Raw genomic sequence first — 65,317 nt, 5'->3', positions numbered from 1 at the left:
CCACAAGGGCCGCCTCCTCTCTCTACTGCCTCACCTCTTTCTCCTTCCTTTTCTCACCTCTTCTAGTATCCTGTTCCAGTCCCTCTTCTGTGGGAGTCCGAAGCAATTACTCCTTTGCGAGACATTTTGTGTCTCTAGTGAATATTCGTGAGGACTTAAGAGGTCCCGCATCTGCTCAGAAAACGCCTCAAGAATTTCTCCTCCCTCCCTCCTTTCCCTTCTGGTTTGTTTCTCTTCTCTCTACTCTCTCCTCTTCCTCTAGATCTGGGGGCACTCAGGATACAGATGCTGGACGTCTTTATCTTCTGATGGCAGATACTGATTCCCTACTGCTCCCTGCTCGCATGCACGCGTACATACACACACATGCCACCAGCAACCCCACCTCCACATCTCTAAGTGCCTCAAGCAAAACCAGGTGCCTGGCTTCCTGGATGAAGCTGCAGAAAGCAGGCAAGGCTGGTCCCCTCCCTGCCAGCATCCTCCCTGAGTATCACCCTTTCTCCTCTCGCTGAGCGGCAAAGGATAAACCTCAGGTGCCGAGGCGCTGCCCTGAGACTTAGGTTAAGGGCTGGGTCTTCGGGGTGTGGGGCTTTGTTTTGGGGGGAGAAGAGAAGCTGGAGCCCAGCTCTTCCACATCTGTGCCCGGTGGCAGCCGGCCAGGCTGGGGAGTGAAGCGCTGCCTCCGGCTCTCCCAGGGAAATGCGATTTCCCCTTGAGTGAAGCGGACTGTGCAGTGTGGAAATTGGCTCTTTTCTGAGCGAGTGGAGGCTGTTCTGAGTGGGGGGCGGGCTGGGGCCCGCGGGAGGCTGCGCTGGCCCCCGGAGTGAGCCGGGGGCAGCCATGTGCTGAGAACTCATTAGGGATAAATCACACTAGTACCAGCGTGAAGCCAACACCCTCCCCCACCGTGCCTCCTGGTCCCTCCTCGTCTCAGACTCCCCCTCTTCCCCTCCCCCTCCTCCCTAGCCGAGGCATCCTCCCCCATGTAAGGGGAGCCCAGGCCCACACAGCCCCGCCTGCTGCCTCAACTCCAAGGGCCCATCCTTGAATGAGAGCCGCGTTCATTTACAAATAACTCTTTTTGTTTGTTTTAGATGTGTTTGCTTTTTTGCCAGGAGGGGGGCATTCGTCACTTCACTAACAGCCCAGGCCTGGGAACTCACATTCTCCTCCACCGCATTCCTCCATTGAGCCCCAATTCTTATGTCCTGCTCCTGCTTCCCAGGGAGGCCTGAGTAGAGGCCCCCAGCTGTGGGCAACATTGGTTCCCACCCACCCCATACAACGCTCTGGGGAGAGGTGGTGATTGTGATTTAGTTGCTAAGTCATGTCTGATTCTTGCGACCCCATGGACTGTAGCCCACCAGGCTCCTCTGTTCATGGGATTTTCCAGGCAAGTCTACTGGAGTAGGTTGCATTTCCTTCTCCAGGGGGTCTTCCTGACCCAGGGATCAAACCCACGGTTCCTGTATCTCCTGCATTGCAGGTGGATACTTTTTACCACTGAGCCACCTGGGGAGCCCCTGGGAAGAGGAGTGCACCCCATTGGTCCTTAGCCCGGAGAAGGTCTCCAGTACAGTCACACACCCACCAGGGGACATTGCTTCGGGAAAGATGCTAGCCATAAATGGATGCCCTTGGTCTGAATGGAAACTTATTTCTCCATCAAAGCAAAGAAGGAAAAGAACGTGGGTAAAAAAGGAGGGCTTCCCAAGTGGCTCAGCAGTAAAGCATCTGTTTGCCAATGCAGGAGGTGCATGTTTGATTCCTGATCCAGGAAGATCCCCTGGAGAAGGAAATGGCAACCCACTCCAGTATTCTTGCCTGGGAAATCCTGTGCACAGAGGAGCCTGGCGGGCTACAGTCCATGGGGTAGCAAAGAGTCAGATGTGGCTGAGCACACATGATAAAAAGAAGGAAGGGAGTAAGGCCTCTTGACCTTGACGAGAACTGGGGCTTTACCTCTTGAAATTACAACCTTGTCCTCCCCAGAACCACCCTCTTTGCTGATGACGAGAAAAAAGGCCTAGTCACCAGCTATTTTAGGGGCTGAGGTTGTGGTGTCACTGGAGCTGTTAGTTATGGTTTACCCCCTGGGAGACAGCGTTGCTGCAAAGTCCAGGCCTGGGTGTGGGGCTCTGTCCCCACCCCATCACCTCCTGGGTGGCAACCCCAGGGATATCCTCAGCTTCCTGGGCCATAAAATGCACGGCTCTGGCCAGAATGATGTCCAGCCCTAAGGTCATGAATCAGTAGTCACCCAGTCATCAAAGGCATTATGGGACTCATTTGACTGGCTCAGGTATGAAGCTCTCTTCCAGATTCCCCAGGTAATTTTCCATCAGGCAAACACCATACTTGCGTATGTGGAATCAGTTTCTGTTTGGGGTAGGGGCAGAGTGGCTTCTGGCGCCCCACTCACCCAGGGTACTAGAGTTCTGCCTCAGCTAGCTAGATGAAAGCCAGGCTTCCAGGGGATTCCAGGCTGGAGCAGAGATGGGAAAAAGAGCAAAGCAAATACAGCCACAGTTAGTACAGGCTGAGGCATGAGAAGGTGTAGGCCTCACATTCATCAATTCATTCATTCATTCGGAAGTAGATCATAAACCATCTACTTTGTGCCTGTCCCTGTAAGAGGCACCTAGAAGGATGAACCAGATGAGATTACCCTCGTCCAACCCCACCATTACCCAAAATAAAAACAAAAAACCTCAGAGCTTAGAGCCTTTATAAAAGTCACTCTAAGGACTTCCTTGGTTGAAGGTGGGAAGGTTGTCCCCATCTTTCAATACAGGGGACAGGGATTTGAGCCCTGGTCAGAGAACTAGGGCTTCCCAGGTGGTGCTAGTGGTAAAGAACCCACCTACCAAGGCAGGAGGTGTATGAGACATGGGTTCGATCTCTGGGTCAGGAAGATTCCTTAGAGGAGGGCATGGCAACCCACTCCCCTATTCTTGCCTGGAGAATCCCATGGACAGAGGAGCCTGGTGGGCCACAGTCCATAAGGTCACAAAGAGTCGGACACAACTGAATTCATTTAGCATGCAGCACGCATGCAGGGAACTAAGGTCCCATGTGTGGAGGGGCAACTGAGCTCCACAGCCAGAGAGAAACCCATGCACTGCAACAAAGACCCCATCATTTAGTTCCACTTCCACTTGCACTTCATTGTTCACTGCAATGAACAACACCTGAACTGCATCTAACACCGGACATAGCCAAAAAGAAACAAGTAAACATGAAAAAAAAATGTCACTGTAGAGCAAGGTGGGAAAGGGATAAAAGCTAGAAGAGAAGAGATATAAAGTGTTGTCAGGTTTCAGGGTAAGATTTGCAAAATTCCTCCTGCCTGCCACCCGCCACCCCAAGGCCCTTCTCAACCATCCATAGCTTCTCCCAGGAGCCTCTAGGAACACCAACTGCAAATCCTAACCTCCAGCCTGACCCCTCTTCCTTAAAAGGATTATTGTCTTGACTTCTGTGTCCCAAGGAGGGCTCGTGAGGGTTCTAGGCAAGAAGACTCAATGTCAGCACCCTGTCCTAGAGGCCGTCCCACCCCACTGCAGGAACTGAGGGCCAACCTCCCCTCCACCCCCGACCACCCCCGCCACCATGATTAACTAGAATCAGATAGCCTGGGTCTTTCTTTGAGTCAGGAATCTTCATTCCTCTAGTCGGGTAGGGAGTGTGGGAGATGCTCAGAGCCTCAAAAGAGACCAAAGACCTCCCCTCCTTGTGGTCCTGCTTGGTCCCCTCCTCTCCATCTCAGTAACCCCCTGACCCAGGCTGGGGCCAGCCTAGCTCCCTGACCACAGGTCCAAGAACTGGAGGGAAGAGAGGAGGATGAGGATGCTGGGTAGAGAGGGTCGAGGAGGCCCCGGGAGAGGAAGCAGGTGGAGGGTATGGGGGGGAAGGGTGGATGGGGACACCAACTAGCTGTGAGTCCCACGTCTTTATCTCCTGGGTTCCTCCACCCCCTAAACTCTGGCTCAGGGTGGTGACAGTGGCCTGGGCTTTGGGGACAGGCCTCACCTTCATGACCTGTTCCCCATGCACATTTCCACCCAGCTCTACTTGGAGGGTGGAGGGAGGGGCGTTTGGGGGCTGAAACACAGTGACTGGGGGAGGAGAGGGAGTCACCATGGGGGGAGCAGGTGCCTTCTCCCAGCAGCCAGCCCGGGGTGGGGGAGGGGCGGGGTGGGCCAAGATCCAGGCTGAGGCTTGGGGGCCCATCTGAGCATGTCGCCTGCTAAGGAAGAGCGGAGGCGGGGGAGGGGAGGGCGGGGAGGTGAATAAATAATAGGAAATAAAACTTCATGAAGCAGAAAATAAAAGGCAGATTATACAGATGTGGCAATTTGAAGGATCATTGCCTCTGTCCTCTTTTTAACTGCTGCATCTGGAGTTTTGAAGCAGCTTATCCCCTCCCCTCCCTCTGTCGGGTCCCTGCCTGGCTGGAGGCCCCCAAGGGGCCAAGACACGTGAGGGGACAGCACCTCAAACACTCAGCCGGAGGTGATGTTTCCCAGCACCACGCGCTGCTGCCCAGCTGGGGATAGGCCTGCGGGGCTGGGACACTGGGTGAAAGGGTGGCCTGGGTGTTTGGGGGGTGAAGCCACCCTGAGTGAGGTGAGGTTGCGGTTCCCTGTGTGAGGAAGGGGAGAATGTGGGTGAGGACAGGGCTTCCCAGGTGGGGCTAGTGGTAAAGAATCCCCCTGCCAATGCAGGAAACATAAAAGATGTGGGTTTGATCCCCAGGTCAGGAAGATCCCCTGGAGGTATTTATGGAAGATCCCCAGGCAGTATTCATGCCTGGAAAATCCCATGGACAGAGGAGCCTGGAGGGCTACAGTTCATAGGGTCGCAAGGAGTTGGACATGACTGAAGTGACTTAGCATGCACGCACACACAGGGTTGGTGATGGGGGTATGTGGACAGGTAGGGGTGACAAGAAGGAGCCTGGATGATCAGAAACAGGGTGAGCCTGAAGGGTGGAGCCTGAAGAAGGGTACTCCTTGCAAAAAGGGGATTTGGGTGAGGTTTGGCTGGAGGGTGAGGTCTAAAACCTTTGCATCTTCTTGCAGGCAGCTTCTTTCTCATCTTCATCAAAATTCATTTGTTAAGCCTCAATTTGACACTGTGCCAGGTGCTATATAAACAGACATGGTCCCTGCCCTTAAGGAATTTCCAACCTAAGACACACACACACATGCCGACATTTTGTTTATTTTAAATATTAATGCATTCCCCACCTTGTTCCAGAGAGGATCTGAGACAGCTCACAGGAACTGCATGCAATGAATTAGTCAAATATAAATAAGAAATAAAGCATCAGGACCACAGAAAATATAGACTGGGTAGAAGGATGGGTCCTGAACTGCAAACATGCCTAGAGCCTCTTGGTGGCCAAGCAAAAGTGCTGTCACAGTCACTTACTGGGTCTCATTCGTTCACTGAGGGAGTCAGCTCCTCTGTGTGCATACACTTCCCTCCCCCACTGTCCATGTCACATCAGATGACTGACACAAAGAAATCAGAAAACCAGAAGTTTCTACCTGACCCCAAGGTGAGGCAAAGGCCCATCTGGCTCAAATCTCCCCATAATCCTGGTGTGTTGTCTTTCAAAGCAATGAAGCGACCTGTCACAGCATCATTCATAGACACGGGGGACAGTTTAGGGGAGATGACACCATGTTCAGTCTCACGGGTCATAAGTAACATTTACACAATAATTTGGCTTCCCTGGCAGCACAGTGGTAAAGAATCTGCCTGCCATTTCAGGAGATGCAGGTTTGATCCCTGGGTCAGGAAGATCCCCAGGAGGAGGACATGGAAACCCACTCCATTATTCTTGCCTGGAGAATCCCATGGACAGGGGAGCCTGGCAGGGTACAGTCCTGGGGGTTGCAAAGAATCATACGTTATTGAGCATGTAGGGTGGGTACAGAAATTTACCATTTCCAGGAGGATTTATTGAGGGTCCACATTCCTACAGACAGAACTCCAGGTCTGCAATTCCGAAAAAATATTAGTGCTGAAAGCTTAGATTTGGAAGTTTTTCCCAGAAGTTACTCTGGTGCCCCTGAAGTCAGTGAGGCAAGCCCTCTGAGGTTTCACTTTGGGAAAAGGCTGAGCTCAAGGCTGGGAGTGGGGGTGATGCAAGCAGAGGAAAGACGGAAAAGAACATGTAAGGAAGTAGAAGAAGAGCCAGGAGAACATGGAGTACCAGAAGCCCAGGGAGGATAAAGTTTTGACATTTATAATGTTCGACACCAAGAGTCAGGCCTTGGACAAGGCCCTGCGATATGATGGGAAACAACCTGCCTTGTTCCCGCCTTTGGGAGGTTTATGTTCCACTGGGAGCAGACAGACAGGAAAGACTGGAGAGGAGGGCAGGGGAGGAATGTAGAAACTTCGGCTTTGATGTGGCAGGGAATAACTGGGCAAGGAGAAGGCAAGGAAGGCTTCATGGAGGAAGTGGTATGTGGATGGCCGTGGGTTTTTCCTCTTCCCAGTCCTAGTTCTCAGTATTTCTCAGCAGCTGGTCACAGCCCCCATCCTCTGGGTGGCATTGCCTCCACACCCCACCCCCAACTTGGAAGGTGGCCGCCGACTACCTTAAGTCCCTAGTGATTGGCTCAGAGGTGGGCACCTGGCCCAAGGTATGTAGCTCAAAGTGACCATACTCTGGACCTGAGTTCGACATTTCTGAGAAGTAGATATTCTCTGAGTGAGAGAGAATGCTAGGTTTGTACCAAGAAGAGGGAGTCTTGGGAGTTCCTAGGGACCATCTTGGTCTGTAAGTGTTGGTATCAAGAGGGTTGCTCCTGTCTCCCTAGACCTGGGAGGTGGAGCCTTGGACAAGAGAGAAATGGGCTCCTGGCTCAGTGTGGAACCTGACCCGGATTGTCAAGCTACTGGAGCCAAATGATGTCCGTTTCTGCTAAAGCCCATCTGAGTTGACATCTGTCCCTCGCAACGTCCAGACAGAGGGAGAGCCGAGTGCGGAGGCCCAGCCTTGGAGAAGGACCCCGTGTTTGAGGGCAGAGGCGGAAGGGTGCCTGGGGAAGGCTGGCAAAGCCAGTGCTAATAGCTAACCGGGCTTCCTCCTGTGCCAGGCATTGTTCCGAGTTGTTTACGTGCATAATTTCACTTAAGGGCCCTGTGAGGTAAGTGGTGTTATTATCCCCATTTTATAGAGAAGCAAACCGAAGCACAAGAGGCCAAGCAAGTGGCCAGGTCACACTGGGCCTCGTGTAGGGTCCACGGATCAAGGGGCGGATGGGGCCAAAGGTCGCTGAGAGATGAAGGGCTGAGGAGGCTGAGGAGACTTTGGTGATGGAGGGTCATCAGTGGAGAGCGGCGGCTGGAGGCCAACGTGCCAGGTGTGAATGGAACCAGGTGAGGGAGCAAAACAGCTGGCAAAGACTACACATCTGTAGGTCTCGGCCACAGGAAGCAGAGGGTCAAACACAGGTCTTTTTTTTTTTCCTTCTGATGGTGATTCTTCAAGTTGTTTACAAGGCAAGATAATGAAAGGGTAGAGCATAGACCCAAGACCCAGATGGGACCCCCAAGGGGGAGCTCTAAGGCAGGCAGAAAATTGGGGAGAGAGAGGGAATAGCCCCAGAAAGGCAGGGAGCACCCCTTCCATGGGAGGCAGGGAACAGGTAGAGGTGGAGCCACCAGTTAGATGAAGAATAGTTGGGGACAAAAGTGTTATTGTAAGGATGTGAGGGTTCAACTGTAAAGAAGGCTGAGTGTCAAAGAACTGATAACTTTCAAACTGTGGTGCTGGAGAAGACTCTTAAGAGTTCGTTGGACAGCAAGGAGATGAGAACAGTCAATCCTAAAGGAAATCAGTCCTGAATATTCATTGGAAGGACTGATGCTGAAGCTCCAGTACTTTGGCCACCTGATACAAAGAGCCGACTCATTGGAAAAGACCCCTGATGCTGGAAAAGACTGAGGGCAGGAGGAGAAGGGGGCAACAGAGGATGAGATGGTTGGATGGCATCATCGACTCAATGGACATGAGTTTGAGCAAGCTCTGGGAGTTGGTGATGAACAGGGAAGCCTGGTGTGCTGCCGTCCATGGGGTCACAAAGAGTCGGACATGACTTGGCTACTGAACAATAACAAAGGTGTTGGCAGAGCAGGTGATGAGGAGGGGCCATCACACAGTGTGACATTCAGTAAACCCCATAAGTGAGCAGGGCAGCATGCAGGTCGGGGGAGGGGAACAGGAAGGGAGGAGAGGCCAGGTGTGAGACTGCCAGGTTGGCTCAAGGTTCCAGGTCATTCTCTCTGCCCCCTCTTTTCCTACAGAAAAGTTGCACACATAGTATAAACATCTCCAGGCCATTATCTACCCTATTCGAGGCTCACCAACTCAAGTTATTGCATCTTAAAGCCAAACTTCCAGGCTGTTTCCCAAGCCATGAGCTGGTCACTCTTCTGCTCAAAACTCACCCTTCTGAGCTGCCCACCAATTCCTTTATGACCTCCCATCCAAGCACTAACCAGGCCAAACCCTGCTTAACTTCCAAGATCAGATGAGATCAGGCATGTTCAGGATAGTATGGCCATAGACACTAATTCCTTTATGATTTGGCCTCAGCCCACCCTGACCACTCTGTTTTACCCCACCCCCCCTCCAACCCTCCAGTCCGGCTCCTCCAACCCAGACAAAGCCCTCTTGTTCCCATCTGACTCTGAGCCCCACAAGGAAATTACCCAGCCCTCGGGCCTTAGTGACCTTTAACTCCTCCCTGGTGCCCAGCAAACAACAAATAAATGAATGTCATTAGCAGAAAGCCAGATGGAGCAGAGATGCTGAGAGACGGGGAAAAGGTTACATTGGGGTGTCATCTGGCTCATGGCAGAGCTGAGCTCCCTAGGTGGGAAAGGAGGCATTGAGGACAGACTTCAACCAGCCTTCTGTAGTCTGAGCTGTCCCCCAAGAGCTTGTGTCCAGTCACTTCCCCTGCAAAGGAATGGACCAGCCCACTCCTGGGTGGGAAGGAAAAGGAGGGTGGAGACAAGGTCAGTCTAGGCCCGTGGGGTTTGATCTGTTTCATACGCAGGCCTGGGACTGGGTCAAAACTAAATGAGTTTAGTTTTCACTGCTGTAGGTTCCCTGAGACAATATTCTGTAGGGAATCCTAGGCTGTCCCCATGTGACTCCAGAAACTTTTTCCTCTCCATCAGCAGCAAGAGGGTCTTACCAGATGGCTCAATGGATAAAGAATCTACCTGTGATGCAGGAGACACAAGAGATGCAGGTTCGACCCCTGGGTTGGGAAGATCCTCTGGAGAAGGAAATGGCAATCCACTCCAGTATTCTTGCCTGGAAAATCCCATGGACAGAGGAGCCTGGGGGTCACAGTCCATGGGGTCACAAAGAGTCGGACATGACTGAGCAACTAAGCAGAAGCATTTCACTGAAGGAAGATGTCAAAGTACCAACCCTTTGCCTGCCCAGATGGTGGGAGGCCTTGCCTGGTGAGAGGCCTGACCTGGGCCACTATGGCCCTCGGGAAATGGAAGAGCCTGGTTCTGGTGATGGCCAGGAGCACCCAATTCACTTCTGTTCTTGCAGAGGCATAGCTGCAGCCGGACACCTAGTGCTTGAGGCTTGGGAGATGCAAGCCCGCCCCCCAGTGGTCACATGTCACAACCGCAGCCTAACAGCCCATCAAGCCTCCAGGTCAAACCCGGCTCGGGCAGAGCTGGACAGGGGGCACCCCAGCAGCCTGGAGCACCTGGCTCTGGAGACCTCTGTGCCCAGGTGAAAGGGATGTACAAGTTCTACAAGAGCAAAGAAGCATGAAAGCGTCACAGACATGCAAGCACGCCAACAAACCTCTGCCTTTTATTCTGGTTTTGGAAATAAGGATACAGGTCAGTGAGGTCAAATAACCCACTCACGGTGGTTCAGCCTGTAAGCATCACTTGTGGGCCAAGTCACGTCCACATGGAGCTAGTCTACCACCCTAATCAAATGAGGCAATTGGCCTCTGCCCATCAGAGTGGCCCAAGGAGCCTTAAAAATACTGTTGGTGCCTCTCTGACCCAGACCTACTGGATCCAGATTCCTGGGCATAGGATGGGAATGTCTCCAGGGCCACTCTATACTGCCAGTTGGGCACCAGAGAACAGGGTGGTCCTCTCCTGGAGGCCAGGGACATGCTTGATTCATGCCTGAATCTCATAGTACTGGCCCATAAAGGTACTTAATATTATTGGAGAAATGAAAGAATGAACCCATGAGCAGATAAATCAATGATTCTGAGGTCCCCTCCTGCTGTGACAGCCTATGTGACTCCTGCATACGATTAGCGTGCTACACACACATTCACAGACATGCACACACAGACACGCACATGCACACACAGACCCACACACACAGACACGCACATGCACACACACAGCAAAGGAAACCCAGCCTGCCACCCTGCAGGTGGCCTCAGCTGCCCAGAGCTGCCTGCCCCTCCCACGCCCCTCACTGGTACACACCTCCTTCTTCACTGGTCTGTTATTGTGCACCCATTGGGTGTGTGGCCCAGCCACGGGCAGACACTTGTTGGTGACCCTCAAGTGCCAGCCCCACCCGGTGGAGTTGCAGGCCCCAGGGCTGGTTACAAGCACGAAGGGGAGGGCAGGGCGGCAGGAAGGCTGGAGAGGCCGTACGTGCGTCAGCCAGCAGGCGGGTAGCAAGAGGCCCCTTTTGGCGGGTAGCCGGCTCTCACACTTGGCTGAACAGAGACAATGGTGGCTGCCTGGCGGCCCGGCCTCCTTCCCACAGGCAAAACCTCGGGTCCTCGAGTGTCCGGTGAACAGCCCAGCTGGGACGCAGCCAAAGGGAGCACAAGGGGGCTTCCCAGGGAGGTGGCAAGGGCCCCTGGGAGCAAGCTGGGGCAGGGAAGGGGTCCCTGAGTGAGTCCTGGAGCTTCCAGGGGAGGGGTGTGTGGGGAGGGAGCCAGGCCTTCACCGCCCCTCACAACTCTCCAGAGCCCCCAGGGAACACAGCATGCGTCACCACCTCTTACCCTTAGCCTCCCCGAACCTGGAGCACCTCTTTCCCTGCTCTGGGGAGGCAAAGGCCCTTGCTGCAGGGCTCTCCACTGAGCTCTGGGCGCCCCACCCCTTCTGGCCCTTGCTGACCACCATCGGTTCCACTCTGATGATCAGCCATTGGCCATGGGAGGCAGGGCCTCTCTCATCTGCCCCCTGTGTGTGCAGGATGCAGGGAAGACCAGACAAAGGCAGGGGGCCCCAGAGCCAGCCTCACTGAGCCCTTGAACTTGCCGAGTCTCTGCTCCTGCCCAGAATGCTGTTCCCCGCAGTGGGCAGGGCCCAGCTGGGGTCTCCCAGGACCTCTTCTAGCAAGTCACCTGACTTCCAGAGCAAGACCGCTCCCAGCGCTGCAGCTCCCCTAGCCTGTCTGTGCCGAGGTCTCTGCTGCCCTGGTCTTTGTCCTCGAGGATGAGGGAGCTCGCGGGGCCTCTGACTCTCAGAGAGCTGAGAAATCCCCCAGGTCCAGGAAAGGTGTCCTCTGTGGCTTCTGAAGGGATGGAGGGTGGAATGGGATGAACTGTGGCAGCTGAGTCAAGTCCTTGACCTCTGTCCTCTCTTGGGAGCAGCAGGGGTGGGGGCAACAGTGTCAGAACTCCAGTGTGGTGTGCGAGGGAGAGAAGAGGGGGGGACCACACTAGGGTATCCTTCCACGGGGAAGAGGCAGGGCCCCATCCTCAGCATGGACCCGCTGACATAAGACTCTTCCTAGGGTTTCATCCCAAATCCACCGCAGGCCCAGGTTTCGGGGGGGGGGGGGAGTTGGTGAGGTGGCCCCGGCTTCACAGTTGATTGCGGTTCCGTTTGGGGATGATCTTCCGGTAGGTTCTGCGCTCCGAGATGTTGCGCTTGACCTTGGCCGTGGTGGGGGCCTCATCCTGATGCAGTGACGGGCTGGAGTGGGACTTCTTCAGGCTGGGCTTGGGCTCCTGCAGGCCTCCAGCCTCCCGCCCCAGCTGTTTTTCCCACAGGTCCAGGTCTTCCGACGGGCAGTGCAGACGGGCCACGAGCAGCTGCAGGTAGGTCTCATAGCGAGTTTTCTGGAACACACATGGGTCCCACTGCCTCAGCACCACCCCAGTTCCAGGTCGGGAGGGGGCTGGGATGGTGAGGGACAGACAGATCACACTGAATGATGTTACATGGACAAAGACTTCTGCAGAAAGAGGGCTGGGCCAACAGCTAGCCTTCCCTTGGACAACGATCTCAGCAGATCCTGTCCTTCCCCGGGTATCTTAGAGTTACACCCACCGGCCTGGCCCTGTTCGATACAGCCAACACTGCCTGGTGCTGTAACTAACATCTCTGGAGCACGTTATGTTGCTGAGACACTAAAAGATCCATAACCCACTAGGCTAGAGATCTGTGCAGCACCACACACAAACAACACACATCTGTACGCAGCCCTCATTGAGTCTGAATAGCATTTTAACAACTGGCATCTGGAGAGCATGACGCTAACTACCCTCATCTGCTTAACACTCCTCGGGCCCCCGTAACTAGCATCCTTCAGATACAGTTCCCAGTTTACTCAGAGCTTTCCCACCCTCCAGCCCACTGGGTCCTCATCCCGGCCCTGGGAGGCTGGTAGGAGTCATCACTGTGCTTTATAAAGAGGGAGGGTCAGTGTTAGTTGCTCAGTCGTGTCCGACTCTTTATGACTCTTCATGGCCCCATGGATTGTAGCCCGCCAGGCTCCTCTGTCCGTGGGAGTCTCCAGGCAAGAATGCTAGAGTGGGTTGTCATTTCTTTCTCCAGGGTATCTTCCTGCCCCAGGGACCGAACCCGGGTTCTCCTGCATTGCTGGCAGGTTCTTTACCATCTGAGCCACCAGGGAAGCCCACCAGAGAGGGTGAAGGCCTTGCTAAAGGTCCCAGCAAAAGGCTGGTCAGTGGGGGGGAATGGCTGGAGTGCTGCAGGCAGGGCTGGATCCTATCAGCCAGCCCTGGGACCACGGGCAAGTGGCATGCTCACGGCCATGGATGCAGCCAATGCCCCAAGAGGATGAGCTAGAAAGAGCGGGAGAGGATAGTGCAAGGCTGGTGGGCACAGACAGGAGGTGACACTGATGCTTGCTCCCCTCTCCGCCCCTGGGTGGCCTCTGCCCTCCTCTGTTATCACACCGCCCCTCACCCACCCTCCTGCTGAATTTGGGTGCAGGATTGGGGGTGGGGTGAGGAAAATATTTCAGCATCAATCAGAGAGCTGACAAAGATCATTCCTTAGTTACGGCCATGAATGAGGCATGGATGTGATCAGGTCTCATGCAAGTATATCAGGTGTGAGCAAGTTTAATCTCTCTGTGCCTCCATTTCCTCATCTGTAAAATGAGGATTAGTGTCCTTACCCCAGAGTAGCTGGATGACTAAATAAGACAATCCATGCAACAAGCTTCAGAAATACTGCCTATTATAATAGTATTAGGTAGGTATGAGGGGAAATAATTCTGTTAAAATATAGGTTTTCCATGACTTCCCTGGCGGTCCAATGGTTAAGACTCAGCACTCCCAATGCAGGGTGCATGGGTTGGATCCCTGGCCAGGAACTAAGATCCCATGTGCCAAAAGGTGTGGCCAAGAAAATTTTATATATATATATATATATATACACACACACATATATAAAATAATATAATAGTTGGGCTTCCCAGTTGGCTCAGATGGTAAAGAATCTTCCTGCAAAGCAAGGGACCTAGGCTTGATCCCTGGGTTGGCAAGATCCCCTGGAGAGGGGAATGGCAACCCACTCCAGTATTCTTGCCTGAGAATCCCAAGGACAAGGGAGCCTGGCTGGGGGGCAAGACTGAGCAACACACACACACATACACACGAGTGTTACCAGACAAGCAGCTGCTGTATTCCCAGAACAAGAGGTGAAGTGGCCTGAGTGCACACGGACACACACACTTGTGCAGGCTTGTGCACACATTCGCGTGTGTAGACCATTCACACAGGGCTGGCGATCTCACCCAAGCCCCTCCCCCTGCCCTGAGCGGCGGGGAGCCAAGGCTGCAGGGACGGCCACGGCCATGAGAGGGCGGCAGAGGGTCCAGGCGGAGGGTGAGACACCCGGACCTCACCTCGTACTCCAGGTACTCCTTCCGCAAGCGGTAGTCTTCCAGCTCCCGGCTGCGGCCTCGCCGCTCGGGTAAGTTCCTCTGCAGATCCAGTAGGTCGTCAGAGGCAGCGTCCAGGCAGTTCTCGTGGGATCGATGCTGCTCCTCCTGGGAGCGGGAGGCGGTGCGGGGAGATGTTTCAAGCCCTCCCTCTCTGTCCCCACCATCCCAAGACGTCCCCTCTCTGTTCCTGAGCCCAGGAGGACAGCTCCATCCTGACCCAGGGGCCCAGATGTTCAGACCAGCCCCCGTCCCCCACTTCTCCTAGGCCTGGTGCACAGCCTCTCATCTCCCTTCTAGTCCTCCAGGGTGTATTGCACCACCACATCCCGCCCCTCCCTCAGGCTCAGGTCTTACCAGGGAGCCCTGGGTTGGGCCCACGGGCAGGATGGGCCGGACGAATTTGCGCTGGGAGCCCACCGCGGCAGGGAAAGGCGGAGCCGAGTGCGTGGCGGCGGCTAGGTTGATGCGCGCAATCCAGGAAGTCATCTCCTGGGCAGTGCTGTGGGCAGAGAGAGCGGTCTGTTCCTTGGACCACAGAGTGCTAGCCTATCCCAGCCCTCCAGCCTCCGGTGGTCAGCACAGCCACCCAGCTACAAAAGCCAGAAGTCCTGCCACTAGCTGAGGTGGCTGACCTCTGCTGGTGGTTTTTCTCACCCAACAGAGGCAAATCTGGGAAGGCAATAGAGTTTATGTTTAGTTACTCAGTCGTGTCCAATTCTGGGACCCCAAGGACTGTAGCCCGCCAGGCTCCTCTGTCCATGAGATTCTCCAGACAAGAATACTGGAGTGGGTTGCCATTCCCTTATCCAGGAGATCGTCCCGATCCAGGGATCGAACCCAAGTCTCCTGCATTGGCAGGGGGGTCCTTTACCACTGAGCCACCAGGGAAGCCCAATACAGTTTATATCAAATGCCAAAAAATGATCAAGTGTTCATGGCTTCCTGGAATCCTCTGTTTGGAACTGGAGGCTTAGTCCAACTTTCAAGGAAGAGGTGGTCCCAGGGGTGAAACGGGCTTAGGGCAGGGGATGGTAGCCGGAAGTTCCCCGCTCCCCACACTTCATGTGTATCTGGGGCCCACCAGTGAAACATCTCAGGTCAAGCCTGCACCTCCCTCCAGGGTAGGGCCAGCACCCATCAGACGATGAGAGGTTCACAGGATGAAGGCTGGGGCCTTGCTATCTCTCATCCCCGCCCCCGACTTACGGTGCCTGGAAGAGGTAGAGGCGCCAGTCGGCCGTGCGCAGCTGGAAGACATGTGGCTTCTTGGTGTAGTGGGTGGCGGGGGTGGCTAGTGAGTGGTGCACCCCCACCGGCTCATCCACCATCTGCCCCACCAAACTCTCCCCATCAAGGCCGTGGTCCTCTCCCTGCCACAGGGCAACAGGGGCTCAGAAAAGAGGTTTCCATCAGCTGCCCACCCTCCCACACGGCCCATCAGGGGTGCAGACACCCTCCCTACCTTCAGGAAGTAGAGGACCATCCCTCGAAGTAAGGTGTGGAGCATCTTCCAGCCGCGCTTACCCCATGGCGCTACCCGGGAAGCAGAACACGAAGGCGGGTGATGATCCCCCCCACACATCGACACCCTCAGATGCACACCATCTCACCACCGCCAGTCCCTCCCCAGGGTGCACAGAAACACACAGAAGCACACCAACACAACAAAACACAACAGATCACAAGCAGGCAGTACTGTGTCTCACACACATGGGCAATCATGCTTAGATACCAAAACAGAGCTACTTACGAATAACAACACCAGTAGATGCTCACCCAGTCCATCCTCCCTCAAACACGCCCACCCACAAGCACAGCTCTTCTGGGACCTCTTTCTAGTCCTATCCAGAGAGACACAGGGGCTCAGAAGCTAGGGCTGAAGGCCTACTTCCCCATGGTCACCTCTTGGCCTTGCTCATGTGGCTTCTCACAACCAAATGCCAGTCCCCTAGCTGGTCACCACAGCCCCATCCATCTGGGATCCCACTCCTGCTCCGGTCATGTGGCTCCCTGCTCCAGAGCCCTCAACGGTCTGCAGAATGAAGCCCAGTGCACCTGGCGCCATCTTTTCTCACACAACCCACCCTGTGCTCTTTTCCTGGTGGGGATCTCTCTGCAAATAACCAGACCCTCTTTTCCTCCAAGGTTCAGCTCTGAGACCATCATGTCCCAGAAACCTTAACTGTCCTGTCTCCCATATTCTACCCCCAAAACAAAAACAGAAGCCTCACACCCGATCAAGACCTCCCTGCACCACACAGCTAGCTCCTCTGTTTATCCCAGACATTGCCTTGTTTGTCTAATTCCCACCTTGGCACAGAGGCCCAAGGGGCGGGGGATCCCTAGGTTTGTCTTGTCTCTGCATCACCTCCCTCACCCCCAGCCCCGAGCTTACAGTCACTATTAAGGAAGGACCATGGGCTGCCCGTCCTCCACCCATGCCGTCTCTCTGCACACCTGCACACACATCGGCTCAGGACATCGTGTTCCTGGGCAGGGCGTTCTGCACACACTGGTAGACAGATGCCCGACAGCAGGCAGACACTCACTCTTCTTGCCATCCGCATCCTGGTGCATCTTCCGGGCCAGGAAGCCCTGCTTGTAGGTGGGCACCGTGGGGTCCTGGGCCAGCTGGAGGAAAGGGTTGCTCATCTTGCCAGCCGGGGGAGATGGCCGGGCCTTCTCGGGCCTGGCTGCGTCTTCTTCATCCCTGGGCATCAGAGAATCGGGCTGGGGCTGCTTGAATGAGCAGAGGCCACCAGGAGGCACCTCTGCCTCAGGACCCACCCTCTCTCTTGCTGGGCAGCCACACCTCAGGACCCCCTAAAAGAAGCCCTCCTGCAAGGTCAGCCCATCAGTTCCTTCATCCCTATGCCCTCATGGCCTCTGGCTCCTCCAAGTGTTACATGCCCCCCTGCACCCTCTCTGAGACCGGCCTGATGCCCTGCCTCTGGCTCCACCCATGCAGAGGGGAGCACTGTCCGGGACCCTGAACTCTCCCACTCAGCTAGGTGGGAGGAGGGCGGGCAGGAGAGAGGGTGGGGAGGGAAGATGGGTCTCACTTACACGGCCCACTCGAGCTTCTCACTTCGGATAGACCAGTAGAGGGCCTGGAACAGAAACACACAGCTGGGCCGGAGAGCCTCAGGCCAGGGGGCCCATACTCTGGCAGAGGTAGGATGGGCATGCTGCCACCTCCATCCCAGTGCTGCTGCCCTTCTGCCCTGGGCAGCAGGCAACCCATGGATCCATGCATGCAGGCAACAATTTATCAGGCATTCGCCATGTGCTGGGCACTGTCCTGGGGGCTGGAGACACAAGGGTGAACAAACCAATCCCTGTCCTTCCTTGGACTTTTGTTTGTGCTCAGTGTGACCACATGGACTCCAGCCCGCTGTGTGTGTGTTCTTAGTCATTCAGTCGGGTCTGACTCTTTGCGACCTGATGGACTGTGGCCCGCCAGGCTCCTCTGTCCATGGGGATTCTCCAAGCAATACTGGAGTGGGTTACTATGCCCTTCTCCAGGAGATCTTCCCAACCCAGGGATCAAACCCAGGTCTCCCGCATTGCAGGCAGATTCTTTACCGCCTGAGTCATCAGAGAAGCCCATGGCCTGCCAAGCTCCTCTGTCCGTAAGATTTGCCAGGCAACAATACTAGAGCAGGTAGCCATTTCCTCTGCAGGAGAGCTTCCCGACCCAACGATTAAACCCAGGTCTCCTGCATTGCAGGTGGATGCTTTACCATCTGAGCCACGAGGGAAGCCCTTTCCTTGAATTTAGTGAGGCCTGAACTAGTTCCCTTGAAGGGGAAATGAATCACCCACATAGTGCCCAGAGGGATCTGAGGCAGCAGGAATGGCTCACTACAGAGTAGTCAGCATTTGCTGAGTCAATGAATAAACAAGATGCTATGACTTTGAAATGATATGACCAAGAGTACGCATGTCCACGCGGCTGGCTGGCTTCTGAAGCTCTGGCCACACCTAGTGGGGGTGCCATGCAGATAGTAAGTGTTCAGTCAATGTTCGCTGAATAGACAGGAGAATAAAATGCTGTGATTGCTTATGAAAGCAGCCTGTGTGCCAGGCCCTGGACTAAGCACTTGACCACCTTAATTTCATCGTGGTAACAACCCTGCAAAATGGTCACGCACCCTGGGAGAACTTGCCTCGGCCAAAGTGTAAGCTGCCCAAGGCTAGAATTCAAACCCTGCAACCTCTGGCTCCTGAATCCTAGCTCCAGACTTTCACCACGTGAAGCTTTACACCAAGGACCAAAAACCAGCGCTTCTCAGACTTCATAGGCCTAAGAGTCACCCAGAGGCATAATGGAACAATGTAGGGGCCCAGCCTGAGATTTGATTCAGTGGATCCAGGCCAGGGGGATGTGAATTCACACAAGCTAATACATTTCAAGGGGACACTGATGCTGCAGGCTGGGCAGTATCACTTTTAATTCCCTTCAGTAAAGAAGGCCTGTTCTGGGATTTCCCTGGCAGTCCAGTGGTTAAGACTCTGTGCTCCCATTGCAGGGGGAGACAGGTTCGATCCCTGGTCAGGGAACTAGATCCCGCATGCCACAACTAGAAGATGTTGCATATTGGTGACAGAGACCCAGGACAGTCAAATAAATAAATAAGGAATTATGTTTTTAAAAAGGCGTGTTGTCTCAAGGATGTCTTGGCAGAGCCAGGCCCGAGCTCATGTTCCCCTCGAGACAGCAAGCTGAGATTCTAGGCCCTACGTGGACCCCATGCCGTACCTTGAGCAGTTCTTTGGGGAAGTTCCCGCCGTCCCGCAGGCCGTTCAGGTTGGTTATGAATTCCTGGCAGCTCATGCTCTTCCCAATGTTCTGTGGCCAGAACATGTGGAGAGGGGGGCAGCTGGCACACATGTCCCACTCCAGCAGCAAGACCCCTGGCTGACCACCCTGAACCTCCCCTGGGTCCCCAGGGCCCTCCCTGACCCCATCCCAGGCCTTGGTCTTGGTTCCCCTCTCCCAGGACCCCCATAGGCTCTCACCTGTCCGTGCAGGTCCGTGTTAAGGAGCATGATGGCGCAGGTCAAGGTGTGCACACAGTCTGCCCCCACAGAGAGAAAAGGCCGTTGTAACTGGGACTCCTGCACTGCCTCTGCCCACCCTGCTGGGGGGACGTCCCCAATGCTTCTGGGCTCCCATGGCCCCCCAGCACACTCCCACCAGTCACCACCCAGTGAACCGGCCCCTCCCTACCTACTGAGGAGAAAAGCCCGGGGTTGCAGTGATGGAAGCGCTTGGAGAACTGGTACAGGATCCGCTCTCGTTCCTGGGTCTCCCCGCTGAGCACCAGGGCCTGGAGGAAGCCCCTGGAAGGAGGGCCCAAGTCCAGGCAGAGCCAGGCATCCTGAGCTCGGGGCAGCCGGAATCCAGCCTCTGCTGGTGGTGCTTCCCCCCTGCTTCCCCACCAGCCATCCCTCCTCCCCAGAGAAGGCTCCCAGGTGTTACCGGAGCGCGCGGTCCAGGCTCTGGCCTCCGAACTGGAAGAAGGACAGGTACTCCTCAGCCACGGCCCTGCTGAAGTCATTGCTGCAGAAGGAAAGTGGGGATGAAGCCTGGATGGGGACCAGCGGGCCTCCTGGGGCCTGACGGGGGCTGGGGGTGCGATCAAAGGAAAGACACAGCCAGGGTGGACCCTGGGGCCCAAGAGGGCACCGGCAGCCCCTGGGATCCCATCAGCGCTGAGCAGGAGGGACATGGGGTTGGGGTAAGGGAGGCAGGTGGGCAGGTCTGGCAGCTCTAGGCAGGGACTGAGGGTGGTCCAATGTGACTAAGAGACAGAGGCACAACAAGGGTCTGGGGGTGAAGGGGAGGGGGTGTGGTGGACAGGGCAGGAGTGAAGGCATGAGAGGTCAGTGGTGGGGGGACACGGGCAGCAAGGATGGCCCATCAGTGGTCCTCCCCATCCTGACTAGACATCCAGCCTTGCTTGAGTTCAAAAGCCCTTACTTCTTCCTCAGGTAGGCGGCCACTTCAGACTTCCGGAAGCCCTCCAGGTGATAGAGGCGAGAGGCCAAGTTCCAGGCCACCTTGTCAGTCCTGACGCCATTCGCCAGCTTGTCTCCAGCCGGGGGCCTCTGGCCTTCCTCTGGGGGCACAGGGCTCCCAGGAAGCCTGTGGAAGTCCATCATTGTCCTCAGGCTCCCATTTGGGATGGAGACAAAGGGCTTCTGGGTCAGGTGTCCTTGAGGTCAGTTGGGGCAGTGGGGGGCAGTAGTGCTGAGTCCATGCCCAGAGCTCAGAGTGGGAGCTGGGGCTACCCTCTACCCCCAGGGAAGAGTGTGGGTCACAGCCCGCCTGACCTGACCTGGGCACCAGGAAGGCCCAATGAGGGCAGTATCCACACCAAGCCAGCAGGGGCTGGAGCCGAGCTTGGTACCAGCACGTTCTCAGGTAAACCACAGGGATGCACTGAGCCTAATTCACCTTGGGTGGCAGGTGCAGCCCTTTGAAGACCCTGGTGGTATTGAATCCATCCCAAGGAGGGGTGGGATTACCTCCCTAAACCCCAGCAGCCACTTGTGTCCCTCACCTCTCCTGCCCTCCCCATCATGCCTCCTTGCCCGCCTTCCCTACCCCAAGGCTCCAGCCTCCACTCCTAGATCTGCAGCTAAGGATGGTGCAAGGATGAGGCAAGAACCAGAAGCTAGACTGGCTTTAGGGATGGTGATAGCTGGGGTTGCCATAGAGGTGGTTTCCAACCCTTGCCCTCCCATACCAGCTGTCCTGTCATATAGAGGGGTCTCATTGCAGGGGCTTCGATGGGGATCTACAAAGGTGCACAGGCCCAGGAGACCCCCGGGCAGACTCAGGGAACACTCAGAATCTCAGAAGTCACCAAGACCAATCTCCAACTGACTCCTGCATTGTCCCTGCAACACTGCAACCAAGTACTGGGGTATCCTTGTTATTATCATCCAAGTTGCTTCCCAGGTGGCTCAGTGGTAAAAAAAAAAAAAAAATCTGCCTGCCAATGCAAGAGACACCGGCTTGATCCCTGGGTCGGGAAGATCCCCTGGAGGAGGAAATGGTAACCCACTCCAGTATTCTTGCCTAGAAAATCCCATGGACAAGGGGAACCTGGGCGGACTGCAGTCTATGGGGTCGCAAAGATTCAGACACGGCTAAGCGACTGAGCACATGCGAGCACGCATCATCCAGGTTACCACAGTTAGGGAGTTGTACAGAGAAGCAAAACTTTTCACAATACGAAAATGTTCACCAATGGACTACCCACTTATAAAATTCAGCTGGACTTAGTAGTCCTCTCCACGTAACACAAATGCATGTCTCTGCCCCCAACTGGGTCAGTGACTTTGCTGGTAACTTCTCCCTACTTCCTGAGGCTCATCTGCATCCAACAAGGCAAACATAATGGAAATCAACTGAAAAGTGACATTACAAATCTTGCCGAAAAAACATAGGATGTTATGGAGTCCATGAAAGTGATACTGGAAGATTCCAGGGGTCACTTGGGAAGCCAGAGACAAGTAGAGAACAGGAAGGCTTATTCCAATGAACAACTGAGGAGGAGGAAGTAAAAATAATGACATGCTTGTCACATGTAAAGAGAACTACTTGGGGGACTTCCTGAGAGGTCCATCGGTTAAGACTTCATGCTTCCAATGCAGGGGGCAGAGGTTCAATCCCCGGTCAGGGAACTAGGTCACACATGCCTTGTGGTACAGCCAAAAAATGTAAAGAGAACTACCTGGATAATCAGCTGACGAAGCCCTCAAATACTTTTACCAAAATGACCTAGTCAATTAGTATTGTTACTAAAATAATATCTAGATAGGGAGGCACTTTGAGGGAAAAAAAAACCCCACAAAGCAAATATAATCTGTTATGGAATCGTATACTTTAAATGGATGGATTGTATGATATGTGAATTATATCTCAATAAAGTTGTTATTAATCTTCCTGACCCAGGGACTGAACCTGGGTCTCCTGCACTGCAGGCAGATTCTTGACCATCTGAGCAACCAAGGAAGCCCAAAATAAAATAAAGTAATAAATAGACCTTTATGACCTCACTGTGAAAGTTAAAGATGAATGAGTGACATCTCACTGGGCCAGCAAATTAGGCCAGGAAAATTAACTTCCTATATTGTATTAAATATAAGATTAAATAAATTTATTTCTGTAATATTTAGTGGGGTTTACCAAGAAAAGCATCAGTTAAACCTTTTTCATTACCTACTATGAAAGTATGGCTCACATTTTAGGTAGATTTACTTTTATTTGGGGTAGAATTAAGGTTAATTTCTGGTACAATGAATGCTCTCTTTTTAGATACTGAGAGACTCTTCTGATTACCCTGAACATCTCCAGACACCATGCAGTATTCCAGCGGTGGAAGAAAGATGCTTCTTTGGTTTCTGATACTGCCTGAGGTTCACCATCACTCAATGACATTAAGATTGGAGTGGAGTTAACCTTCCAGTTCGTGTAACACTTAAACCATCACTGGTGTTCCCTGATCTCTTTCATCTGACCTCAATTTGGCCAACAAAATCCCTTTTCCATGGAGAGACAGGCTTTTACGTAGTATCCTTGGGACAGGAGGACATTTAAATGGATTTCCAGGTGGCCTATTTCTACCTTGGCTCACAGTTCTGGGGTCATTCAATCCTGCTATGGACCCCAAGGTCCACCATTCCTTTGGTACCAATCAAACCTTCCCCTGCTACTCTGTGAGGGAGAGAGATCTGGGTCAGCACTCTGGGCCTCCCAGTCACATCTTCAAATTCATAGCAGCATGTAATCCCCACACCACTAGCTCTGACCATCCCTCTTCCCAGACCTGCCTAGCATGACCCCCATCCTTCTGTACTCATGGTCCTGGTCAGGTTCACTGCACAACCCCCTGGTCATCTCCTGGTGTCTGGTCGTGGACATGTCTCCCTGGCTGTCCCTCGGCACACACAAGTCCTGCCCTACGTGTATGACCATCTGCTCTTTGGTTTCTTGTGCTTCTAAACCCTCCAGTCTGTAATCCCGGCTTACATACATTCTATGTTAGGTCCCAGCATGCATTTCTCATGTCACCTCACACCAGTCAGAATGGCTATCATCAAAGAGTCTACCAATAATACATGCTGGAGAGGATATGGAGAAAAAGGAACCCTCCAACACTATTGGTGGGAATGTAAATTGGTGCAGCCACTATGGAGAACAGTATGGAGTTTTCTTAAAAACCTAAATACAGAACTACCATATGATCCAGCAATCCCAGTCCTAGGCATACATCTAGAGAAAGCCATAATTTGAAAAGATATATGCACCCCAATGTTCACTGCAGCACTATTTACAATAGCCAAGACATGTAAACAACCTAAATGTCCACTGACAGATGAATGGATAAAAAAGATGCGGTATACATTGAGGGCTTCCCTGGTGGCTCAGATGGTAAAGCGTCTGTCTGCAATGCTGGAGACCTGGGTTTGATTCCTGGGTCAGGAAGATCCCCTGGAGAAGGAAATGGCAACCCACTCCAGTACTCTTGCCTGGAAAATCCCATGGACAGAGAAGCCTGGTAGGCTACTGTCCATGGGGTCACAAAGAGTCGGACACAACTGAGCGACTTTACTTACTTACTTACTTATACACATATATACACATACATACAATGGAATATTACTCAGCCATACAAAAGAATAAAATAAGCCATTTGCGGCAACATGGATGGACCTAGAGATTATCATACTAAGTGAAGTCAGACAACTATTGTATGCTATGACTTATATATGAAGTCTAAAAAAAAAAAAAGATACAAATGAATTTACTCACAAAACAGAAATGGAAAAAAACTTATGGTTACCAAATGGGAAAGAGGGGTAAGAATAAATGAGGAGTTTGGAATTAACATATACACACTATTATATATAAAACAGATAACCAATAAGGACCTACTGTAATAGCACAGGAAAGTATTCTTAATATTTTGTAATAAACTATAAGGGAAAAGAATCAGCCTGGGTATTCTTAAATGCCTGCATAATTAGGAGGCAGAGGGTGGTTAGAATGACACTTACGTTTTTGCAGAAGTCAGGCAAGCATCAGGCTGTCTGGCTCCGGCCTCCACAGTCCTGGCGGGGCTTAACTTTACTTCCTTCCCTTGGTTTGGGGCCTCTCCTGCCTCCTCTTTTTCCAGGGAACCTGGCTCCACCCCATCTGTCTCCAGGAATGAAGGGCTTGGAGCATCTAGTGTCCACTCAGGAAGAACACTGACTGGGGGACGGCCCTGCAGCCGCAGGCTGCCTTCCCGGGAGGAGACAGGGCTGGGCAGGGAGTCGGAGCCTCTGACCCCAGACTCAGGGCTGCTCGGCTCCGGCGAAGAGGCTGGGCTCCCCCAGGGGTGGCCAGGGGCCACGGTGCAGGGAGCAGACTCCTGGACACACTCTGTATCCTTGTCACCTGAGAAAGAGCATGGAATGAAGCTGGCACGGGGTGAGGGGCAGGCTTCGGGCCAAGGGGCCTGGCAGAGCCAGGGAACAGCCTGGGCTGTCATCACCAGCATGTCTCCCTCCCCTACCCCCCCGGCTCCTCCCTGAAACTGCACATTCTGTCCCTGGTCATGGGGCAGTGACCTCCCACACATGGGGCAGCAGGCAGGGAACTCCAGCCCCAGGGCAACCACGGGTTCAAGGTTGCTAAACCATGAAGATCCCTGCATCCAAAAGGCTGGGTCTTTTGTTGCTGCTGTTCAGTCGCTAAGTCGTGTCTGACTCTTTGTGACCCCATGGACTGCAGCATGCCAGGCTTCCGTCTTTCACCATCTCCCGGAGCTTACTCAAACTCATGTCCATTGAGTCGGTGATGCCATCCAACCATCTCATCCCCTGTCATCCCCTTCTCCTCCTGCCTTCAATCTTTCCCAGCTTCAGGATCTTTTGCACATTTCATCATTTACTCTATAAGATGGTATTTTACTTTATTTTTAAAAAATTAAAAAAAAAACTTTATTTTTCATTTACTCTATGAGTATTTTAATTTTTAGTCTTCATTTACTCCTAAGAGATGGGTATTTCATTATTTATTTTTTTAATTTACTTTTAATTGGAAGATATGGTGGTGGGCAGGGGATGAGATGGTTAGATAAGCATCCCCGACTCAGTGGACATGAATGTGAGCAAACTCCAGGAGATAGTGAAGGACAGGGAAGCCTGGCGTGCTGCAGTTCATGGGATCGCAAAGAGTCGGACACAACTTAGTGACTAAACAGTTGCTTTACAATGTTGTATTGGTTTCTGCCATACAACAATATGAATCAGCTGTAGGTATACATATGTCCCCTCCCTCTTGAAATTATTCCCTCCCACTCCCCACTCCATCCTGTCCCTCTAGGTTGTCACAGAGCACTGGGTTGAGCTCCCCGTATTATACAGCAACTTCCCATTAGAAGAGATGGGTATATTAAAACCCATTGTACTGGTGAAGTTACAGAGGCAGACACAGAGTTTAACCTCAAGTCTGTCTGGTTCTAATACAATACAAGGGGACCCCTTAACAACACCCCCGGGATCCAAGAATGATCTTTGTCCCCACTCCTGAGCAAGCCCCCAACCACTTGATTTCCCAGACCCCACACTGGATCTCACCTCTGTCCTGGGAGCTAAGAGGCCCTGGGGGCCAGGAAGGAATGACGTTGGTTGGCCAGCCCTGGGTGCTGGGCCCGGCCTGTTGAGAAAGACAGAGGTCCATCCATGAGGCCTGGAGACACTGAGAGGTGTAAGGGGCAGCGTAGGCAGGGGAAGATGGGGAGGGAGGCAGAACTATAAGTATACAGGGCCCTCCTTCCCTGCTGTCCTCCCCCATCCCAGACCACACTCCCCGATCTGGGCCTCGGTTCAGAAGAGGCACCCTGGATGGGACCTACGTCCTAGGTGGGCTGGTGCTGGGCCCCGGAAATCACGGGGCTCATGTTCCCTCTTTACAGGTGGAAAAGGTGAGGCCCAGAGAGGGGAAGTGACTTGCCCAAGGTTGCACTGGATGTGTGGCGTGTCTGCCATTAGATTCCACATGTTCTGTCTCCCAGCTAAGTGTTTGGTCCACACAGGATGCTGCAGGCGAGGCAGGCTCAAGGCTGTCTCTCAGAGAACTCTTCGGGAAGAAAAGGAGGAGAGATTTGCCCCAGGGAAACTGCTTCCAGGGCCTTTCCGACATCCCTCTGGCCTCACCCATGTTCACTGACTTCTAGTCGTCTCTGCTCTGTCTGCTCAGAATGGGCCCTGCTTCCCGTGGCCCTGCTCAAGGAGAGACTGTGTTGGAGCGAAGGTCAACAGCCCCCAGACACTGGGCTGGGCTCTGTCATCCCAGATAAGAGCAAACTGCCATCTCCCAGGCCAGGGCTCCCAGGCCTCCCTCTGAGGACCTCAGGGGCCCTGAAGCAACCAGGTCCGAGAACACATGTCACAAAACAGAGCCACAACCACCCCCTACTCCACCCCAGCCTGTGGGTGGAGGGGCCTGGCCAGTGTTCACAGCTCCTCAGATCTCGGGGTCAGAGCTCTTCCCCATTGTTCTCTGGGATCACAGAGATTAGAACGTTACAGTCTGGCTCTGCCATCTTGAGTCTCCTTATCTCTTAAGCCGAGGCCTCCCTGGGGAAAAAAAAGTGCTCACATAACTTGTCCCCATAACTTGTGCTAGTTGATATCAAGGACCTCTGCCATTGTCCCGGGGACCTGAGCTGGTGAAACTGAAATTCAATGAAAGATGCTAAAAGTAACAAAATGCTGCAATCTTTCCCAGAGAGGACTCAAAGGAGACATCTCCCCAGCGGGAGAAGAGGTCACCCCTGCAGGTTGACCCCTGCCCTGTTACAACTGGGACCGTCTTCGAGGTGGGAGGCCAGAGTCTAAAGACTGGCCTGGAACACACTGCAACGGGAGGAGCTATTTGTTCTTTAAATGTGTCCAGACGCAGCGCCTTAGAGCTGGTGGGATGGAGACATTTGTGCCTTAACAAACATCATCTGCTTAACAACTGAGCATTGTCATCGTGCTCAGCTGACATCACGGCTCCTGTAAAATTCCCTCTACTTCTGAAGGCCACCCTGGCCTGCCTTTCTGCTCCATTGCTCCCCAAAGGAAAGAGAGTTCTGGGCACAGTGATGGCAGAGGAAGGTCCTTCCTTCTGTCCATGTCCCCAAGCACAGCCCAAGGGTTGGTTCCTGGGGCTCAGTTTACCTCGGTCTCCTCCTGGCTGGAAGGTGCTGAGGGAGCCCCCTCGGGGGTATCCACCATGACCCAGGAGAAAGAGTGTGGCCTGTAGGTGGGCACAGGGAATGGAGGGGTGGTGTGCCTGCTGGACTCTGCTGTGCTCTCCCCCAGATCCGGCTCACCGCCCAGCTCCCAGGGCACTCTGCCTCCTGGGGGTGGAGGCTCCAGGGTCTGTGGGCTCTGGGGCCCAGTCCTCACATCTACATAGGAGTCCGAGAAGCCCCAGGAAAAGTGCGTTTCAGATGCACTGGTGTCCGAGCAAGGGCTCTCCAGGAAGAGCGGGTTGTCAAAGAAGATGCTCTCCTCCTCGGCACTCCACTCGGGAGACAAGTCCAGTGCGCCCTCCCTTGGCCATGCTGGGTTCTGGGTCTCTCCTTCTGGCCCGCTGCTGTCTTCCCCCGAGGCCTCATCTGCATCCACGGGTGGGCTGGGGAGGAGGCCCGAGTTCCGGGAGCCAACTGAGCTGGAGGGAAAAGTGGGGAGGTCTGCAGGGGCCGCGGGAATGCAGCATCTCAGCTCAGCTCTGAGCCCTTCCGTCTTCTCCAGCTCCTCCTCCAGGTCCAGCACACACATCTGGGCCTGCAGAATCCCCGCCCAGAACACCACCTGTGTGGACGTGCTCTGGCTCTGCCCTGGGCTCCCCAGAGGCTGGCTGTCCCTGGAAGACCCGGGGGAGGTGGTTTTCTGTCCTGCCCGTTCCTGGGAAGAGCCGCTCCCCAGGTGCGTGGGCTCTGGGCTGGAGTCCTGGGGACAAACATCGGGCCTCACAGCATCAGGAGGGACAGGGGCCCAGGTCTGCTCCCCGTGAGGTTCAAGAGGCTCAGGGTGGCCATAGGTGTCCCCTAGGTGGGCTTCCGAGTGGGGCTGCAGGTTGTCTCCCAAACAGATGTCGAGGATTTCCACAGGTCTGGGGTGGCCACAGAGTCCGTCGTCGCCCATCATCCAATGAGCGTAAGCTGCGCTAGAGCCTTCAGGAGCATCCGCCTTCACAAGCCCATTGTGTGGATTAGAGGGAGCGCTGGCCAGGGGGGCGACTGGGACCCTGCATGAACCCTGGAAGTACCCAAAGCAAACTCAGGTTAGCACTGGGCTGTCAGCCCCTGGAAGCACACAAGCGGCAAGTTACAAATAGTTTTGAGTGCCTGCCACATCCACAGCCCAGGTCAAGGGCCACTGCCCTCAACACAGAAGCAGGGGTGAGGAGTGTACCATACACGTTGTCTGACCCATGATCGCAACTGCCTGTACCCATGGGGGCACCTGCCCGAAAGACACTCATCTGTTGGCTGAAGGTGGCTCCCGTGGCTGAGCTGAAAAAGATGAACTGAGCACACCAGAGCCTTCTTTGGGGAACCTGGATTGGAGAATGTTGAGGCTGAGAATGTTGGTAGCAAGAACAAAAGGCAGAAATGTCTCAAATTAGCAGGAAAGCAGAGGCAAACACCCCCCCCTCCCCAAAAAAAGACACGGAAACCAATGTATGTGGGAGCCAAACAATCAAGGACTAGAGGTGAAAGGAATGAAACAGACTCAAGGGAGAAGCAGGCAGCCAGGGAAGAAAGGCCATGGCCAGTCTTGTTTCTACTTCCCGAGGCTCCAGCCTTCGGGGCCTGCATCCTTGCAACCATGAACCGGCCAATTCTCAGTTACAGCCATGCAGTCTGGCCTAGGTGGAACCAGGAAGAGGAGCACCAGCTAAGCTCAGCCTGGGCTCCTGCAGGGAGGGGGGTGGGCTTCAGCCCACAGGGAAGACTCAGGCTGCATGGGGAGGAGACCACTGCCTTCTTGGTGACTGGTGGGGGGGGGAAGCTGGGGATGTCCACCCATGTTCCCCTGGGGCTCCACCACATCTGTTCAGAGCTGCCCAGTACATTGGCCACACTGGCACTCTGGGCTGGGCCTAATGGGATGCAGCTGAGGATTCTCACGGGGAATTTTCTAGAAGATGTATCTCCATCCCCGGCGTGTGGACTCCAGGTTACACAGCTTTTGGGAGTGCCCCTGCTGCTTCAGAACAACCGGCCTGTTCTGATCCTGTGGACACTGTGAGACTTGTAACTGGACCCATTTCCCTCCCTGTACGGGCCCTCAGGAAGTGTAGGTTAAATCTGCAGGCCCTATGCATGCATTTCCAGGATTAAATGCACCCCAGGGACTTTACTGTTGGTCCAGTGGCTAAGACTCCGTGCTCCCAATGCAGGGGGCCTGGGTTCAATGCCTAGTCAGGGAAGCATATCCCACTTGCTGCACCTGAGAGTTCACAAGCTGCAACTAAAACTCCCACTTGCTGCAACTATTTCTTGGTGCAGTCAAATAAATAAAAATAGAACAATAAATGCACCCCAGACCACCTCACATCTTTCATTTTCCCTTTGCCTTCCTTTCCTCACTCAGAGATGTCTACTTGGAGGACTGTGTATACATTAAGCTGTTTTTTGAAATATCTGGGGGGAACAAAGGCACAAATAAACACACACATATCCCTGCTCCTGACTTACAACCATGTGTGATTTCCCAATACCCACTGTCCACCTACTTCATGGTCTACCAGGAGACATTCAATAAGGGGGAAGTCTCAGAGACAGGGAACCAAGGCTGGGTGGGGTCCTATTGCTTAAGGTCACCAAGACAGCGCAACCGGGTACTGTTCCTTCTTTCAGGAGGTGCCAGAGAAAAACAAGACAGGACCAGCGTGAATTTCAGTTTCTTATTCCCCTCGAGAGCATCCTCCAACAAGTCTCTCAAAACCAGAATCCTTTTCTGGGTTTTTACTTCTCCCTCTGTCCCAACCCTCACATCCCTCACTGTGAGCACAGCAAGAATCTGTAATTGCCAACCTGTGGCCTCGGGATTCTGAAGCTTTAGGCCCCAGGAAGGCCCGATTTACCACTGAGCTCTCAGCCGGCCTCCCCAGTAGACTGGAACTTCCCAAGAGCTGAGGTCACTTCTTACTTTCAGTCTTGTATTTGATGCTCTGAATCCAATCAGTTTGAAATCTGCTTTTCCCATGGGTCTCCAACTCTTTTAGCTCAGCCTCAGTCATCATCTGGGACTTTCCTGGTGGCTCAGATGATAAAGAATCAGCCTGCAGTTCAGGAGACCCAGGTTTGATTCCTGGGTAGGGAAGATCCCCTGGAGAAGGGAAGGGCAACCCACTCTAGTATTCTTGTCTGGAGAATCTTATGGACAGAAGAGCCTGGCAGGCTACAGCTCACAGGGTCACAAAGAGTCAGACATGACTGAGCGATTAACACTTTCACTTTCAGTCATCATTTGAGCATCTTCCTCTCCACCCCATACCTTCCCCAGGTTAAAGGCTGAGGACTTGTATGGTTCACTCCCTAAGTCCTCGGCTGATCTCAGGGGCAATCCCTAGCTACTGTGCTCCCCCCAAGCAGCTGTCCATTTTCAACTCTTCCCCTCTCTGAGTGAGAGCCCTGCTATGATCCTATCTCCATGGGGGAAAGAATGAGTGAGGTCAGAACCCACCATCTGTATTTGGGCAACCCCTCTGGAGCCAAACCTCCCTCCCCAGGCCTACCTGGAGAATGACCAAGTATAAATAAAGAGGTGAGACACCACCCCCCCATGCGCACACGCGCGCGCGCGCACACACACACACACACACACACACACACACACACACTGCAGGCTTCTCAAGGAAACAGCCCTTGAAACTGCTAGGTGCTCGAGCATGTCCGACTCTTTGCAATCCCATGGCTCCATGGACTGTAGCCCACCAGGCTCCTCTGTCCATAGAATTCTCCAGGCAAGAATATTGGAGTGGATAGCCATTCCCTTCTCCAGGGGATCTTCCTGATGCAGGGATCGAACCTGGGTCTCCTGCATTGCAGGGAAATTCTTTACTGCCTGAGCCACCAGGGAAACAGCCCTTACGGTATGGGAAACTCAGGAAATAGCTCCATTTATGAGATGGAGGGCAGAGGCACAGGGAAGCACCTCCATCACAGACACCTGAACTCGGGGCATCCCTAGCTCCATTCCCAGACCCCTTGACCATCCCTCCCTGCCAAGACCTGGTCTGTTTGTGTCCAGCAGGCTACCCTCCTGAGATGCCCCCTCTCCAGTCCTCACTCCTCCTCACACTCTGACATGTGTTTACCTTAGGAGCAAATCCTTGTGGGTATCACAGCATTCTGCCTAAATGACTTCAACTCCTCTCCTCTTGTTAGTGAATTGCTTGACAGCCAAGTTCAAATGACAATAACGGGAATGGAAAATGATGGGCAGGGGGCCGGAGGAAAGTGTGCCCTGCAATTTTTAATAAGACAGGAGTTCCACACATCCCTCTTTGCCAAACTGCTCAGTCACTCAGCCGTATCTGACTCTTCGCAAGCCTGTGGACTGTAGCCCACCAGGCTCCTCTGTCCATGGGAATTCCCAGGCACGAATACTGGAGTGGGTTGCCATTTCCTCCTCCAGGAAATCTTCCTGACCCAACGATCAAACTTGCATCTTGGTGTCTCCTGCATTTACAGGTGGATTGTTTACCACTGAGCCAACAGGGAAGCCCTTATAATTAAACTTGTATATGAAGCAAAGCAGACATACAGGTAAATGTTAATGACCATGCTAGACATAAATGAGGGTTGAACTTGCCTTCCCAGCAGAAAAGGGGTCTTCCTCCATGGATTCAAAGGGAAAGAAAAATCAGAGAAGTTGTAGCAGCTTTCCAGAGACCAAAGGGAACAGATTGCTAGGGCCTGAGGGGACAGAGGGGCATGAGGGAGGTGGGGTGGGGACTGGGGGAAGACTGACAGATCCAGCACATGGTGGGGAAAGAGCTATGCCAGCACACCACCCCCTTCTCTCTCGTATTTCAGAGCATTTACTCCATCATGTAATTTCTAGTGTGTCAACCCACCTGGTTATCACTTGCCTCCCCTCCCCAGAAGGAGGTTCTTTGTGTTTCTTGCTATCACTATTTCCTACAAAAATGCTACCCCAATCACTTTAGTGAGCAACTGTGTGAGCCTCTTGATGAAAGTGAAAGAGGAGAGTGAAAAAGTTGGCTTAAAACTCAACATTCAGAAAACTAAGATCATGGCATCTGGTCCCATCACTTCATGGCAAATAGATGGGGAAACAGTGACAGACTTTGTTTTTGGGGGCTCCAAAATCACTGCAGATGGTGAGTGCAGCCATGAAATTAAAAGACACTTACTCCTTGGAAGAAAAATTATGACCAATCTAGACAGCATATTAAAAAAGCAGAGACATTACTTTGCCAATAAAGGTCTGTCTAGTCAAAGCTATGGTTTTTCCAGTAGTCATTTATGGATGTGAGAGCTGGACAAGAAAAAAGGCTAAGCACCAAAGAATTGATGCCTTCGAACTGTGGTGCTGAAGAAGACTCTTGAGAGTCCCTTGGACTGCAAGGAGATCAAACTAGTCAATCCTAAAGGAAATTAAGCATGAATGTTCATTGGGAGGACTGATGCTGAAGCTGAAACTCCAATACTTTGGCCACCTGATGCGAAGAACTGACTCATCTGAAAAGACCCTGATGCTGGGAAAGATTGAAGGCAGGAAAAGAGGACCAGAGGATGAGATGGTTGGATGGCATCACCAACTCAATGGACATGAGTTTGAGTAAACTCCAGGAGCTGACGATGGACAGGGAGGCCTGACGTGCTGCTGTCCATGGGGTCACAAAGAGTCAGATATGACTGATCAGCTGAACTGAACTGTGTATACCCGCTCCAGCTGCCGAGTGTGGGGGGCACAGCGTTATCCTCTAGTTCCAGCGGTTAGAAAGCTGAGGGTTAGTGTGGACTGGAGAGGCTCAGGACCACTCATGAGACACCTGGGGTTATAGAGCCTGGTGGCAGGCATCCTGGTTCCAGGCAGACAGGTCCACATGGGCGCACACAACCTCTAGGCAGAGTTGCCACATTTAGCAAATACACAACAGAAGATGCCCAATACTGGGAACATATTTACACTGAAAATCGACTCATTTATCTGAAATTTAAATTTAGCTTTGGACTCTATTGTATCTGACAACTCAACCCATGTCGAGAGCGCCCATCTCTCTGGACATTAGTAGGGTGTCACTCACCTAGCTTGTGCTTTGCATCCCAGACTTCAGGCTTGCCAGTCACCCCATGGGTGAGGCAAATGGTGACATTGCCCTCCTACTCACAAGGAAACAAAGCTCAGAGAGCTTCAGAAATGTGCCCGGGTAGCTCAGCTAGTGGGTGGGGAAGCTGGGGTCTGATCCAGCTCTGCGGCTCCCTTTAGTGGCACTTTCTTTCCACCCGTAAATCAATTCGTTTGGGTATTCATGGACTGAACAAAGCATGAATTTCTTCTGAGGTGGAGTCACCTGAATTCATCTGTTTCCCCCACTGTCCAGGGCAGGGCCTGCCTGACTCAGAGGTGACACTCCAGAAATGTTTGTGAAAATAAGAGGAAAGATGGAGAGATGGATGGATGGAGGGAGGGAGGGATGATGTATGGATGGATAGATGGAGGGATGGATGGATGAATAGAAGGATGGGTGGATGAATGGATAGAGGGGTGGAAGAAGGGATGGAGGAATGGATGGGTAGGTGGATGGGTGGATAGATCCTCAGAAAGCTCCCTCCTCACAACCTCACTACAGGACTGGGGAGACTGAGGCTTGGAGAAGGAGATTTAGCATGATTATGACATAAAGACGTTCCCCTAAGGGCAAGTCTGACCATGAGCCAATCACACCTTACTTCCAGGAAGCCCAGCGCCCTAAGGGCAGAGCTTTCCCAAAAGTGGTTCCCACCAGGCCAGCCCAGCCCAGCAGCCAAAACGTCCATCTGGGTCCTGGCTCCAAGGAAGAAGCTGGACAGAGAGGAAGAGAGTTCAGGACCCGTTCAACCACCTTGTCTATGCCCCTCACTAGAAACGCAAGTTGACTGAGTCTCTGTCTCTCTCTCCCACCCTACTTGCCTCTCCCCACCTACCCCCCACCCCACCCCTTCTCTCTTCTATTGCTTCTCGCTGAATGAAGGGACAGGATGACCTGAGGGGTGAGGTCACTTCTTATGACCAACATGGCAGTCCCACCAATCGCCTGGGTGAAGGCAACCTGACCAAGCAAGGGTGAAGAGTCAAGGGTCAAAGGTGGAGACCAGTCTCTGTTTCCTGGAGGTAGGATGGCACTTCTTAGGCAGAGGTGGGCCAGGAATTGGGGAGCAGAGTCCGGGTCTCAAGCATCTAGAATTTTCTTGGTTTATTCCCTCCCCCACCCTTGGTACTTAGTGTTACCTCTTTTAAAATCACTTTAAATCATTTTTAAAATCACTCAGGTATCTCAACCAGAACAAAGGAGAAAGTGTCCAACACGGGTCTCTTAGTTGGGTTCCGTCCTCTCTGAAAGGAGCGGCCCTTCATGTCTCTAAGCACCATGATGGGTCAGGAAGCTTAAGGAAAACTTCTGGGAGAAGTGGGGTGGCTCTTTGGAACCCAAGAAAATGCTCTGAGTCCAGAAGCCAGTGAGGGGAAAGACTGGGGAGGGAGCGGGGGATGAGGGAGGGATGGGAGAGAATGGGTGCTCCACTGGGCAGCCCCCCAGGGCTCCTGTCCAGAGAGGAGTGACCACTGCTGGGGCTGAGTCTGTATTAGCTGATGGTAGGTACAGGACACAGAACCCGACAGCTGGGGGACCACGGGGACATAAGTCCCTTCTACCCTCACCTAACCTCTCCCCCCAGCTTCAAGGCAAGGTTTTTTCCCATCTTGGGGAAGGAAGGAGCCCAGATGGCACCCAGATCATCCTTTTGAGAGTGGGTTCTCTTTCCACCCCACTTGGGCACAGAGCCTGGGCCCTGAGGTGTTGAAGGCGACAGGAGGCCAGGGGAGAGCCTGTCCAAGGGGGACAGGGGACAGCAGGAGTGTCACACATTCAGCCCCTACTCGCCATGCCCTGGAAGCTCACAGCCTACTCTCAAATCCTAACTACCACTGACGAGCCACGTGACTCTGGAGCAAAACTTCACCTGGCTCCTTGCCTGTGAAAGAAGGAAATATGATGGATAAGTCTTCTCGGGAAGTTTGCTAGAAAATGGGTGCAGGGCTTCCCTGGCAGTCCAAGGGATAACAATCCACCTTGCAATGCAGGGGACACCGGTTTGTTTCCTGGTCCCAGAAGATCCCACGGGCCACAGAGCAACTAAGCCCATGTACCACAACTGAGCCTGAGCGCCGTGACTCCTGAGCCCACGCTCTGCACCTCCTGAGCCCACGCTCCACACACTCTTGAGCCTGTGCTCTGCAACAAGAGAAGCCACGACAATGAGAAGCCTGCAATGAAAAGTGGCCCTCACTCACCGCAACTAGAGAAAGCCTGTGCAGCAACGAAGACCCAGTGCAGCCCAAAATAAATAAATGAGTAAACAAATAAATAAAATCTTTTCAGAAAAGAAGGAGAGAATATGGGAAGGGGTCTGAGTGACAATGCTGAGCCTGCCCTTGGGAGGTGCTCAGAAATACCATGTCCTGCTTGGATTAACCTGGCTGCTTTGCAGGTCCATTTGGAGAAGAAAAAATACATGAAAACAAGCAAACACAGGGCCCTCCATGAGAGCACGGGCTCAGCCCGATGGGCTCCCTCTGGACCTGAGGAGTCGGTTCCTGGATGTCCTGTCTGGACTGTGTGTGTCTCTCTCTCCTTTTAAGCTTCCAACTCAGAAAGCTGCCTCCTTTCGCCCTGGCAATGTTCCCTTCCTGTGCAAAAACCAAAGTCTTCTGGCCCATCCTGGGATTTAAGAGGTGATCTGCCCTGTCCTTCAGCAGCCCTGAGCAGCAGCCAGGTGAAGGGTGTTGCTCTGCGGGCAGTTACCCTCCCCTGCACACTGTCCCCGGGCTGAAGTTGCAGGACAGACACCCCTTCCTGAACCTGGGGCCAGGGCACCCAAGGTACATGACATATGATGAGGGGCCACCCCACATCCTGCCCACACGGAAGGCAGCTTCATGCAAATGTGCAGAGAGAGCGAGAGAGAGAGCGAAACACTCACACACATACACACGCCATTGGTGCTGAGAACCCTGAGATGGGTCAGCTGAGAAGCAGGCATGGAGGGAGAATACAGAGGAAAGAGAAGAAGAGAGAGTGGTGAGCAGAAAAGATGAGCCAGGGGCAGAGGAGATGAGGGGGCAGAGAGCCCAAGGGTAACTATTGACACAGGAGGACAACAAAGCCTCGGGGCCAACCCGGACCTCCCTCACGCCTTCCTGGATCTCCCCCTCCCACAACAAAAAGCCCTGAGCCCAGATTTTAATCCACAGGCTGGGTAGCTCCTTATCTGCAGAGCAAGAAGCCCTGTGATGTCCTAAAGCCTGGGAGACAGGCCTCCTGGCTGAGGCCCCACAGTCCTGTGGGATGTTTATTACCAGCTGATGACAGGTCACCCTTCCCAGGCTTTTAGCAGAGAAGAGTGACTCTGCCTGTAGGATCTCCGGCCCTAGAATAAGGGGGCGGTGGCTGAGGATAAGAGCCAGGAAGCTTGATATTGTCCCAAACAGGGACGCCATTGAGAGTGAGCTTGTTCCTGTCAACCATCAGGGCGATAAGCCTGAATTCGTGCTGCCAGGGCAAGCCAGCAAGTTGGGCCCCCTCCCCCTAACCCTGCCTTGCTGTGGGGGGCCTGAAGGCAATGCTGGGCTGGGCGACCCAAGTCTGAGCTCCTACGATGACCACACCCAAAGCTGCCCCCACCCCAAATGGCTTCCTTCTCTCCAGGGTTGAGGAGTCATTTGGGGCCTCTAGCCTCATTAACCCCCACTGGGCACCAGTCACCAGGGACCCAGGGAGGCTCACAGAAGATTCAGGAAGGGTCTCCCTAGGAGGCTGGAGTAAGTGGGAGCCACAGCAGGCTTCAGGGAAAGGGCTAGATTGGGAGGCGGCCGGTTGATGGAGAGGAGGAAGGAGAAGGATGGGGCTGCGGCCCGGGGCGGGCTCACGGCCGGCGCACAGGCCTTCAGGGCCCTCCTTCCTGCCCACCTGCCCCACTAGGGTCCGCGCATGACTCCCTGCACCCTCCGCCCCCACCCCACACAGGCCCACCTTGCTCACCTCCAGAGGACCGGGAAGGGATGCGTGGCCCTGGCTGCCCTGGAGCGATCCTGCCGCCCGGTCCGCCCGCCCTGTGAACGGTGAACGTGGCGGCAGCGGCTTCCGACTTCCGCTCCCCTCACCACACTCACCCTCCCTGCCCCCTTCAGGCCTGTGGGGCTCCCCAGCTGCTCTGCACCTCAAACTTCCTGCCCCAATGTGAGAGACCCTGCTCCCAGGCTCAGTGCCTCTGGCCGCCAGCCCCCTGCTCCTGGGGACCCCCACCCTCTGCACAGCCCAGAGTCAGGGCCTGGGAGAGAAAAAGAGGAAGACGCAGCGCCCTGGGCTGTGAGCACGCCCCACCCTCCACCCTGCGGTTCTGTCACCAGGTTCTCGTCTCTGCCCAGCTCTCGGTCCCTTGCACGGCACCCACTGGGACTCAGGAGGGCCCTGGGGCTGCCAACTTTTCTTTTCCCCTCGATTTATGTGTGGCTAGGTCTTAACGGAGGGGCTTCCCAGGTGGCTCAATGTAAAGGATCTGCTGCCAACACAGGAGATGCCGGTTCGATCCCTGGTCTGGGAAGATCCTAGGTGCCTTGGAGCTACGTGCCTTAAGCCTGCACGCCATAACTACTGAGGCCACGTTCCTCCAGCTGGTGCTCCATAAGAAGAGAATAGCCCTCACTAGTCGCAACTAGAGAAAGCCCTTGGGAAGCAACAATACCCACTGCAGCCAAAAATAAAGTAATTAATTATTTTTTTTTTAAAGACCCACAGTCAAGGGCTTCAGACCCGGGCCAGCCTGGCCCATAGCACAGAGGGCGTGGCTCCAGCTGCACCCACCAACACCACACACACACACACACACACACACACAGACAGCAAGGAGTCCCTAGGGACATGCCCATCTGGCCTTGCTGCATCACACCCTGGACACCTTGGAATCTGGGATTCTCTGCTTCCTGGACTCACAGGGTCTCTACCCTCTGTGGACATTGCATCACCGCTCTGTGCAGCGAGACCTGGAGGGAGGCAGAGAGACAGTCAAGAGGTGAACATGGCCTGGGCTTGGGGGCAGGTCACGTCCCTCTATGCACACACTGTATCAAGCCAGGGCGGGGGAGAGAGAAGGCAGGGGCTAAAGGCTGGGGGTGGGCTCTGCTGCCATATACGGTGATGGCTGAGGATCCCAACTCAAACTCGGGCCTCCAGGTCATCAGTAAAGGGGGAGGCAGAAGAAGGGAACACTCGTTCTATAAGAGTCATCAGGTGTGGTGTTATAACACTGACATATCCAAACACATCTCGATGGGGGGGACCTCCACTGTTCGTTTCTGGGGCTGCAATGCTAGTTCAGTCAGTCAGTTCAGTCGCTTAGTCATGTCCGACTCTTTGCGACCCCATGAATTGCAGCACACCAGGCCTCCCTGTACATCACCAACTCCAAGTTTACTCAAACCCGTGTCCATTGAGTCGGTGGGCCTTTGTTGGGAAAGTAATGTCTCTGCTTTTTAATATGCTGTCGAGGTTGGTCATAACTTTCCTTCCAAGGAGTAAGCGTCTTTTAATTTCATGGCTGCAATCACCATCTGCAGTGATTTTGGAGCCCCAAAAAATAAAGTCTGCCACTGTTTCCACTGTCTCCGCATCTATTTGCCACGAAGTGATGGGACCAGATGCCATGATCTTAGTTTTCTGAATGTTGAGATTCAAGCCAACTTTTTCACTCTCCTCTTTGTCTTTCATCAAGAGGCTCTTTAGTTCCTCTTCACTTTCTGCCATAAGGGTGGTGTGATCTGCATATCTGAGGTTATTGACATTTCTCCCAGCAATCTTGATTCCAGCTTGTGCTTCTTCCAGCCTGGCGTTTCTCATGATGTACTCTGCATGTAAGTTAAATAAGCAGGGTGACAATATACAGCCTTGATGTACTCCTTTTCCTATTTGGAACCAGTCTGTTGTTCCATGTCCAGTTCTAACTGTTGCTTCCTAACCTGCATACAGGTTTCTCAAGAGGCAGGTCAGGTGGTCTGGTATTCCTGTTTCTTTCAGAAATTTTCCACAGTTTATTGTGACCCATACAGTAGAAGGCTTTGGCATAGTCAATAAAGCAGAAATAGATGTTTTTCTGAAACTCTCTTGCTTTTTCGATGAGCAGGCTTATTTCAAGCTCAGTGCAATGCAAACCTGGTTCCTTATCTCCTCTAAGCTGCTTCTCCTCTGTATGGGGAATTCTTATTCCCAGCCAGGTGACAGAAACTGAAGTCACCTTGGCCTAAATGCCAGCCCTCCTTCAGGCCAATCCTAATGCCAACCCTCAGGTCTCCAGCCTCACAGGGTGTCTGGAATATGGCCAGCACCAACTCCATGCTGTCTCAATGTGAGAAGCAGCTGATAGTCAGGAATAAAACACAGGATCCCCAGGGTTTCCCTGGTGGTCCAGTGGCTAAAACTCCATGCTCCCAATTAAGGGGCCTGGGTTCATCCCTGGTCAGGGAACTAGATCCCACATGCCACAACTAAGAATTCAAAAGATCCCATGTGCTACAACGAAGACCTGGCAGAGCCAAATCAATAAATATTAAAAAACAAACAAACACAGGACTTCCTCCTCAGGAGCTTCCAATCTAGTGACAGAAAATAAACAAGAAGTAATCAACATGTGATTATAAACTGTGAGGAGTGCTGGCAGGGGAACAGGTGGGGAGAGAAGAAAGTGATTGGGGCTGGGGGGCTCACTGCGAGGGGAGACCAGGGGCATCATATCCCCATGAAGAGGAGCCAGGATGTGAAGAGAGAGCGTGGGGTGGGCATCTTAGGAAGATGAAACTGCATGTCTAGTTTCTTACCGAGACTGGAAAGGTCTCCAGGAGTGAAGGGAACAGAAAGCCAGACAGTGTGGGAGGGTGGGAGAAGTGGATGGGCCGGATCCCACAGGGTCTCCAGGGGTAAAGCAAGGAAGTGACAGGTGTATTTATTTTTCAGATCGCCTGGCGCTGCATGGAAAAGAGACAGTGGAAGTGCTCAGTGAGGTCAGGGAAGGGCTCTGTGACAGTCCAGGGGAGGTGGGACGGTGGCTTGGAAAGGGGTCAGAAATAGCACAGAAGGAAGATGGAGGATGTAGGACCTACAGCAGGGATGCCTGGTAGAATCTGCCACGAAAGTGGTGAGAGATAGAAGTCAAGGGCGACTTTTAGAGTTCTAGCTTGAGCAACTTCAAGGGGTGGGAATATTTGTGGAAATGGGAAAGAACTGGGGAGATGAGGCTCAGGGGAGAAAATCAAGGGTTTCAATCTTTACATATTAGGTTTGAGATATCTGTGAACTACTCAAGCAGGAGTGGCTGGTACCTAGAGTGGATGGGAGGGGCTGGGGTGGAGAAAGGAGCACGTGTGTGACCAGCAGGAAGGCACCTACACTAAGGGTCGGCAGAGCCCCCCCAGGAGACGCCTGCAGAAGAGAGTGAGCAGGGGCTGTCAGGGAGGTGAGAATGAGAGGGTGTGTTGTCACCAAACACAAGAGAGGAGACAGACAACTTCAGAAGAAGGAAGTGGTCGGCTGTGTCAAACGCTGCTAGAAAGCGGAGGAAGATAAGGAGCAAGGTGACCATCGAATGAAGCACATGAGGAGGTCACAGACAAGCTGGGGGTGGGGGTGAAGACATGATGGAAGTGACCAGGAAGTGAGGACTGATCAGAAGCCAAGGACTGGGGTCCACTCCCTCCATTCCCAGCTCTGCACCATCCCCGGGCCCCTCGGCATGCTGGGCTGAGGTGCTGTTGGTCAAGCCAGGTGCCAGTGACCAGCCTCCTCTGTGTATTTCTGAATCTCCACCCATCCCCCTGACTGTGAACTTCTCAAGGGTGAGGACTGGTCCACTCACCCCTATCACCACCCAGGTTGTGCAACTAGTGGGGGCCGGGCTCATAACTGCTCCAAGACCTTCTGATGAATGAAGGAGTCAATGCTGCTCATCCTCAGTCCCTTGATCACATCAAGCGACACTGTGGGAAATGGGGTCTGCCTCTCCCTCTCCTCTCAGTGGGTCTTGTATGTGTTTGATGTGTGTGTTTGGGGTTCTGGGATGTGGCCAGGGGGTGGTTCCTGCTTAGAGCAAACTCCAAGAAGATTAGACTCCTGAACCCATCAGCTCTGTTTCATCTCCTAGAACTTTCACCTCCATCCCAAGATGCAAGGAACTAGAGCTGGACAGCCAAGGAGGGCCTTCTGCTCACAGGGTGTGTGGCTCAGGGTGAGAAGGGGAAGGCAAATTGGCTCCTGCCCCCAGAGCCCTGCCAGAGATGGGCTTTGATCTTTTACACCCCCTCCCCCTTCTGGGGGTCCCAGCCCACTGTCCCCCTCCCCTGGGCCCAGCAGATGTGCAGTCTGCTGACCCGACCACAGCCCAGGGGCAGGCAGCCCCTTCCTGCCTCCCCCAATGTGAGCGGCTTCCTGTTTGCCCGCAGAGGAAGCTGCTGTGTGCAGGTGGGGAGGCGGCGTCTCACAGACCGAGCGCAGGTTGAGGAGTGGAGCTCACCTTCCAGGAAAGGAGCTCTGGGGCTTTCAGCACACAGCCCACTCTCCTGAGAGGCAGAACGTGAGAGGACACAGGAAATGGACACCTGACTTCTGACAACCTTTCACAGCGGGCCCCTACGTGCTGACGTTCATCAGGCCTTTTACAACTATTAACTCCAAACTCTAGAGTCTAGGGTGGGGGTGGGGTGTCATGAGCCCCATGCCACAGAACAGATGAGGAGACCGAGGGTCAGAGGAGCCACTCCGGCTGAACTTGAGCCCAGGACTGCCAAACCAAATTCACTTTCTGCTATACCCTACTGCCATTCACACACCACTCATATGAAGGACCGAGGCTTCTTTCCAAGCAAGCAGGGCCACGGACAGCCCAGTTTGAACTCACCTTTTAAAAAAATAATTTTACTTGTTTGTTTTTGGCTGTGCTGGGTCTTCGCTGCTGCACAGGCTTTCTCTAGCTGCCATGAGTGGGGCTTACTTTCTAGTTGCAATGGGCAGGCTTCTCATTGTGGTGGCTTCTCTTGCTGCAGAGCGCAGGCTCAGTAGTCATGGCGCACAGGTTTAGTTGCTCCACAGCAGGTGGGATCTTCCTGGATCAAAGATCAAACCCATGTCTCCTGCACTGGCAGGTGGATTCTTTACCACTGAGCCACCAGGGAAGCCACAAATTCATTTTTAACAAAGCAGACCTTAGGAAAACTCTGATGCTGATGGAGCTCACTACATCCTTCTGGGGGTACTAGCTATCAGACAGAGGGAGAGCTGAGGCCAGAGACACCTCATTTGGGCCACATGTCCCCGTTGTCTCTGTAGAGATTTTGTTCTTCAAGGAGCCCTGGGAGTGAGGCAGCCACGTGCTCTTTCCTCCAGAAAATGCCCTTTGCCCTCCTAGCCCTCAGGCCCTTACGAGCCTGAGTCCTCAGGGAGACAGACAGGAGGACGCCTGTCTTCCTAAACAATCCTCTGACAGATTAGATGATGACAGCCCCACTGGCCAAGCGGACTGCGGGTTCCCTGGGGATTGGAACAGAGAGCTGGGAGGGAGGGCCAGGTGGAGGGCTTCTAGGGACCGAGTCCATGACGGGGTCTAGGGATGGGGTTCCCCGGGGTCCCTTCCTAAGACCTGCGGTCTTAGACTGGGAAGAGAGAGGTATCCCTGAGCAGGGCAATGAGGACAGGGGGCAGAGGCCAGTGGTAACACCATCAAAAACCACCCTACACACGTGGACGCCAAGGCTGCCCTTGATTTCCTGGGGAAGGGCAGGAAGTGATTATTACAAAAATGAGTGACAAGCTTCTATCTCCTGGACTTGGTTGCCCAATCGAGTGCTGGGTACAGTAACTTTGTGAGGTGTCCCTTCCTGGCCTGGGGACAGGTGTCCAGGCCACCAATCCCTGGAACTTTTCTTCCACGAGAGTCTGGCCCCAGCTGCTCTCTCCTAGTACTGCCCCGTGCTTTCAGATTAGCATTTCCCATGTAGTCATTTGTCACAGGTCCATTTAGGTAACCAGAAAGTAGGGTCCACAGGTATTCACCTCTGTCCTCGAGCCCCCTTGGTACCCAGATGATGCTTACAAACATCTGTCTAAATATACATGCCTTAAGATAGACTCAGTGGTAAAGAATCCGCCTGCCAATGAAGGAGACACAGGTTCTATCCCTGATCTGGGAAGATCTCCTGGAGAAGGAAATAGCAACCCACTCCAGTATTCTTGCCTGGAAAATCCCATGAAAAGAGGAGCCTAGTAGACTACAGCCCCAAGGGGTCACAACGAGTCCAAAACAACTTAGCGACAGAACAACAAGATACTATAAAAGGAAAAAGGCTCACAACTTCAACATCCATAATCAGGAAACAGATAGGGTGAACCCCAGCACCTTTAACTATCTTGCTTTTGAAGAGCATTACATGAAGTGGAAAGATTCTCACAGCATATTATTAAGTAAGGAACTTGATTATATATTTGGCACAGTCTCATTTTTCAAAAATGTATGTACCTAGGCAATGAAATCCTAAAATATTGGTTGATAGTGGCAATCTCTGTGTGGTAACAATATATAGGATTTTAAGCTCTTTATGGCTTTTGTGTGTGTGTGTACCTGCTGTTAAAAATAAATAGGGATGGACTTCCCTGGTGGTCCAGTGGTTAAGATTCTGTGCTTTTTTTTAATGCAGGGGGAGAGGGTTTGGTCACTGGTCAGAGAGCTAATATCCCACATGCTGAGTGGTAGGTTCAAATTAAAAAATAAAACAATATGGTCAGAGCTATGGTATTTCCAGTAGTCATGTATGGAAGCAAGAGTTGACCAAAAGAAGGCTGAGTGCTGATGCTTTAAAACTGTGGTGCTAGAGAAGACTCTTGAGAGTCCCTTGGATAGCAAGGCAATCAAACCTGTCAATCCTAAAGGAAATCAACCCTGAATATTCACTGCAAGGACTGATGCTGAAGCTGAAGCTCCAATACTTTGCCCACCTAATGTGAAGAACTGACTCACTGGAAAAGACCCTGATGCTGGGAAAGATTGAAGGCAGGAGAAGAGGAGGACGATAAGAGGATGAGATGGTTGGATGGCATCACCAACTCAATGAACATGAGTTCTAGCAAACTCTGGGAGATGGTAAAGGACAGGGAAGCCTGGCATGCTGCAGTCCATGGGGTTGCAAAGTTGGACATGGCTTAGCAATGAAACAAAAACAAAAATAAATATGCATGATGTTTGTCATCAGCAAAAATAAATTTGTTGTATTAAATTACAGAGAAATATTTAATTTCTCTGCTCACTTTAAAGGCTGAGAGTTTCTTTGCCAACACTCCTTACCCCCTCTGGTTGCCAGTGGGGGACTTGTGTGGGATGGAGGTGAGCCTGAGAGGATCTGTATGGGGCCCCCTCACTGTTACCACCTCTCAACTGGCTGCAGGGTGACTTCTCTGATGCTAGTGTAGGGACCTACCTGGGGCCCCAGAACTGATACAGAGTTTAAGATGAAGACATTTGAGATCTAACAGATACAGTAAGAAACCGTCTCAGAGCTTAACTTATTGGACTAAAAGCAGCAACTTTTGAGAAATAAGGTTGCCATAAATTCCTTCTGCAGGGCAGATCTACTCCCAGAAGGAAGAACTGAATAAAATCTACCCTACCTCCCTTCTCTAGGAGAGATTTATGGCCCAGAAGGAGACTGAAAAAAACAGTCTTACCTATAAAGCCCAACACTATCCCTATTTTCTCATTTCATGTGTTCTAAAAATCCATTAGTCTTGTGAAAAGAAACCTATTTGTTTTTCCCATAGAAGCCCTTTTCTCCCTCCTCCCTTTCCCCTACTAATTTAGGTATATAAGCATTTAACCCTTTAAGAAGTGAAAAGTGAAAGTCGCTCAGTCATGTCTGACTCTTAGCAACCCTTTAACAAGCCAGCTACTTAGATTGACTCCTATGTGCAGGCCAATAAAACTTTTTTTTACTGTTAATCATCTGTCAGTTTAATGCACAGGTACCAGTGACAACATCTTAGAGGGTTGTTGTTGTTTAGTCGCTAAGTCGTGTTTGACTCTTCTGTGACCCTATGGACTATAGCCCGCCAGGCTCCTCTATGCATGGGATTTTCCTGGCAAGAATACTGGAGTGGGTTGCCATTTCCTTCTCCATGATTTTCCTGACCCAGGGATCAAACTGGCATCTCCTGCTTGGCAGGCAGATTCTTTACCACTGAGCCACCTGGAAAGCCCCATTAGAGGTTAAATTTTTCTTTTCCCCCTCTCCCACATCGTTCCTGGGTCAGGAAGATCCGCTGGAGAAGGGATAGGCTACCCATTCACTCCAGTATTCTTGGGCCTCCCTTGTGCCTCAGCTGGTAAAGAATCTGCCTGCAATGCAGGAGACCTGGGTTCGATCCCTGGGTTGGGAAGATCCCCTGGAAAAGAGGAAGGCTACCCACTCCAGTATTATGGCCTGGAGAAGTCCATGGATTATATAGTCTATGGGGTTGCAGAGAGTCAGACATGACTGAGCAACTTTCACTTCACATCGTAAAGATTATATCCTCCATGAATCCACCAATCTAAAGCTGTATTTGCCTAAGTTGGCATATGGTATACATAATAAACATTTTTAATAGTTAAGAATGTACTTGAACATGCAGTAAAAAGTCATGATTTCACAGATATTGTTGCTAAGGACCACACTAAAGTAAATTATGCCTACTTCACATTGATTTTTCAAACTGCATGCACTCAGGGAAAAATGTTAAATGAAATAGTATAGGTGGAAAATTCTCATGTCAGAAATCATGACAAACTATGTGAATGAGTAGACACTTTTTATACGGCTAAGTTCAACCTTTCAGGCAGTTACTCTTTTGGAGAAAGAAGTGGCGTACTCCTTATAATACTAACTGGTCTTCATCCATCATTGATTGATGAGCATAGAATTCAATTCATGTGCACAACTGGCAGAAAACCAAGGCTCTTCTTGTGTTACCTAAAGGAACAGATATGCTCTGACATAGTGAAGAAGGGAGACAAAAAGAGCAAGGCATTTCCTGGGGCCCCCCAAAAGGTCAGTGTTCCCCTGGAGGTGCCCACACTTAAGCCTGCCCAGAGCAACAAAGTCATGGGCTCCCCAGTGCCCTCTACATGCCAGCTGAAGATGATGATGTCTATCAACAGTTGCCCATGGGGACAGAGCGGGTAGCCTGTCTGGCTTGGCAACTTCCAGCTGCAACAGTGCTAGGGCCCAGAGTTCCTCCCCAGGGAGAGAGCCGGCACACCTGTGCTTCCTGAGGTCATTTCCCTCCTGTCTGCCTCAGCCCTTCCATGCATCCTTCAAGGATCCACGGAGAGACACCTGGAAGGCAGGGAGCCCTTGTTGGCTGTCCCCTGACCAGCTTTCCATGATGAGAGGATGCATCCCCGAGGCTGTGGAGCCAGCAGAGGGCAGAGTTCCAAAGGGCATCCATGCCTCCTTGTTGGTCAGCCTCTCCATCTACTTCTCCCTGCATGCCTGCCCAGAGTTTTGTTCTAGAGGGGCCTCTTCTGCCCTTGGGGGCTTCCCTGGAAATTCAGATGGTAAAGAATCTGCCTGCAATGCAGGATACCTGAGTCCAATCCCTGCATTGGGAAGGTCCTCTGGAGAAGGAAATGGCAATCCACTCCAGTATTCTTGCAGGCAAAATCCCATGGATTTCTCATGGACTTCCATGAGAAGCCTGGCAGGCTATAGTCCATGGGGTCTCAGAGTCGGACACAACTTGGCAACTAAACAATAACAACGGCACATGATGACCTACCCATTCCGACACGTTCACCTCCTACCCACTCACTGAAGGTTCAGGAACACTCCCCAGCCTGCAGTCCTAACTATCAACAAGAATACTCTAGGTAGGTGAGCAGGACTTCAGAATGATTAGGCGCCCGACAGCCTGTCCACATGCCCGTGAGTGCACCTCCCCACCCCTGTGCCCAAGCCTGCCCTTGGTCCTGTCAGTGACAACCCATCTGCCTGGTTTCCCCAGGTGAGCAGGCACCCTTCATGCCTCTGGCGCCCAGTCCTGCTGGTTCTCCCTGCCCAGCAGTCCCACCATTCCTCCCTTACCTGGAGAACCCCAGGGACCTCCCCTGCTTCCCAGGTTCACGTCCACGGTCCCAATTCTCCTTCAGGAGACCACCCCTGCCCTTGAAAATCCTTTCTGATTGACCCCTAGCCCACTGCCTCTCCCTGTTGCCTTTAGGGAAAGCCCAACACAGGCATTTGAGATCCTCCCCCAACCTCTCCTGGGACCACACATGCCCACCCTGAGCCACGCCCCCAGTCTATGGGGCTCCCCTGAACATTCCTGGAACTTTCATACGTTGGCATGTCCTCACGCTGGGCTCCTGGTCAGCTCTACTTCCCTTCCCCATTCTTCTTTCCTCCCAGCCAATCCTCTTCATCCACCAAGGCTCACCCCCATCATGCCATTTCTCCCAAAAACCTTTCTAGACCAAGCCAATAAGAATCAATGGTTATACTCGATGACACAAATCAAAGCAAGATCCTCTATGACCCACCTCCTAGAGTAATGGAAATAAAAACAAAAGTAAACAAGTGGGACCTAGTTAAACTTAAAAGCCGATGCACGGCAAAGGAAACTATAAACAAGGTGAAAAGACAACCCTCAGAATGGGAGAAAATAACAGCAAATGAAGCAACTGACAAAGGATTAATTTCCAAAATATACAAGCAGCTCATACAACTCAATACCGGAAAAACAAACAACCCAATCAAAAAGTGGGAAAAAGACCTAAACAGACATTTCTCCAAATAAGACATACAGATGGCTAAGAAACACATGAAAAGATGCTCAGTGTTACTCATCACTAGAGAAATGCAAATCAAAACTACAATGAGATATCACCTCAGAATGGCCATTACCAAAAAGTCTACAAACAATAAATGCTGGAGAGGGTGTGGAGAAAAGGGAATCCTCCTGCCCTGTTGGTGGGAATGTAAATTGATACAGCCTCTATGGAAGACAGTATGGAGATTCCTTAAAAAAAAACTAGGAACAAAACCACCATATGATCCAGCAATCCCACTCCTAGGCATATACCCTGAGGAAACCAAAATTGAAAAAGACACATGTACCCCAATGTTCATTGCAGCACTCTACAACAGCTAGAACATGGAAGCAAGCTAGATGTCCATCAACTGGTGAATGGATAAAGAAGTTGTGGTACATATACACAATGTAATATTACTCAGCCATAAAAAGGAACACATTTGAGTCAGTTTTAATGAGGTAGATGAACCTAGAGCCCATTATACAGAGTAAAGTCAGAAAGAGAAAGATAAATGCCGTATACTAATGCATATATATGGAATCTAGAAAGATAGTACTGATGAGTTTATTTACAAGGCAGCAATGGAGAAACAGACATAGAGAACAGATTATGGACATAGGGAGGGGGAGGAGAGGGTGAGATGTAACATGGAAAGAGAGTAACATGGAAACTTATATTTTCATATGTAAAATAGAGAGCCAATGGGAATTTGCTGTATGTCTCAGGGAACTCAAACAGGGGCTCTGTATCAACCTAGAGGGATGGGATGGGGAGGGAGGTGGGAGGGAAGTTCAGGAAGGAGGGGCTATATATATATACCTATGGCTGATTCATGTTTAGGTATGACAGAAAACAACAAAATTCTGTAAAGCAATTATCCTTCAACTTAAAAATAAACTAATTAGAAAAAGGAGTCAATGGATATGATAATTTTGTAATTCCAACCATAGGATGCAGTACAACAATCAGAAGCAATAAACCAAGTGTCCAGACACCAGCCAGATAAATCTTAAAAACAGCATCGGGCTTCAAAGTAAGATCCAGATTTGTAGCACAATACAACGTCTGTAAGTTTAAATTACATGCATATATAAATCAACACCATATATTTCTCTAAAACAGTCTGGATCCCAGGATAAACATATCATAAATATATCCAAGTAGCTGCTGTGCACAAAAGATGCTGAAGGGCAGTCAGTGATGAGGGATAAAGAGGAAATCATAATAAGATCCCTTATAATTCCCTCAGAATTAAAAAACAACATGAAGACAAAAATCCAACTTAAACCAGAGGCCAAGGACATGAACAGAAAGAGAAAGACAAAGGGCTTAAAAAATACAGGAGACTCATAACATTGCTCACAATAAAGAAATACCTATTAAAAATGACAACGTGATGCCCAAGTCTGCAGGACCATGCCAACGCAAACAAGCAATCCCAGTAGTCATCAGACTGGGGCTTCAGTGTAGCTGCAGGCTGGCAGCATCAGTGTAAGTTTAAAATACACAGAGCTTTTCAATCAGTAGTTACATGTTTATGGATTTCCCCTGCGGAAAGTCACAGAGTGAGCGAAGATGTAGGTACACGCATGTGTGCTAAGTCACTTCAGTCGTGTCTCCAACTCTTGGTAACCCCATGGACTGTAGCCCACAAGGCTCCTCTGTCCATGGGATTCTCCAGCAAGAATACTGGAGTGGGTTGCCATGCCCTCCTCCAGGGAATCTTCCTGATGCAGGGAGCAAACCTGCGTCTCTTGTGTCTCCTGCATGAGCAGACGGGTTCTTTACCACTAGTGCCACCTAGGAAGCCTTATGTAGGTACAAGTATCCAAATGCATACTTGTCTACCACAGCAAACTAACAAAAATAGGAAAAACAATTTAGAAGACCATAAAGGAATGACTAGAGTAATACAGTACAAACATATTTATTTTAAAAAGATGAAGTATATCTCTATGTCCTGAATCAGAATAAGTATATTAAGTTAAAAAAAAAAAAGGTACACACCTCAGTTTTCTTATTTGTGTTAAAAAAAACAAAAGTACAATCTAGGACTTCCATGATGGTCCAGTGGTCAGGAATCTGCCAGCAAATTCATGGGACCCAGGTTCTATCCCTGGTCCAGGAAGATCCCACACGCTGCAACTAAGTCTGTGTGTCACCACTGCTGCTGCTAAGCTGTTAAGTCACTTCAGTCGTGTCCGATTCTGTGTGACCCCATAGATGGCAGCCTACCAGGCTCCCCCATCCCTGGGATTCTCCAGGCAAGAACACTGGAGTGGGTTGCCATTTCCTTCTCCAATGCATGAAAGTGAAAAGTGAAAGTGAAGTCGCTCAGTCGTGTCCGACTCTTAGCAACCCCATGGACCGCAGCCTACCAGGCTTCTCCATCCATGGGATTTTCCAGGCAAGAGTACTGGAGTGGGGTGCCATTGCCTTCTCCGGTGTGCTACCACTACTGAAGCTTGAATTCTGCAGCAAGAGAAGCCACCGCAGTGAGAAGCCCACGCACTGCAACTAGAGAGTTGGCCCCGCTCGCTGCAAGTAGAGAAAAGCCCACAGCAGCAACCAAGACCCAGCGCAGCCAAAATTAAAGAATAAAATTAATTTAAAAATACTTTTAAAAAAAGTACCATTCATACACACTCATTTACAAAATAGAACATTTATCCAAAAGCATTCTCAATGGCCTCTGAGAAGGACTGGGAATCAGAGGACAGCACAGCAAGAGAGATTTCTGTGTTTCTTAAGGGCTGTTTGAATAAACATCTGTAAAAAACAATTTTTAACAGGCAAGTAGTACCTTTCAAAATATTTTTAAAAGAATTTGTAACCCACACAAAGATTGTCTTAAAAAGAAGAAAAGAGGTGGAATGCACCCAAAAGCCCTGCTGTCTTCTAAGAACCCCCTGCTGTGAGACACCCTGGAACCCTAACAAACATCGCTTCAGCCAAAGCCTCTCTCTCTCTTTCAGAACACTTGGCTCTAAAACTGCACCACATGATTATAAATCCTGATTCTTCTTCAGTCACTAGCTGTGTAGAAAAGTGAGCAACTCGCTTCTTGCTGGCCTCAGTTTTCTCATCTGTGAAACGGGGTTGTCTGTATCTCACAGACATGCTGTGAGGCTGGTCTGTGTTTGCATATAAGGTGCTTAAAGGAGAGCCTAGCATATAGTACATGCCTCAACATACTCTCCTGACTCTCTTTTGAGCCTACTAATCAGATTATTCTTTGTAAAAGATTATTGGAATTTTTCTAGATGGCAACAGTTTTGCTCCCCATAGCCAGTCTTTAGTGATTTGAAAAACTTGTGGTCTGCCTCCCACTTTAGCCCATGTTCTTTTGATGGATGCTGGGTGTAAGAAAAACAAGTGAGGGATTTCCTGAGTGGTCCAGTGGTTAAGACTCTATGCTTCCAACTCAAGGGGTAAGGGTTCAATCCCTGGTCAGGGTACTAGGATCCCACATGCCAAGGGGCATGGCCAAAAAAATAAATAAATAATTTAAAAATTAAATTAAAAAAAAGAAAAGCAAGTGATACTTCTCCTACCAAGAGACACACTCTCCATCTCTGGCAATTGCCTATTCCCCTGCTAGTGTAAACCACCAGGCCTGACCCTGAGTTTTCTTACTTGTGTGCATGCAAAGTCACTTTAGTCATGTCTGACTCTTTGTGACTCTATGGACTGTAGCCCGCCAGGCTCCTCTGTCCATGGGATTCTCCAGGCAAGAATACTGGAGTGGGTTGCCATTTCCTTCTACAGGGCATCTTCCCCACCCAGGGATAGAACTAGCATCTCTTATGTCTCCTACACTGGCAGGGGGACTCTTTACCACTAGCAGCACATGGGAAGTTTTCTTGGGAGCATGTAAATCTTTTGTCACAGCAGCTGAGAGCATCACCTGCCCTCCTGCATGTCTCTGGTCAGCAGTCTAAACCCCGCCCCCTCTAATGAGAGCCCATTCCTCTAACATGTTCAGCAATGCCCAGTCTGCTCCAGCCTCCTTTACATCTCCCGGCCTTTGCACTTGCTCTTCCCCCTGCTTGGAATGTTCTTTCCCCAGAGAGTCACATACCTGTGTCTTGTCTACACTTGGCTCCTCAGCACAGCCTGCCCTGACCACCCCCATCACCTTCTCACCCCTTAAGCTGCTTTGCTTTTGTTCATAGATTTATCTGACATGACAATAAAATGACTGTTATTGTTACTGTGGGCTTCTTTGATGGCTCAGACAGTAAAGAATCTGCCTGCAATGCACAAGGCCCAGGTTCGTTCCCTGGGTTGGGAAGATCCCCTGGAGAAGGGAACGGCAACCCACTCCAGTATTCTTCCCTGGAGAATTCCATTGACAGAGGACCCTGGCAGGCTACAGTCTGCGGGGTCGCAAAGAGTCAGACACGACTGAGCAAATCTCTGTGTTATTATGTGTTGTTACTGTCCATTTCTCTCCACCGGAAATTAAGCTCTACAAGAGGAAAGACTGTCTTATTCAGGGATGTATACTTAACACCCAGAACAGTGCCTAACATGTGGGCCCTCAGTATTTGTCGAATGAATGAACAAACGAGTCAAAAAGAATATGTCTTCTGGGATTTCCCTGGTGGTCCAGTGGCTAAGACTCCTTGCTCCCAATGCAGAGGGCCTGGGTTTGATCCCTCATCAGGGAAGTTAGATCCCACATGCCACAACTAAGAGTTCACATGCTACAACTAAGACTCCGCAAAGCCAGATAAATAAATAAATATTAAAGAGAAAAAAAGGATATGTTTTCCAGGGAAACTCAAATCGATGCCTCAGATTTAAACTTCCCAACAAGTTGGACAGCTTCCGTGGGGGCTCGCTGGTAAAGAACTCGCCTGCCAATGCAGGAGACAAGGGTTCAGTCCCTGGGTTGGGAAGATCTCCTGGAGAAGGAAATGGCAACCCACTCCAGTATTCTTTCCTAGAGAATGCCACAGACAGAGGAGCCTGGCCGGCTACCGCCCATGGGGTCGCAGAGAGTCAGACTCGACTGAGCACGCAAGCTCATGCCCATGGTCATCCTGCGTTGTTTTGTTTTACAACACTTCTCACTCTCTGAAATAATATGATTCATCTGCTTACTTATTTTCCCTTTCCCACAACTCATGTAAATAAGAGCAGCTATACTGTCAGTGCCTCCATGTCTGATTAGTAGTTGGCACTCAGTAAATTTTGGATGAATGAATGAATGACCCTTCTTCAGACCCCTCACGTAAGGGAAACACCATATCTGGAAGAAAAGAATGAATCACTCAGCAGGGTCAGCTGTCTAAATCTGACCTTGGCGTGTTTCACATGTAGAGGGGCTCAGAGACATTCAATTAGTGGCTAATTACATTCAATCAACCCTGGGCCAGGGGAAGGACTGCGCTAATGAGGTTCAAGGGCAGGTGGGGCCCCTGGCTGCCCTAGCCTTCACTTTGCTGCTGCCCGCCTGATCCAGGCATGCAGGCCATGGACACGGGGGTCTGGGTGAGCACACTTAGCCTTGCAGCCAGGGGGAAAAACCACCTGCAAAGAACTCAGTCCTGGCTCCACTATTTTACTGAAAGAAGCTAAACTCAAGTGCAGGGCCAGAAAGAACCCTAGGGGGATAATGAGAGTTTGTTAGCCTGGCAGACACTGTTTACCGTCTTAGGAATCTCTGGGGTCTTCTGACCAGACACACCTAGCAGGGCCCAGGAGAGGGGGGCCAGCACCCAGGGAAATGGGGAACAGCTGGTTTCTCCTCCATCCCCGTGCGCTCCTGGAAAGGCGGACAGCCTGCCGGGCCGGCCAGGCTCCCAGCAAACAGAGAGAAGGTCCCGGCCGGGTCACAGGCCCCAGGGGCCACCGAGGCCAATGGGAAATAAGGAGTAGGGCCCTCCTTGGCGCCCGGCTCAGACGCTGGAGGCTTTTGAGGACTCCTCCTGCACCCAAATGCACCCCGCCCATCTGGAGGGGGTCAGAGGGGCCACGGCACTCCAGGCCGGGGCAGGCTCTGTTGTCCCCCTGCGGTCCCTGGCCCCGCCCCCTGATGAAGTTGAAGGCGGAGGACCCCCACTCGCTCCCGCTCTCCCCGGTTGCACAGGGGCTCCCCCGCTCCTCGCCCGGGTGCACTGGCACACGGTCCCCATCGAGGGCGGCGCGGGTCCCCAACTGCTCTTACCACAGTCCCGCCGGGCTCCTCCTCCGGCCGCCCGCCCGCGCGGGCGCCCCATGGTCCGGAGCCCAGGCGCCGGCTAGGGGGCTGCGGGGCGGCGGCTGCGCGGGGGCCGGGCCGGTCCAGCTCGCGCGCGCGGCTCGCGGGAGGCGCTGGGTTTCCGGCGCGGAGACTAGGGCGGCGGCAGAACCGGCGGCGCGGGGCGGGGCGCGCGAAGCCGTCCGACTGGTCTGACGGCGGCGGCGCGGGGCCGGCCCGGCGGGCGGGCGCCTCCTGCAAGATTTGCGGTGTTCCAGACGGGCCGGCCGCCGGCGCCTGGAGCCCCGCTCCGGTGTCCTCCTCCAGTCCAGAAACCAGCCGGAATCTCAGACGTGTGCACGGCCCCGAGCCGGGTCCAAATCCGAGTCCCTCCAAACCCATCCTGTAGTATTTATGTGGGCTCAAGAAATCAAGCGTCTATAACTTGATTTATGGTGAAATTTTGCTTGCTTGAAGTGGATCGGTGGCTTGAAGCCGAATAGCTGTGTCTTGAAACTTGAATTTGTCTTAGTAAACATGTTCTCAGAGGTCGTGGTATTGGCAGGAGGCTCTTATTTTTCAATGCCCCACTATATGCCACTATAGTTTCTGTCTGTAACTGTGCTAGGCGCTCTGTGTGAAAATCGAAGTGAGTCCATACTTCTAGTACAGTCAGTGATACTTTAGCTTCCTTAGAGATTGACAACAGAAGTCCGTTTCTGTCTCCTTTCTTTTCTTTCTTGGCCACATCTCACCGCAAGGGGTGAGATCCCCATCGGGGATCCCCACAGCCTGCAGTGGAAGCGCAAAGTCTTAAACCACTTGGAAGTCCTTGGAAGTTCCTCTGTATTGGACGAGGTCCTCTTCAAGCAACAACAGCAGCTATAAAATAGTATCTAATTTATGAGCCTTATCAATATGCCAGCTACTAGCTCTCTACCTGTCTTAATACTTAATCCTAGAATCACCCTATAAGGTAGAAAGCATTCCCTATAAAGGAAACGGAGGCACAGAGAGGTGAAGTAACCGGACCCAGGACACGCAGACAGGAGCTGTCTGTCACCATGCAACGCTCTTGCTTTGTCATTTTTGGATGACAGACCTGATGCTAAGTCAGCAATCCTACAACTTAATAATAATTTGGTAATGGTACAAACGTTTACTGTGCACCTACCGTTTGTACGCCAGACTCCAACTAGGTACTGTGGAGCAGAAGCCTGAACCAAATACTCAGAAAGTTCTCCGTCCAGCAGGGGAGTGGTATGCTGTAAACTGGTGCTGGGAGGTGGGGGGCCACTCCCTGAGGGGAAAGATCCTAGAGGAGGGAGCCAAACAGGGAAAAGGTGCAACAGGTAACTGCCTGCAAACTCCCTCAAATCCTTGGCTGACTGCTGAATGAACATGCATGGGGCAAGAACCCACATGACCCAAAGGATAGCAAGAGCCAGACAGAAATTTGAACAGCTCGTTGCCTGCTGCTGGGAAGTTTGGACTCAAGTCCTGCTGTCTTAGAGCTGCTTTGTGAGCACTTGGCTTTTTTGTTTCTTTGTCATTTTTTATTATTTTGAGGTACAGTTGATTTATGACACTGTGTAAGTTTCAGGTGTACAACATAGTGATTTACATTTTTTGAAAGTTACAGTCAATTTATAGTTCTTATAAAACATTGGCTATGTTCCCTTTGCTGTAAAATATATCCTTGTAGCTTATTTATTTTATATAAAGAAGTTTGTTCCCCTTAATCATCTACCCCTAGTTTACCCCCTCCTCCCTCCCCTTTCCCCACTGGTAAGCACTAGTTTGTTTCTCTGTCTGCAAGTCTGTTTCTTTTTTGCTATTTTAGCCAGCTTGTTTTATTTTTTAGATACCACATGTAAGTGAGACTATGCGGTATTTTTCTTTCTCTGTCTGACTTATTTCAGTAAGCATGATGCCCTCCAAGTCCATCCATGTTGTTGCAAACGGCAAACTTTCATTTATCTCTGTCTGAGTAGTATTTCATTGTGTGTGTGTGTGTGTGTGTGTGTGTGTGTGTGTGTGTGTGTATCCCACATGTTCTTTATTCACCTGTTGATGGACATTTGTGTTGCTTCCATATTTTTGGCTGTTGTAAACGCTGCTTCAGCTGTCCATTGAAACTTCAGAATGACACACTTGAGGAGTAAAGACTGCATTCCAAAATTAAGGAATATATGCTAGGGTTAGGGACAAATCAAGAGAAATCTAAAACCAGGCCCCTACCAAACCAAGGTGAGTTTCTGGTCATTTGATTTCCTGCTGGAACAAAATTTGACACTCTTCACAGGAAAATAAAAGAATTCAGAACATCTACAATGCATCATTCACAATATCTACCATACAACAACAACAATGGGAAAAAAATAATAGACATTGTGAGTAGAATATGTGAACTATGGTCAAAAAGAGGGAAAAAAGAAACAATTACAATATACCCACTAAGAGGGGAAAAAAAAAACACCTTGCTAACTCAAGGAAAACTGTTTCCCTCTAGACTCTTAATACTTCTGACATCAAATGTATGGGGCTTCCCCCTCATATTAAGCAATTCCCCAACTCTTCAGACCAGCAGGATGTCCAATAGTTTAATTATGACCCTACTCAGAGTTACTGCAGAACCCACAGGCTAGAGGCTTTCCCTCACTTCAAATGCCAGTCACAAGTTCCAGGTTGTCACCTGTACTTCTCACTCACTGGCTATAAATTAAGGACTCCCAGGACCCTCTCCTTGGGCTTGTTAATTTATAGGGTGGCCCACAGAACTCAAGAATCACTTGACTTACTGCTACCAGTTTACTTTAAAGGATGGAACTCAGGAACAACCAAATGCAATGGACACACAGGACAAAGTTTGGGGAAGCGTGCAAAGCTTCTATACCAGCTCCAGGTCTACCACCCTCCTGATACACAGATGTGTTCACCAACCCATCCTTTCAAGAGCTTGAATAGGCTCTCCAGACACAGTTCTTTAGGGTTTTTATGGAGGTTCTATTTTGCAGGCATATGATTGATTAAACCACTGACCTTTGGTGACTAAATTCAATCTCCACACCTCTCTGTTCTCTGGAGATCAAGGGGATAGGATTGAAAGTTCCAACCCTCTAGTCGCATGACTGTTTCACCCGGCAACCAGTCCCCATCTATAGGAGCTTTCCAAAAGTCACTTCATTAACATAAACTCAGGTGTTTTGGAAGCTGCTTGTTATGAATAACAGACAACTCTCCTTCACCTCTGTCACTGCAGAGCTATTTCAGAAACTGGGGAGAAAACAAACAAACAAATATTACAACAAAAGATGCTCCTATTACTCTCTGACTCAGAAAACTACAAGAGGCTTTAGGAGTTCGGTGCCAGGAACCAGGGGCAAAGACCAAATATGTACTTTTTATTAAATCACAATTATCATGCCCACAGGCTTCCCTAGTAGATTAGTAGTAAAGAATCCACCTGCTGATATAGAAGACTTGGGTTCCATCCCTGGGTCAGGAAGATCCTCTGAAGAAGGAAATGGCAACCCAGTCCAGTATTCTTGCCTGGTAAAACCCATAGACAGGGGAGCCTGGTGGCCTGCAGTCCATGGGGTCACAAACAGTCAGACACGACTGAGCAACGGAGAGCACACTCACAACTTATGTACCAATGTTCCCCTCCTACTGCTGTGAGTGATAAACTCTCTCTTGTCTTCACCAGTGTCTATGAAAATTGTGACATGCTAACTTTCTGGCTTACAAGAGGAGTAAAATCAAATCTCAGATCCTTTCACAATTACCAACTTAACAGAGATGAAGAGAAAAATCTTGTAAGGAACCAGGGGAAAAAATACACATTGCATACATGGATCCAATGATAGGAACAATGGCTAACTTCTCATCAGAAACAATGTAAGCCAAAAGACAATGGGACATCAATTTTAAGTGTTGAAAGGAAAAAGATGTATTAACTTATAGTTCTGTATCTAGTAAAAAACATGTTTTATATAGAAATCTAAATAAAGATAATGTTAAATAAACAAAACTAGTTTTTGCCACCAGCAGATTCACACTACGAAAGAAAGTGAAGAAAATTTTCAAGGTGAGGAAAGGATGCAAGATAAAATTTAGAATCTATAGAAAGAAACAAAGAGAACAGGAAATGATAAATATATTAGTGAATGTAAAAGACAATTTTCTTTCTTATATTCAATGATTTAAAAATCAACTGACAATTTAGATTAAAAACCACAATAATATTAGGGGGTTTATAACACAAGTAGAAGAAGCAAGGAGTGTGACAAGAAAAGCACAAAGCAAAAGGGAAGGTAAATAAAACTATATTGTTGTAAGGTTCTTACACATGAAGCTTTATAATATTAACTCAGAGTAGTGTCAGTATAAGATATAGAAATCATTATTGAAATAGAGAAGTCAGGACAGCTATGAAAAATAGGCAAAAAAAAAAAAAGGACACAAATAAAGCAAATAGCAAGATTGAAAAGTTATCAAGAACTACTGTATGAACTACAATTAAAATATAGACCTTGTCAACATGACTAAGAAAAGACCCCACTCTATGCACAGAAAATATCCCCAACTCTACATTTAGAAAAAGTAAACAAAAAGGAAGGGACACAAATAAAACAAGTAGCAAGATTGAAAACTTATCATCAACTATATTAAACACTTCAGTTAAAAGGCAAAATTTGTCAAAATGATTAAGACCCAATGCTAGGTTTAGAAAAGATTCACTTTAAGATATAGACGGGTGAAAGTAAATAAATGAATAAATTATACAATGTAAACAGTAGGCCTGAGAAAGCTAGGTGTGGTTATACTAAGTTTGTACAAAGTAGACTTCAACACAAGGAGTATTCCCCAATTTAAAAAGTGTCATTTTTGTAAAGATAAAAGGGTCAATTCATCAAGAAAACATAACCCTAAATATGATGAATTTAACAATCAAACTTCCAAATACATTAAGCAGAAATTGACAGAACAAAAGAAAGAAATATAAAATTCATAGAGTTGAATATTTTAACACCTCTCTCAGTAATTAACAACACAAGTACAAAGTCATAAGGGTACAAAAGATGTAAACATTATAATTTATCATTATGAAATCAACATTATAGAATATTATACCACCGACAGCAGGATATATATTCTTTTCAAGTACACATGAACTTTAACCAAGACCAACTATTTGGACTATCAAACAGTCAGTGGGTTGAAATTGTAGAGATTATGTCTTCTCAGTCAGAATGAAATTAAGCTAGAAATCACCAGCAATAATTTATCTAGAAAACACCCTAATATTTGGAAATCAAGCATTATGCCTCTAAATAACCCAGGAGTCAGAGATGATATTACAGGGAAAATTAGGAAATACTCCAAACTGAAAAGGCATGAAGACAAATAAACAGACCAATGTAATGGAAGTAAAGTGTCCAAATATAGTTCCACACATGTGGCATCATTTGGAAAATGTGTCAAGGTAATTTAGTGAAAAAAGGAAAGTCTTTCTACAAATGGTTCTGGAACACCTAGAACTCTGTATGGTAAGAACATGAACTTTGGGACTTGTATCTAGAACATAAAAATAAATCTTTCAACACAATGAAAAATGGGGAAAATATTTGAATAGACATTTCTCCAAATAAGATATACAAATGACCAATAAACTTATGAAAAGATGCTTGACATCATTAGACATCAGAGAAATACAAATCAAAATGGCAGTGAGATACTACTTCACATCAAGTAGGCTGGCAATAATAAAAGAAAATAAGTGTTGGTGAGGATATGGGAAATGTGACTCCTCCTATGCTTCTGGTTCAGTTCAGTTCAATCGTGTCTGACTCTTAGCGACCCATGAACTGCAGCACGACAGGCCTCCCTGTCCATCACCAACTCTCGGAGTTTACTCAAACTCATGTCCATTGAGTCGGTGATGCCATCCAACCATCTCATCCTCTGTCATCCCCTTCTCCTCCTGCCTTCAATCTTTCCCAGCATCAGGGTCTTTTTAAATGAGTCACTTCTTTGCATCAGGTGGCCAAAGTATTGGAGTTTCAGCTTCAACATCAGTCCTTCCAATGAATATTTCCTTTAGAATGGCCTGGTTGGATCTCCTTGCAGTCCAAGGGACTCTCAAGAGTCTTCTCCAACACCACTGTTCAAAAGCATCAATTCTTCAGCACTCAGCTTTCTTTATAGTCCAACTCTCACATCTATTCATAACTACTGGAAAAACCATAGCTTTGACTAGATGGACCTTTGTTGGGAAAGTAATGTCTCTGCTTTTTAATATGCTGTCTAGGTTGGTCATAACTTGCCTTCCAAGGAGTAAGCGTCTTTTAATTTCACGGCTGCAGTCACCATCTGCAGTGATTTTGGAGCCCCCCAAAATAAAGTCTGCCACTGTTTCCACTGTTTCTCCATCTATTTGCCAGGAAGTGATGGGACCAGATGCCATGATCTTAGTTTTCTGAATGTTGAGCTTTAAGCCAACTTTTTCACTCTCCTCTTTCACTTTCATCAAGAGGCTTTTTAGTTCTTCTTTGCTTTCTGCCATAAGGGTGGTATTCATCTGCATATCTGAGGTTATTGATATTTCTCCCAGCAATTTTGATTCCAGCTTGTGCTTCATCCAGCCCAGCATTTCTCATGATGTACTCTGCATGTAAGTTAAATAAGCAGGGTGACAATATACAGCCTTGATGTACTCCTTTTCCTATTTGGAACCAGTCTGTTGTTCCATGTCCAGTTCTAACTGTTGCTTCCTGATCTACATACAGATTTCTCAAGAGGCAGGTCAGGTGGTCTGGTATTCCCATCTCTTTAAGAATTTTCTTTTTTAAAAAAAAATTAATTTATTTATTTTAATTGGAGGCTAATTACTTTAAATATTGTAATGGTTTTTGCCATACATTGACATGAATCAGCCATGGGTGTACATGTGTCCCCCCTCTTGAACCCCCGTCCCATCTCCCACCCCATCCCATCCCTCAGGGCCATCCCAGTGCACCGGCTCTGAGCACCCTGACTCATGCATTAAACCTGAACTGGCGATCTATTTCACATATGGTAATAAACATGTTTCAATGCTATTCTCTCAAATCATCCCACCCTCGCCTTCTCCCACCAAGTCCAAAAGTCTGTTCTTTACATCTGTGTCTCTTTTGCTGTCTCGCATATAGGGTCATTACTACCATCTTTCTAAATTCCATATATAAGCGTTAGTATATTGTATTGGTGTTTTTCTTTCTGACTTACTTCACTCCATCCACAGTTTGTGGTGATCCACACAGTCAAAGGCTTTCATGTAGTCAGTAAAGCAGAAATAGATGTTTTTCTGGAACTCTCTTGCTTTTTCAATGATCAAACGGATGTTGGCAATTTGATCTCTGGTTCCTCTGCCTTTTCTAAATCCAGCTTGAATATCTGGAAGCTCACTGTTCATGTTCGGTTGAAGCCTGGCTATGCTGCTGATAGGATTATAAAATGATCTAGTAGCTTTGGAAAGGGGTTTCCCAGGTGGTAAAGAATTTTTTGGCCAATACAGGAGACTCAGTTTTGATCCCTGGATCAGGAAGATTCCCCTGGGGAAGTAAATGGTAACCCACTTCTGTATTCTTGCTTGGGAAATCCCGTGGACAGAGGAGCCTGGCAGGGCTACACAGCCCATGGGGTCACAGAAGAGTTGGACATGTTGTCGTTCAGCCACTAAGTTGTATCTGAGTCTTTGTGACCCCATGAACTGCAGCAAGCCAGGCTTCCCTGTCCTTCACTGTCTCCCGGAGCTTGCTCAAGCTTGTGTCCATTGAGTTGGTGATGCCATCCAACCATCCCACCCTCTGTCACCCTCTTCTCCTCCTGCCCTCAGTCTTTCCCAGCATCAGGGTCTTTTCCAACGAGTCACTTCTTCGCATCAGGTGGCCAGAGTATCAGAGCTTCAGCTTTAGTACTTCTAGTGAATTTCAGGGTTCATTTACTTTAGGACTGCCATGACTTAGGGACTAAACAACAACAATGAGCTTTGGAAAACAGTTTGGTCATTCCTTAAGGTTAACCATAGAAGTACCGAATGACCTACAATCCTACTTTCTGATACATACCCAAGAGAAATAAAAACACATATTCACATAAAAAAATGTGTACACAAATGTTGATAGCAACATTATTCATGATAGGCTAAACTGGAAAAAACCCAAATGTCCATCTACTGATGAATGAGTAAACAAAACATAGCAGTATATCCATGCAATGCAATGTCATTTAGCTATACAGCTCCATGATCCTATGATATGGATTAACTTCAAAACATCACGTTAAGTTAAGGGCACAAAAGATCACATATTGCATGAGTCCATTTATATAAAACGTCTGCCATAGGGAAATCTGCAGAGACAGAAAGTAGATTAAGTGTTGCCTAGGACTGGGAGAAGGGGGAAGCGGGAGTGACTGCTAAAAGATATGGGGTTTCTCTCTGGGGTGATAAAAATGATGAAACTGTGGTGACGGTTGCACAACTGTACAAATATATTTGTACAGTATGAGCCAGGGTTCTCCAGAGAAATAGAGCTAAGAGGATTTATTTATTTATCCATCCATCCATCCATCCATGCATTAGTTACAGGAATTCATGCATGATCTGGCATCTGCAAGCTGGAGAACAAGGAACTGACTGCCATGAGTCCCAGTCTGAGTCCAAAGACCTGAGAACCAGGGAAGCCCAAGTCTAAAGGCTTTGGTGTAGTCAGTAAAGCAAAAATAGATGTTTTCCTGGAACTCTCTTGCTTTTTTGATGATCAAACAGATGATGATACTCTCAACTCAAGCAAAAAGAGCAAATTTGTCCTTTTTATGCCTTCTTGTTCTATTCACACCCTCAGTAAATTGGATGATGTCAGCAGGCATTAGTGAAGGCCATTTGCTTTACCTGGTCTACCTATTCAAATGCTAATCTCTTCCAGAAACCCCCTCACAGTCCAAAATAATGTTTTACAGCTATCTGGGTTTACAATGGGGCTTCCTTGGTGGCTCAGACAGGACAGAATCTGTCTGCAAGGCTGGAGACCCAGGTTCGATCCCTGGATAGGGAAGATCCCCTGGAGAGGGAATGGCTACCCCCTCCAGTATTCTTGCCTGGAGAACCCCAGAGACAGAGGAGCCTGAGGCAGGGGCTACAGTCCATGAGGTCACAAAGAACTGGACACGACTGAGTGACTACTAACAGTGTACCTAACTGGGTATCTGAAGAACTGGGGATTCTGGGATCACTTGGCGAGATTGCCCCAGGCACAGACGTTGATGGATAAGGAGAGGAGGGAAGTGGAAGGAGATTGGGGGATGGAGGTTCTGACAGATATGAGTGAGGGTCCCCCTACTGGGTCATCTGGAATTACTGGGTGGGAGCTGGCTTCACAGCAGGGGACAGTGAGGGGCTTAGGGGAGTTGGATCAGGACCCCAGCACCCATCCTGCACTTTGCTTCTGCAAGCTGGAGACACTTGGGTTATAGCATTTTAATAATGCTTTTTTTGTATAGAGGACATTCATGTATGTTGTTTAACTGTCCAAACAATTCTGAGAAGTATTATGATTTGGGTTTTTCAAATGTGTATAATGAGCCTCAGGAAGCTTCAGTAGCTCCATTGAGATTTTTGTGGCTCCTCACAACAGGAACATAGTCCCCTCAGGACCCCATATCTACCTCAGGAGAAGGAATCATTATTTTGCCAATTCACCCCCTAACACACAAGAAAGAAGGCAAAATCTGAAAATACAAAGTAATCATGGGAAAATACTATTAATTATCTGTGTGTTGGAACTGGTTCCCACTCCAGGCTGAGCTAGGGTGAGCTCTGTGTGACATCTCCAGCACCTGGAATTGACATAGCGTCCGTTCACGAATGGCAACCCTCTCCAGTATTGTTGCCTGGAGAGTTCCAGGGACAGGGGAGCCTGGCGGGCTATAATCCATGGAGTTTCAAAGAGTCAGACATGACTGAGACTAAAACCATGCGCCATGAACGTTTTTTAATTAATAATCAAGTACTGATACAGGAGTGGGCTTCCCTGATGGCTCAGCAATAAAGAATCCGCCTGCCAAGGCAAGAGACTTGGGTTCGATCTTTGGGTCAGGAAGATCCCCTGGAGAGGGATATGGCAATCCACTCCAGTATTCCTGCCTGGGAAATCCCATGAGCAGAGGAGCCTGGTGGGCTACAGTCCATGGGGTCACAAAGAGTTAGAAGATGAAATAAGCCAGGTGGATCTCTGGGGCAGAGTCTTCTAAGAAAAGGGAAGAGTAAAGGGGAAGCACATGTGAAATTAATGTGCTCCGTATATGTTTACAGCAAGTTTTACAGGTATCCTCTGCTTTTGGTATCCCCTGCTTTTGGAAAGTCTGCCTGACACCACTTCTTTTTACAAAAGATTTACAAAAAATATACTGTTTTTGCCAATGGAATCAAAGAGGATTTTAGCTTTTACAAAAAAAAAAAAAAAAAGGAGAAAACCAAAACTAGCGACAGTGATTGTTTTGTAGCCAGCTGTTATAGAAGCTGTGGCAGCACCTAAGCACCCCTGAGCTCCTTTCTTGGGAACTACATTCAGTCTCTCAGCATCAAGGTACTGTAACTTTGAACTGTATCTATGAGCATCTGTGCTTTATCTCAATTTATCTTGTGCCTCTGTTAGCAAGATGTGTCCTAAGGTAATTGCTTCTTCACTTTATACCATTTAGGCTTAGGAAAAGTTT

The 65,317-nt window shown here is 50.4% G+C and overlaps 1 protein-coding gene across 3 annotated transcripts; it reads right to left on the bottom strand.

Annotated features, from left to right (window-relative positions):
• Window positions 1-5,209: 5,209 nt before the first annotated feature.
• PSD4 (pleckstrin and Sec7 domain containing 4) lies at window positions 5,210-42,458 on the bottom strand. 3 transcript variants are annotated; one of them, XM_020886018.2, is made up of 17 exons: window positions 42,436-42,458; window positions 27,428-28,513; window positions 26,214-26,339; window positions 25,838-25,916; window positions 24,272-24,653; window positions 20,184-20,348; window positions 19,683-19,763; window positions 19,431-19,543; window positions 19,220-19,278; window positions 18,960-19,049; window positions 17,264-17,307; window positions 16,747-16,907; window positions 15,660-15,730; window positions 15,404-15,567; window positions 14,552-14,696; window positions 14,159-14,302; window positions 5,210-12,119 (listed from the first exon to the last, which is right to left on the bottom strand). In XM_020886018.2, exons 2-17 carry the CDS (start codon window positions 28,400-28,402, stop codon window positions 11,862-11,864), a joined length of 3,057 nt encoding a protein of 1,018 aa, XP_020741677.2. In that variant the 5' UTR covers window positions 28,403-28,513; window positions 42,436-42,458; the 3' UTR covers window positions 5,210-11,861. The 3 variants fall into 3 exon arrangements, with proteins under 3 accessions (XP_020741677.2, XP_070335316.1, XP_020741676.2); XM_070479215.1 differs by lacking the exon at window positions 42,436-42,458 and adding an exon at window positions 37,527-37,828; XM_020886017.2 differs by lacking the exon at window positions 42,436-42,458 and adding an exon at window positions 37,536-37,828.
• Window positions 42,459-65,317: the final 22,859 nt, after the last annotated feature.

The sequence above is a fragment of the Odocoileus virginianus genome, chromosome 2 (assembly GCF_023699985.2).
Source record: "Odocoileus virginianus isolate 20LAN1187 ecotype Illinois chromosome 2, Ovbor_1.2, whole genome shotgun sequence".
NCBI lineage: Eukaryota > Metazoa > Chordata > Mammalia > Artiodactyla > Cervidae > Odocoileus > Odocoileus virginianus.
This window is presented reverse-complemented; position numbering and strand designations above follow the sequence as displayed.

Coding starts and splice junctions, on each gene's coding strand:
- PSD4 (XM_020886018.2), bottom strand. CDS start 28,402: ATGATGGGCGACGACGGACTCTGTGGCCACCCCAGACCTGTGGAAATC. Junction 25,917..26,213: donor CACATCCAGTGCAACCTTGG/GCAAGTCACTTC, acceptor CTTTCTCAACAG/GCCGGGCCCAGCACCCAGGG. Junction 19,544..19,682: donor AGCCTGGACCGCGCGCTCCG/GTAACACCTGGG, acceptor CCCTCCTTCCAG/GGGCTTCCTCCAGGCCCTGG.